The sequence below is a fragment of the Opisthocomus hoazin genome, chromosome 18, assembly GCF_030867145.1.
Source record: "Opisthocomus hoazin isolate bOpiHoa1 chromosome 18, bOpiHoa1.hap1, whole genome shotgun sequence".
NCBI classification, from domain to species: Eukaryota; Metazoa; Chordata; class Aves; order Opisthocomiformes; family Opisthocomidae; genus Opisthocomus; species Opisthocomus hoazin.
Genome location: NC_134431.1, coordinates 7,260,740 through 7,332,828, shown reverse-complemented (window position 1 = coordinate 7,332,828; position 72,089 = coordinate 7,260,740).

Below are 72,089 nucleotides of genomic sequence, written 5' to 3'. Positions count from 1 at the left end.
AGCATGTTGAAACATTTGTCTCTCCCATGGGTTAACAGAGGTCCGTAAATTCGAGATTTCAGCATATATCACACTGGATTTGTTACCTAATCACAGTTAACCAGAATGCCTTGTGTAGGAACCTCCATGAGATAGTTCTACATTTTTCTCTTTACCATTTTGTAAACTTCCATATTACAGTCTTTATTCTTCAAACAACATGCCAGCTGTAAAACTTACTGTTTGTGAAATAGTAAACCAATAGCACAGAAACATATGTTGTGGCGTGCTCTGCTGATGTGGCTTACAGCTCTGCCTCCATGAGCTGTTCCTCCTTTGCACAAGTGTCCTCTGCCCCTTGGTCTGAGTATTCAAACTCTCAATGTCAGCTGTTTTTGTGTTATGCTGACGAAACAAATCCACTGCTTTCTTGCTTTCACAATAAGAAAAAGGGCAGGTTCCTTTTCTGGGCATGTTGTTTTTCCACCAAGCTCTGTTAGCTTCCTTCCCAGTGGAAGAGTACTACTAGGAACACCCAAGCGTTGTTCTGGCTGAAGAGTGACCTACCTCTGCCTGTAGCTCAGCAGCCAGGGAAGGACCTGGGAAGCACAGCTGTACAAGTCAATGGGACTGCTAATGTTAATAGGGGTAGGTGCAGATAGTTTTGGAAGAAGCATGGTTTGGAAGAGCCATGCTGGACAGTCTTTTGCAGTAAACACCAAGCCTACACTGAGGTGAAAGCAGACTATGGCTTTTTACCACCATTTTTACATTCCAAGGAAGAGGAACAGAGCCCTGCTGGGAAAGAGAATGAAAAATTCAAGTAAGAGACTTTACATCAGGCTAAAGCCTTCATCACCACAGGTTAGCATTATGAAAAGGCAACCCTTGTGCTAGGGTTATGCTAGGTAGCACCTTGTAACTGGAAGGGCTTAGATGTCATGCTACATTGAAATACGCAAACACTTTTCACCTCAGCTCAGTAAGTTCTTGGCACCAGTCACAACCGCCTCCTTCTTTACCTGAAGTGGTTTACACTAAACTGTCCATAATTCACTCTTTCTGAGGTTCACTAGCTCAACGAACCAAATCAAACCACCCCTGCAGATTACAGCAGGCTTGCTGCTGCTCTCTTCCCTGCTCACCAGGGCTGGCAGAAGGCAAGCTGAAAGGCACTTGCAGTGCACACTATCTGCAGGAGCTGGCCTCATTCTTCATTTTGTATTTGAAATTCCAGATTCACCCTCTTCGCTTTCCCCAGCAGCTACCCTCCCAGCTGGGTAAAAGCCATGCCAGATGTTGCTTTATTCCTTTACTTTATAGCAGTATTGCTGCTGTCTTCTCTGTGCAGATGTTGGGGTCAGAAATGCCAGCATCATAACCTGTCAACATTTTCTTTTCAACTTCTTCCGCCACACAGTTCCTCATATCTCCCCCATCCAATATGCAGTTATGCAAACTCCATTCATACACATGTTGAGTCCTCAGGGTCTATGGGCCAAAAAAAGCAGCACGAGTACAGACTGCTGTGCTAGCACAGGCTTTTGCACAGTTCAGCTCCTTGCTGCAGTGGCCAGGCACTCATATACTAGAAATTTCAGCTTCTAGTTGCAAGAGACAGGAACCGGAAAGCTCCAGAGCCTTCTCGTCCAGCAGAGCTGAAAGGGAGAACGAGCACCATGACTGTCTCCTGATCTCTTCTAGCTGCGGGCCAAGGATTTCTTAAAGCAAAGCATCAGAGTGCTAAGTTGTAATACGAGGGGGTATGGAGGAGCAAGAGGATATACTTCTTTCCTTCCTTCCTTCCTGGGGATTCCTGGCAGTTAAGCTGAACTCAAAAGCATGGGAAGATCAGGAAGCTATTTCACTGGATGAGGCCTCTGGCACGTACACTTCAGTCTGGTGAGCATCTTGGTGAATGCTTTGCAGTGTGGGAGGTTCCATGCTGAGATCAACAAGTCTTCCAATCTTTAGTGCTATTCTGGTTCAGATGGAAGCCCCCATCTGTTATTATCCTCAAGAATCTCCTTGCGTAGCAGGGTCATCCCTGGATGTGAAGTTACAGCTGATCAGATGTTACTTGCACTTCTTCAGTAGGTGGAAAACTAGAGACTTACTGACTTACTGCGCGTGGTAAACCCCTTCCTGAAAACTGTATCACTGTTTAGGGGGCGGCAGGCCAAAAAAAGCAACGCAAAGAGCAGATACATCAGTCTCTATTGCACCTAAAGACCTGGCTTTGTTTGCAAGTGAAAATGAGATTTATGTTCTCAGCCTTCTCCCTTAATGCTCATTTGCCAACAATGCAAAACCATCACTTAATGGAGTATGACTGGCAATTTCCACTAAAGAGCTCAGATTGGAATAGCAGAGTTTGATTCAGGTCAGGCTTGAGATATGCTACCAAAATACTGAAGGGACTGAGAAAATCAGAACAGAGAGAGGCACTTGCTGCAAATAATTTAATCAATTAATTTAGCCTGTTTCTTTTTGCTTGCAAAATCTTCACAGGCTGAATACAATTTCTCCACTTTCTTCACTTCTTATTCAAATTTACTCCATGGTATCTTTTGCCCTTTTAAAAATAAATAATATTGACTGATTATAAACAATTCTCTGTGAGGGTATGCTGTTCAGTATTCAAAATATGGTCTGATTTAGCTAATGACTTGGTCACATGGATCACACAGCATCATTTCTCCTCTACAACTGATGGCTATGAATCTTGCAAGTCAGGAAGAAAATCAGAATTCACCAGGATATGGATATTAAGGGAGTACAATCTGATAAACAGGTTAAGGGAGTTTTAAACATGGAGCATCCTAGAGGAAAAAATCAGCCCTCCTGAGAATTGTTGGCTGGGTGCAAAGGTTGTATTTAACTTTGTTTCCTTGCCTATCTCAGACAGTGGCCTGCAGCAGAGACCCAGAAAGTTCCTTTTATCTTTGTATCTCCTAACTAGTCTTGAACCTTTAAAAAATGCAGGATGGAAACTGAGAAGAGAAGGAACATACAGGGTACAGCAAAATCTTGGATTTACCATTTGCTCTGAGCTGCAGTGGAAAGGATTCTGTTTTGCTGTTACTATAAGCCAACAGTAAGTTTTTTACCTCCCAGTGGAAAAGAAAAAAAAAAAAAAAAAGAACAAGAATGTGACTAAAGCAGAGACTGAGACAAAGTGTCATCTTAGTGCTCCTCGTGAGCCAAGAAATTTTACATACCACCCAGTCCCCCAGGGCTGTGGCCTAAAGTCTGTGTCTAGTTCAAAAACTTTGGACACATGAGTACACAACCTGAGGTCAGGGGAAGAACAGGGAGCTCCTGTTCTGCAGCACATGGAGATGTTTAGACACTGAATCTCCACTGCTGGAGATTGTTACAAACAGGTTAAATAACCATACGTCAGGAAAGGCACCCATCGAATTAATCCCACTTTGTGCCCCATCCACGGTCTAGACATCTCATGAGCTTCCTTCCAGTCAGTTTTTTGGGGGTATGACTCTTCACACAATATAAGAAAAAAGGTCCCCAGATCCTCCTTGCCCAGGTCCTGATCACAAGACAATTCATTCCAGGCTTCCATCTCCTGATACTCTTCAAAAAAAAGAGTATAACTCAAGTGACTTTTGAATGCAGCCACTTCAAGTTCATTGTTTACGAGGTTCCATGCAAGTGAAAGTCAATTGCCTCAAATATTTGCATAGCACAACGTCAGGAAAAAATATGAGTACAGATCATGCAAATCAAACTTTTATCTGAATGAAGTCTGCGGTGTTGCTTCATCTTTTGCAGCACCACCAAGGTCTAAGCAGATGTGATCCTGGTCTAATCTGAAATATAGGACCTTAATTCAATTGAAATATTGGGAAAAGCATGCAAGAACAAGGCTGAGGGGCTCTGGCAGAGCTGCATGGGAGGGGGCACATCACCTGCCTGCACAGGGGTGCCTCTGGGGCTTTCTGCTCACTGCAGAATTATTCTTCTCAACTTTACATTAAAGCCAAATTTAGCAACACAAGCAATATGGCAGAGTCATATGGAGAAAAACTCAGATGCTGCGAATCCATAGCATTATTTCCAGGACAGAGGTATTTCAAAGCAGCTATTAAGATGTAGGGGTGTGTATACACATGAAAATCCAAGCACAAGTCTTTATGGTAAGAAACACGTGCTTTCTCTTTTATAAAGCCATCTCCTACCCCCATTTTTTTGCAGTTTCACCCTATTGTCAAATTCTATTTCTTCCATTACTTTCACCTTCCAAAGAAAGCAAACATGTCCCATTTCCAGCAAAACGCTTATTCAGTGCCCATCTTCCCAGTGCTAATGGCTTTCTCAGATGGAAGATGTCGTGCTAGGCAGGAACCAAATGAAAAAATAAACAATTAATGGGCAGGATTCATTGTTTTTTACATGCCTTAATATTTTACTTTCCAGATTGGCTGTACCTTGGGAAACCCAACACTTGAACGAAGAGCAGTGCATATGGTGAATATCGGGGAAGAATTTTGAAGCTGTAATTCAGGTAAGTGAGAGCTGAAACTTTTTCTGCTGCTTTTCTTCCTCTCTTTTTTTTTTTTTTCAGGCAATGATTTTTTAGTACTTATCATCAAGCCCATATTAAACAGTATCTGGACTAATGCTTTCCAGCCTTGACTCTCAGACTTAGCAACTGTTCCAAATAGTACTTTAAAATGTCTTAGCTGTACAAATACATGAGACCTCAATATTTCCCTTGTGGACTAAACCAAAAACAAGTCAGATTAAAAATAAATTCATGTTTTTGGTATTTCCAATTAAGTATTGGCCAAAGAGAAAAAAAAAATATATCCATCACATGAAAAGGACTTCATGTTCCTAATGATATTTTTAAATTTATCTCCAATTTGATATTAGTTTTGGGTGCAAAAAAGGCCTCAGAGAAAGTCTACATACATTAAGGTTTACAGGGTACAGTTACAGATGAAAATCAAGTTCAATAAGGCCGTGACTATCTGACTTGGGCTAGAGACTCCCCTCGTGTCAGACAAGATAGCCTCATACAAAGTGCTGGGTCAGGTAGGTGTCAAGCTGAAGGTTGCACAAAGGAGCTGCTATATCATCATAAGCAATTGAAATAAGCTTAATTCCATAGTAACACAGTCTATTAGGGTCCCCACGACATTCCACTAGTTACATAAAGTGATTTTCTGCACAGAGATGTGGAACTGGAACTGCTCCACATGAATTAAATGACAGTGACTTTGAATTCAGTAACAAGAGCTTTGTCCAGTCTGATTTTAAACCAACCATCAATTCACCTTTTTGCCATTTCCAATGATTCTTTTGCCATCTGATTATATTTCTTAATTAATCTCTTGCTATACATTAACTGTCCTTTGTTAAATGCAACTTTGCAGAGGATTAAACCATGCAATAGATCCATGTTATATTGAATATCACAGTAAAATCTCAATAAGCACAAGTGCTTTCTTTTGTTTTAGAAATCAATAGATATCTAATTAACATGGGTTAATAACTCTTGGAACTAGAAGAATCCCTTCAGATTTAAATGGAATCATTATTTTGCGTTAAATGGGAACACAGATACATTTGAATAATTTCAAAGTTCTCTACAAACAAGAATGAACTGAAAACACTCCAGCATGGTGCAAAAAACCAATGCTTTATCACCAGCACCCTCCTAACCTGGACATTCAGACACCCACTCAAGAAGAAAGGCAGAGGACTGCTCAGAGGCCAGGACACCTGGCTCAAGGAACGCAAACCCATGCCATTTCCTGAAACACTGGGCGATTCTTCCTGGCAACAGCTGGTAGTTACTAGAAACCATGTTTACTAAAGGTTAGAACACCCACATGAGAAACAAGCGCTCTTCCCGTGAGCACTGAGTGGAGACTCACACACTAAAAATCCGTAAGAATTTCCAAATTTCCACTCATTCTGGGTGCTTAATTTGAATTCAGCATTGCTCAGCCTGTCTGTCCATCCAGCCCTTGATATTGGGAAGGCTGGTGAAGCTGTTACTCTCCAGTAGGGACTTCTGAGGTCGCTTAATGATGTCTCACAGACCGATATTCCATGGGAGCTGGGTGCCTATGACCCGGAGACCCTGTTGGTAACACTTGTTTTTAATTTCTCTCTTTTTCACCCCAAAGAAATCTAAAAAATATTTTCACACATGTAGTGTTTCCAAGAGGATGTTAAGGCAGCATCTAATGTTTGAGAGTGGAATTACGGAAGAATTCATACAAAACCAGCCATTAGAAAGAAGATAAGAAAATTAGTGCGGCTGGAAGGAATATCTTCTGGGAATTCTGGAAATTCCTGTTTTTCCTATCAGTACATGGCCTACATTGTTACACCTGTCCTTCTGTCCGACATAAAACCAGTGACACCTTGCTGCATCTCCTTCGTTGCGTCACTACACATTCTTCAGCATAGAAACACCTGGGTAGAATTTTTGAAGGGAGGGGTATAAGTCTTGCTTTCACAGGTTAGAAAGGTCATTTGCACCACAAAATGAAATAATTGACTATTATTTCTTTTTTTAATACTAATAATGATAAAAGAAATAATAATAATAAAATGAGGAATAAAGGCTTTGATGTTTTGGGGAAGCAAAAGGGTTTTCTCTCAGTTCAAGACCCCTCCTCCAGACAGTCTAAGGTGACAGCATCACCCCCTCAGCACTCAGTGCTGTCAGCGAGGAGCTGGGGATCCTGCAGCCTTAATCACTGCACCAGAGAGGGAGGAGGGGCCAGCGGGGGTGAACAACGTAACAAAAGAGCAAAGCTGACTTAGATGGATCGCACCATTTGTGCCAGGACTGCGGACTGTACACCTCAATCCAGCACTGACACTAAATAATAGTAAGCCCCAAGATTATCAATAGGCTGCAGAGTACAGTGCCTGGATACTGACTTTATCAGATAGCGACCTAGAGATTAACCTTCTGGCCCACTAATCGGGATTGTGCTGGTACACCATTTATTACCAGAGCTGGGCAGGGGGTGAGGCGGAGAGGGAGGGGGCAGACGGCTGCAGGCAGAGCCTGCCCGCGGTGCGCGGAGTCAGGCCAATTTCACAACACGCCGCTGTGTCTCCGGCTGGAGGTTTTGTTTTGTTTTCTTCGTTGGATTCTAGGGTAAAAATTCTTGGAGTCTTTATTTACTGCCAAGTGGAACCACCGTGTGACTCCGGAAATACCTGTCGCCTAATTAAATTGTCTAGAGAGGAATTTTGGAAAGTGCTCCTAATTCAGGAGCTTAATTTAGGCTGGACCCATGCACCAGAGCTTTCTGTCTTATTATTAGATGGAATTTTAATCATTGCAGATCTCCCCTCACCTCCGGCATTTTTTCCTCTCTCCCCATCTCCTAACAACCTGATTCTGGCACAATTCCCTTCCCCTTTCACCCTTTGGAGCTAAAAATAATATCCTCTTGGAACTAGCCAAAAAAAAAAAAAGAAAAAAAAGAAAAGAATAATAATAAAAAAGAACTAGCAAGCACTGAACCAGAGGTGTTTAATTAGCAGGAGTGAACTGGAGATGGGTTCAGCAATCATTTTACAGCAGCCTCTTTAGAGATAGACCAAACGCATTACGAGTAAAACCCAGCTCACAAGTCCCAGAAGCAGGGAAGGTGGTGTGTTCTCAGGGCAGCTTAAGCCTGTAACATCTGTAAGATGCATCCCTTATATGCCTGGATTAAAACAAAAAAAAAAAGTCTCGTGGTGAGCGAAAGGATGCTATAAGCAAACGACCTTAAGTAAATGTTTCAGTCTGGGCAATTGCTCTATGCATTGCTATTCTTTTGCAGTTAAATTGCACCTTTCCACATAATTGCACAGACAAAGGAGGTACAGGACACAGGAGTGATGGAAGGAGCACAGGGGGGGCAGTGATGGTACCCACACAGATCACAGACGAGTTGCTTTTCTGAGCCCAGGACTTCAAGGAAGTGGTTACCTCAGAGATGATTAGGCATCATGAATGTACCTTTAAAGCACACTGAAATCCTCAGATGGGAAGTATAAAGTATGGTTAAAAAGAGTAGGTCAAACTCTTTTGGACAGTGTCTGTGTGTGTGTCCAGGGCCAAAGTAACAGCCTCTGATCCTGGCATCTTCACACAACCATGGCAGAGAAAAACGCTAGAGAAGCTCCACTGCCAAGTTGAGCACACCGCAGGCTGCATGAGAAGAAAGAGCTTTACCATGTCCAGTGGAGTTATCCTGCATTTGCAGTGATGTAACTGTCACTATAAGCTGACCTTTGGCATTTTTCATTGGAAATGGAGATCCCAGAACTTTTCTTTTCCTTATGAATAGGATAGCTGCAATCAGCTTTCACTAGGATTACAGGAAAGCTAAGGAAATTCCTCTTGCTAATCAAACCTTTATGAGATAATTATAACACACAAGCAGCTCTGCTCTAGTATTACATTTTAAACTGAATCTCTGTGTGGACAGCATATCTACGTTAAAGAGCTTTTGCTCACGTAGTTTGTACTGCAGCACTTTCCCCACAGCTGTTTTAATTCTTTGTTCATCAGCTCTGGGCATCTGCCTTGACTCATGCTGGAGTGCCCTGCAGTCACTCAGCTCTGCGCTGCTGTACCACTGTGAAGGAAAACCTGTCTAATTCCGAGGACTGAAATTTGAGATTTTCCCTTTGGACAAAGCTCAGAAACCCTTCTATCTCAGCAGCTGGATTTAGTCTGAATTCCCCCCTAGGATTCTCCTCCTGCTGCAGAGAGGATTTCTAATCTCATCTGGGATTAGATTTGTAGGCCAAGACACCACAACATCAATATTGCTTTTAAATCTAAAAAGAGCAATAGCAGTCACAGGGAAGAGGACAAGAAAATGCATTGGCCTATCACTTCTTCAATGTGGAGGCACCTAGAAATATATATACATCTATATGTGCATACAAATGTATATAGAAAACATATCTAGATTTCTCTCTCATACATAATATATCTGGTTTTATGCTTCCTTCACCCCTACACTTGCGCAAAGCACACTGCTACCTGGAGAAGAGGTGAAAGGACTGTCTGACACCCGATCTGGACCGTGAAGCGCTCCGAATCCAGCCAGAGACCTGGAATAAGACTTGCCAGCCTGAACACATTTTGAGTTACACAGGAACAGCTGGGAGTATGAACTCAGCTCTTGTAAGATATTCATTTGCAACCCCAAAATGAAGTGCTTTGATTTTGGAAAACTTACATGTATTCAAATACATATATATATAGAGACACACACAGACACACAAAAAACTTAAACTTTTGACATCTTGTAACTTTGAATTGCCTTTCTTTGTTCAGCTGTATTTACTGGGCTGGATTCCCTGCCAAGATCATTCAGTATCAATCATTTGTTTTTTCATTAGTGCTGAAATGACTTTCTAATTGACTTTGTAATTGTAGTTAAAAGCAACTTTAGCATAGGCTCGAAGAAGTCTTCCTAGAGGCCTCTGTGCATCCGGTGGTCTTCCATCTGCTGTCACTTGAACTTAATGGAGATGCCTCCAGCAGAAGAATGGTATCAGACAGATCACTCGTTTGTAGGGTATTGCTTTATTTTGCATTTAGTTTGATTTCTCTTTTTTCTTTCACGGTCCAATAATGACTTGATGTTTCTGCATTATGGGATATTTGTCTGATAAGTATCTAGCCAGGAGCTAAAACATCACATACCAACTCCAGAAACACACCAGAGCAACATACTATGGACAGCAGAGGTGCCAAAATGTTGTTAATACTTTCAAAATCCTGCTAACACTTTTTAAATAGCTTCTTGTTTTTAATTATTCTGCAAAAGGCAGATGTTTTTAAATGAAGCTTTAAGTTTATGTGCATTTCCCCTGGCCTGATTCTTATCGCATGCACTGCGGTGCAGAAGCCCTGAGACTCAGCAGGGCAAGGGCAGGCATGCAGAAGGAGAAGCACTGAACGTCTCCAAGATGACTAACAGCCACCAACTCCTCCCTTCATCCAGCTGAAGTGGACTGAACCACCGGGGAGCCCTCACTGCACAGCGGCTCAGGAAAGGGAAGCAGGAGGGAATGCTGCTTCCCCCATGCTAAAGATAGAAGGCAGAGTTCTCCTCTGCTTTTGGCAGAGGAACAGGAGTGGCATTTCCCCACCTACTTCCCCTTCTGTTGGTCCTACCAGCATGGAAGACAACATGCTACAAAACCGCAGAGGAAGCAAACTTGCAATGAGAACAGACACGCTGCTAAAAATGCCAGCAGAAAGCACTTTTGGCTAGGAGGCAACGTATGGGGTGATGGAGGGCCAGACCTGGCTTGTTAAGAGCCATACCTAGGTCTTCTGGGGCTTTTACGCGGAGACTTCAGCAGCCAGTAATGAATCCCTTTAAAAGGCTCCACATCTTCATCATTGCCTTGGAGAGATCAGTGTCCTGGGGACTGTTAATCTCAACTAATCTCTAGTGCTCAGAAAAGACCCTACACTGAGGTCATCATTGCTACTACAAGATTATAATAAAATAAATACACTGTTGATTTGGTTTAAATGTGTCACGCTCTCAGTTAGTGCTGCTGGAGATTTCACTGTGCTATACTGCAATTCCCAAGCCATTTTCTCACCCTTCCAAAAGCTCCTGTTGAGTACTGGAGCAGAAATTGATCTGGTCAATAGCATCCAAGGTTTGAGTCTATGACCTGTCACCATCCTACAGCTCTACTGCTTAATTTGCAGTGGATGGGTTAGATCTCAAGACTGTTTCATGCAGGTGCAGATACACCAGCTCACACCTGCTGGAGCAGCATTTCTGGAAACAAGGAGCCATGTTCTCCAGGGACCTGGCAGGATTTCTCACAATTTGCACTAAACCGAGAGGACGGTCAAACCCTGCACACACAGTACCTGCTCTCCTCCTGTAGAGCAGCTCACACTCTACAGCTCTGCGAGCTGTGCTGCTAGCCACTGAACGGTATCCCCTGAAGCCCAGCATAGCTGCAGGTAACAAACAGCTTCTGTGCCCAGGCCAAGAGCTGCTTTTGCTTTCATTTGTCATGTCAGCACCATCGCTGTTCCATACTTCTGCAAAACCTTCCACCAAGCCCTGCGTGGTAAAGCTGCCCACAGAGCAGCTCTGCTGCAGACAGCCGACACGGCAGCACGTGCTCCACGCACAGAGGAGAGAGCGGCCGAGGCTGTCCCATGTCCTACTGCCCCCAGGCCAAGGAGAGCTCCACACTTACCATGCCACAAGTCTGCAAGGGTGCCCTAAAGTATCTGACTGCTGACTTCAAAGGAAGAGCCTTTGCCTTGGTATGCCTCCTGTGATTTGGCATACACATGCTAAAATAAGCAACAGCTAGTTTTTAAACTAAACATGGGTCTGAAAAAAAAAAGAAACCACACCCTCCCCCCTCAGTAAAACTTCACTGCTTTCCAGGTGATTCCTCTTATCGTTTTCTCCTATCTCCTGATTCTTATCACCTGCTTGGGGATCCCACCTTGCATGCTTAATTAGATATAAGCAGCGCATTAACCTGTGTTGTGGGTTACTATTGAGTATTAGCTGTTTTTTGTGTCCTGTTTTGGGGCACTGATGCTTTGTGACCTGAGGTGTCTGACACTGGTGAGCATGGACAGCAGCGATACCCAAAAAGGGCAGATCAAAGCAGGGGGGGCTGGATAAGCAATCTCATTTTTACTTGGAGCAGCGGAGCTGACAGCAGTCGTTTCTCTCGGAGCTACCTGGGAGGCATTCAGGTAAATCCAACTGTTTCATACTGTTCACCACGCCATCTGCTAACCCCTCCACGGTGGCACACACAGAAAGCTGCTGCGGGGAGGAAGCCGCTGAAAGGCCCAGGCTCTACCTGTGTTCTCTGTATAGTGTTAAAGGGGGTTTTCTGCAAAGAGCTAATCCTGCCTGGCTGATGTGCACAGCCCAGGTGCAGAGTGTGAAAGCAGTTTTTGGTTGTGACAAGAAATGAAATTATACCTCTCCAAACAAACAACAAAACAAGAGGTTACTTTCCAGGAATGTGTTTTCAAGATACATCCTTTTCTAAATCTCATATTTACGTGCATGTAAGGGTACAGGTAACCATACAGCTTATGTGAAGGGTCAGCCTGGAGTTGCTTAGGTGTTTTCTTAAGGAAAAGCTTTGCCAGAGGTCAGCACTAAGAGCAGGCAACCTGGCCTCTTGGCTTTCTGGCACAGGACACGGTGCCGCTGTGGGTTCAGAGCGGTAGCAGAGATGGTCTGGCATGTCACCGCTTTGGCACTACTAAATTGCTTTTGAATATATTGGCAATTTGAATAGTGTTAGCTGCAATGATTTTATTAGGTATTTCCTGGAATTTGAAATTAATTTGAAGGCTTAAGTTCCTAAAGCCAGGAGAGTCTCAATTTTCACTGCTGGCTTCATCAAATCAGACAAATAATTGTATCTAAATGTATCACAACCCTCCCACCTTGCGTAAACTTAAATGTACTAAAACTTATTGTATAAAAATCTCAGGTGCATTAATTTACTGATGATCTTGGAAAAGCCTAGTTTTGGATACTTTAATCTGAATTCTCAACCTATGTGGACCTCTGAACACCTATAGATTTGCTTCCATGACTTCAGTAGTTCTCTGCACAGCAAAACAGGTAAAAAAAAAAAAAGGCAAAAAAATAGTCTCTTATCCTCTGGTGAGCTAAGCAGAAGCAGAACTGACAGTCTGCTGTGGTCTCATTGACATCTGTGAGTTTGGGTAGACTCAGGGATTGATCTCTATTCCCCTCAATGCAGGACTAAGCTGCATTGCTTCCAACGACTTGTTGCTGCCTCTCATCCCTTGTCACTGTGCAAAAACAGAATATGCATTCAAGATCAATGTAATGTAGGAAGTTGCATCTTGATTTATGCAAATATATTCGATTTTATGCAAATATACAACTGACCTTTCTTTGGTCAAAGTAAGTTGGCAAGTACAGGCTTTGGAGCTAGAGTGCAGAAAAATGAAAGGTGTCTGCATTACGCAATGGAGATTTCTTCAGAGAACAAATATCTCCAGTTACCTACTGCAGAGACTGCGTGACAGGACATTTTGCTAACATTTGTTAAAGAGGTCTCCTGAATCTTCACAGAGAAAATGTGGTTGGACTTTTCAACAGAAATTTATTTTCTGCAGAAATAAGATGTTGCACTTAAAGTAAAAATTATTTGAAAAGAATCAGTTTTTAAACAGAAAAAGGCAATAGGCAAAAGTCAAATCTGAAAAACGTTCAGTGATTTTCTTTGGTTTAAATTTCAGGAAAAAGCATTTTTCAGTAAGCTGGTTATTTATTGAAAGTAATCTTCAAAAATACATTTGCTTCTAGTGTAACTTGTAGTTTTCTTTAAACACTTGCAATCCCCTCTCCCCTAATTTTTCTGTGAAAAAAACTCACAGTACAATTTTTGATTAGGAGTAAACATAGTTGAACTCAACAGCTGTTGTGATTTCATATGAATGTTCAGAAACATTATTTTAGAAGAATCTGATGATTTCTGCTTTCTCAGCAACAATGAGTTTTTTCTGAGCAGTTATACACCTCTCCTATGCTGATATTAACTGATCCTGAATTTTACTACACATTTTAAAGTCTAACTTGTGTATTAGCAGCACAGCTTCTCTGTTAGCCAGAACAGGATTCAGGCAGCTAAAACCCATACATAGCTTTAAAATACACCCTCACTAAGCACTCAGTCAGGAAACAGAAAAAAAACAAAACAAAAAAAGAGGAAGGAGAGAAGGCAGCCATATGCTCACGGCTCTGGAGTAGGATCTAGGCAAGGCTGATGAACACTAGGAAGGACAAAAACACACCACGGGTTAGAACAGCAGTGTGAAAATGGGAGGCAAAACAGGATTTCAGTCATCTTTTCTGTATAAATAAAAGGCTGAGAGCATTCTCATTGAGGCAGAGTTAATCAGGGATTTTTTTAATATTTTATTTTCAAATCGGAACTAAGCCAGACTTAACTTTAAATTAGAACTGGCCCAGCAACACAGAAGTGAAATGAAAGCCAGACTCGGAGCCCTGCCAGAGTGGGATCAATCCTCCATCAGGGTCAGTCTGACATGGCAGAGTAAGTCCATCCTCCATCACACCAATGGGGTGCTGATTACTCCTCAGCCTGCACTCCCAAGACCTGGTGTGGAAGCTAGGTTCAAATCACAGCTTGGCAATCCACAGACATAAAGCATCAATTATAATAGTGACCCAGAATGAAAATACGGATGTAGAAATAGTGTCAGTCCTAAAAATCAGTCACAATCAAATCTGATCAAGTTAGGTACACCTGATCTGGTTGAGCAGAGGGGAACCGGGCTCACTTCAGGACTAAACTGGGCATCCAGGACAAGAAAACCAGCAATTCTAATATGCAACACTAGCTGGAAATCGGACCTACTGACATATTTAGGCATTTCACTCCTACTTGGGTACCTAATAGAACCTGAGTACGTTCATGGATCAGAGTTTTGGTAACAACTGACAAAGAGATGGCCCTAGTAAAGACATAGGTGACTTGTCTACGTGGCTCTCCTTGCATTTCTGTAGGCTTCAGCTGATTAATTTGGTAATGTACTTCTGAGCATGGCTGGAGGTGCTCTGAGTGTGCAGCCCCCAAACCCCATCGCTGGCTCCAGCCCGGGTCTGATCCTGTGCTGACGGCAAGCAGCAGCCCCGGGCAGGAGCAGACCTTCCCGCTCTATGTTCAAACTCAACGCAGTGTTTTGCAAAGCTTCAAAGTGCCACTTAACGGGACTTTCATTTTCCTTCCAGCTGAAGGGAAAGTGTTGTTAAACTCCCAGGCTGGCAAGTCAGAGTTTACACAGATGGAACAGTTAGTGCAGACCGCAGAACAAATACCAGCAACCAACCAGTTTCACACTTCTAAAGAAAGAAAGAAAGGAATGGCAGAGGCAGGCCAAAGCAAACAGGCCTTGGAAAACTCGAACCCGCTGGCTGGAATTTTCAGCTGTTACTTTTCTTTTCACATTCAGTCTTTTTTGGAGATCTCTCGATTCAGCAAAGCAGAGAGGCCTTTTGCATTCATATGAAATGATTTAAAGCTCCGTGAGGAGTGCTGCGCTCAGTCCCAACAACCACAAAACATACATTGTTTGAAATTTTATAAACGTGGTTTTCACTGAGAGCCACATTTAAAAAAAATATGTTTTCTTTCCAGCAAATGATATGTTGTTGAATTTCCCACATCTTGCCTAGCTATGGCAGTGGGGTGTGTCATTTTACATGCTTTCTGCTTTTTAAACCTGAGGACAACTTCTATGCCCCTGAAAGAGGCCCGAGTCCTCTTCCTCTCCCTGGGCTGCCGCCTGTCCCTGCTTTCCTCCCATGATGCTGCCCAGCCAAGGACAGCTGGGTCCCCCTGGGGCTCATCCACGCTGCCCCGCAATCCATCAGAAAGGTCATTGCTCACTCAGTATCATCGCCCGAAACCTCTGCAACACCCTGCAGCACTGCTGCTGGTCCTCAGAGCAAAGGACCAGAGCAGGAATTAATCCAAGTCTCTCCCATGGCAGTGGAAGCATAACCTCAGGGCCAACCCCAGAGGATTTTATTTTATTAAGACACAGGGGTCATGCCTCCCTTTATTCAGCCAGGCTTTCATTCCTGTCCTCCAGTAACAAAGAAATTGCTAAGGAATTAAAAAAGGCATCTCCTGTGAATACACAGGCAGAGCCACTGGTGAACCTCCACTCAGCATCTGAGACCTGCTGGGTAAAATTGTTAGGGATGGATAAATCGGTTTAGATAAAATTCTCCTCTTGTATTCCCAGAGACCTGCATTCAAATGCAAACCTCATTATGAAATTGAAACACTTCATGCTGTGTAAACTGTGACTTGTACCAACAACACCAAGACAAGTTCTGCTCCCACCGAAACAGATGTTGATTGGAGTAACTTCAGATTTCTCCGTCAGCTTGCTGCATATCTGCAGGGGCCTTCTCTTACTTTGGATTTGCAGTTACAAAGCTGAAGCAGCATCTTCTTCTGAACTGTTTTATTAAGAGTACCTGTTTCTACCTGGTTTTACTTTCATCTACCAGAGGTTTGTGTTTTCAATCTTGTTGTATTAGCAACACCTTCCTACCCCATCATGTACAGTAAGACCATCCGGTACCTCATGTGTTACCGACATCAGATTTTACTAAATCAATCCAGACTTCATGCAGAGTTACAAAACCCCAGCTCATTTCAGTGGAGAGACTTCACTGTTTATTCCAGCTGAGACATTAAATGGTGATATTCAGGGGTGTAAAAAAGAGTGGAATTAACTTCTGTGATGAAGGAGGAGGCAGCTTGACAGAAGGAGTTCATAACAAAACTGTTATTCTAGCCAAAACAGCCAAATCTTAAGTGGCAGGGGACTGTGGCCAAAAATGATCAGTGTCCACTCAGCTAACGAGCGTGGGGACCAGCTGCAAGATGAAGGCTAGATTGGGTTATCTCTGTGTTAGGTGTAATCCAACACAGCAGTGTAGACAAACCCCTGTAATTCACCCCTGTTTTATGTTGCACACTCTTGCTAATTGCTTTTCTTGCTACGTTACTTTATACGCACTTGGTGTGTAATTTCTGCTTGCTCTGCATGCTTACTGGCACCAGGACAAGGAGTCTCCACCAGGACACCTTCCTCCAGGAGGACAGGCTGGCAGTGGAGCAGGTTGCCCAGGGAAGCTGTGTTGTCTCCATCCGTGGAGGTTTTCGAGACAAGACTAGATAAAGCCTTCAATAACCCAATCTGATCTAGCAGACCTTCCTGAGGTCCTTTCCAACCTGAAATATCCTGTCATCCTAAGGTGGGCATCTGTGCTGTAAAACTGGGACAGGTTTTCTGGGGACAAGGAGCTTAAGGGACTTGCAAGACCCCGGAATTAGTACAGTCTCTCCCACACAGCAAGAAAGAGGTTGCACAGACACCTACGTCCATGTCCCATCCACCTCATCTCCGGTAAGATGTTACCAATCCAGAAGTGGTATCGTGAGCCAACTGTAGGGCAATGTGACAAATCCTTCCCTGGGGAAATCACTGGAGCACCATCAGAGACATTTGTGTAACTCAGTATTACTTATGGTTTTTTCAGCTAATATTGCTGATTATATAATTGTACTAAACTGGACCTGGTGATTCTTGAATTTGCAGTATTTTTCTTTTATTTCGATGCCAAGTGTGTGTAAAGAAGATAGCATCTATAAAAGGGGGGGGGGGGGAGATTATAATCTTCCTCTTTGCTCTGCAGTTCCTGCTTACAGTGACTAGTCCCTCCCTTTCAAACAACCTTTGCTGACAGAAACCTGCAGTGATACATGGCAGGATGCACTAGAGTACCATGGAAGCCAGTGCAACATGACGCATTTACTGTACTACAACGTACTGTATCTCAGTGCTAATGACGTCTGGGTATTGAAATAGCCTCCACAGGGAGCAAGGCTGCAACACCTGCTTCTTCTGGATAGCTCAGTCTTCGTCTCCTTGCTGCAATGGAAAAAAAAAGACCTTCTCAGAGAGGCTGCTGAAGTGGAATGTCACATTAGTGCATGCTTGTTAATGACAAACCATTACAAGGTTGCCAAGTGTTCAAAAACATGCTCCCAGGATCACTAGCATTGGTATATTTTATGTAGCATTTAATTATCCAAAGTTCAAATTACATGCAGTAATATAAATAGAAAAAGCAAGAAAACCATTCATTAAGTGATGATTAGTAATCATTAATCACATATTTATTATATGATAACATACCATAATAGGGCTTGGAACATAGGTCCAGTGGTCAAAACATTCAACATTGCATGGAGCTAACGAGGGTCAAATTCTACCCCCCGTTAAATCACCAATGTGTGCAACTGTGTAGGTGCAATCGAAAACTAGTACTAAGGGCCACTTCTCAGGAGTGTACCAGTTCCAAGAATGAGCAAAAGGCCTTGCCCTAGGTAGCATCATCTACTCCTTACCAAGTATTTATGGCTTGAGATGGGATTACTGTGTCCAGCAAAGCACACCACCACCCTAGTAACACAGCAGGGAGGTTCAGATATTCTTTTCCATGGGCTTTGCATTCCTCCAGGGTTTTTTGCTGCTGTTACTCCTCCAAAAAGCTAAATGTATCCAGGGAATCCGCTGGGAACTTCAAAGTGTGATGCCTGGGGATAATTTTCGTTCTGAATGTTTCCAGAGGGAATTTCTAACAAGTTAATACAGCAATTTCTGAGGTCACTCTCTGCTTTTTTGCATATGTTACTAAAAAGCAAAATGACTTAATACCTGACTGAGATGAATACAAGACTTAGTTATTTATACTTTTCTTCAGGCTCTCTTCAAACTCAGGCAGGCAAATATTATGTCATTTATAGTCAAATACTTTTCCGAAATTTTCCTCCTATAAAAGGAATACCTAATCTTATACCTATTAGAAGACGCATAAAATTATTTGTATTTTTAGTGAAGATTTAGATTCTGGAGGAAGAAAGTACTTTTGGGGGCAGCATTGATACACAAAATTATGACACTGTCCTAATTCAAGTCCTGTTCATAACAAACATGAGACACTGTGAGGAGGATTTTCTGCTGCAAAAAGGTGAATATATGTAGCAATAAATACATCTCCTTTGTATTTCAGTAAATATTGTGATTTGTGGACAAATTGTCAGTGGTCAAAGGGTCAGTGTTTACCCAGTCAGAAACTAATCTCTGAAAACCACTTAGCTCTGCAATTATATTGACTGTCTCCATAAAGATTCTGTGATTTACTTTGAAAAATTCTAGACAAAATACAGTCTTCATATAGTGGGCATATTGCTGAAAAAATAGAATTGAAATACCAGAATTTTTTGTTTGATCTCTCTCTTATTTATTGATTTTATTGTTTCCATAAATACAGTATTTACTTTTTGCTCTCCATTTGAGAACACCTACTGAAATATGATCATTCCTTTAGTCTTCTGAAGTATATAAAGTACTACTTGTAGGTGGTTTTTTTTGTCTGTGTTTTTTTTTGTTTGTGGTTTTTTTTGTTTTTTTTGTTTTTTTTTTTTTTTTTTTTTTTTTTGTTTTGTTTTTTTGGTTTTTTTTTTTGTCAGGGGATGTAATAGATGCCTTGACAAATGTCCCTATGGTTGTCAGAATAGATGTGGAAAGTTGCAAGTGCATTTTTTTCTGTATAGATTAAAGCCATTGGCAAATGAAATAATTTGTATCGGAAATGATCCCTGTTTGCAGAACAGAGAAAGTTTGCTCTTAGGTGCATACACTTAATTGCTACTAACTTTACCAAAAAGTAAGTGGAAATGCTCATGTGGCTCATATGTGTCCTTTTCAATTTCAATTGCTATTTGGGTTTCTGCTTCCACTGATAGCAAAGTACATTGTATTCACAGGGTGAACAATCATCCCCCTGGGCCACGCACAAAGGAGCGTGCACACTTAGTTTTATTCAAGCACAGGATGGAGGTGAATTCAGCCTTTTATTCAGAGGTTCCCATGGGAGATTCCTGTGGAAATCTATGGCAAACTATAGTTTGCGGTTTAGTATCGAGTCCCCCACCAAAGAAGCTGTAGATAGGAAGGGTATTAGATGACTGTAGCTGCAGTGATTCTTTCTGCTTTCTCTACATCTAAGCAAGTAGCCTTCAGCTTGAGTTGGATTAGAACCTTTCATTCAGTATCACAGCTAGCTAAAGAACCAGCCAAGGACAGGCCTGGGCTTGGTTTAGACCCAAATAAGTACCCCATATATAACCACTGCATACTGAACTTACACTCCAAGCAACCACCACTGGCATTGAACAGGAGCCAATGTTGTGTCTAGAGGTCATCTTTTACATCTCATGGACTTTAAGCCAGAAATAGAGCTGGTTACTCTGATACCCTCTGCCTCGCAGTCTCGTCTCTACAATGGCTCTGTACATTCAGCTTCACTACAGAGTGCTTCCTCATGGAAAATTCATTTCATGGTGCAGTACAGCATCATGCAAGGGATCCCAGGCTAAATCCAGTCAAGCAAGTCCTGATATAAGTAGTCATGACCACTTTTACATTGGTGATGCAGGACCTTTGTCCATCTGCCTCAGGTGTCTCTTCAGCACCCTTCACAGTGCTGGGCAGGGACAGACTGGAATGACCAAGCCCTCCCTGCCCTGCCAGTGACAGCACTGGCAGCTTCTGCATTTCCCAGAAGAGCATTTGGCCACTGGTCCCACATCTGAGGGCTGAAGGGGCTGTGGAGGGCTGTCTGTTGTTAAACAGCTGCCACGTCTCATCCCCACGGTGGCTGCATTTTAGCGGTGGCTGAAGTGCTTCTCCTGTCTACTTTGGAAAGCTCGTTGGGATGATTTTGGATGACAGATATTACTACTATATTTAATTTTTGAAACTCCACTGGAAAAGTTAAGCACTTCAAGAAATCCCTACACTTACTACATTCAGCTTTTTCCCTCGTAAGAAATGGCTGGAGAGTTTGTGCTTTTAATTATTATCATTCTCCCTTGAAATTATAGGCAAAGCACTCAGTGACATTCGAAACATAAATTACTGGCCTGCAGCCTTGTGCTACTGTTTCTCTATCTCTCTGCCAGGGCTGCAAATCAATTTTCTGCATTTCTCTCAGATTTTCTGAAGAAAATTGTGGAAAATAGCTGTTGGCACATGGCATTTTTCCACAATGGTTAGAACTATTGAATGGGGCTGTATTAGGCTGCCTTGGAGAAGCCATCCCCATTAAAATGCCAACCTCAGACAGATCAGAACACTCTCTCAATCTGAATTTCATAATTTTTCCACAGGAAGAACAACATAATTTTCCTTGGTTTTGCCTCCAGTCCTGTAGGTTTGTTTTAAAAAAAAAAAACTGCCCCAAATTTTTCTTTCCTTCTTATTTCTTCTCCTCTTCTCTTCCCTTCTTTGTTTTGTTTTGTTTAAGTTCCAGCTGTGGTGCCCTCTAACCCTGAGTGATTTCTGGAGGATTTGGTTCGGTTCCTGTTTCTTTACTCTGGTTTGCCCAGGTTGTTCCTTTACAAAGTGACCTGGAATTTCACCTGTTTAGAGCCATGCTTATTCAGCCAGTAAAATGCTTTTCCCTCAGACTGTCCCAGCTATGTTTTCAGGTGATACTGCCCATACAAAGACATCCCTTTCTGACTGGAAGCATCATTAAATTTGTCCTGGCTAACCTGGGGTTTAAGCTCATGGAGCAGTGGCCCATTCCCACTGAGGAATTTTACACCTTCAAGTTTGGCTGATTTCTTTGGGTTTGGAACCAGAGCCCACTAAGACCATTAAGAAAAACAGACAAGAAATGGCAGGAGCCTTTCAATCCATAAAACAGACCTTCAGCATTCACAGCAGATTGTGTAGGATGAGTTGCCGGGAGGGAAACAGAGCATGGTTCTATGCAAAGCAGCAGGTTGCACAAGAGCTGAGAGCCAGAAGAACCAGAACAGTGAATTCCTGGATGTCCAAGGAGGTATTCTCGATGACTTTTTGCTGATCCCATTGGCCTGGCCAAATTGTTCTCTGGTTAAAGAGAAAAAGGACAGCGTTACGAACCTACTTACAGAGAAGTTGTTTTGCTCAATACGTTAAAAGCTTAAAGACACAAGGTCACATCTCAGCTTCTTCCCCTAAAAACTGGTTCTGCCAAAACCCCTAGCGAGAGTCAGCTTCTGGGTTTTTGATTATATGTTTCATTGCAAGGCGGTGATGTAATGTCCTACGTGATAAAGTGAGGGAATCGAGCTTGTGCCGAGAGTGGTGGAAGTTTGTTGGCTTAATCCAGGTCTGGGTACTTCAGATACATCTAGCCGTAATTTCAGAAACAAGTATTTGAGGTTGGAATATCTTGCTGCTGGCTGGTCTGACACCTCCTTTGCCAAGGCAGAAAGAACTGCTGCAATACCACTGTAAAAGAGTCGCTTCAAAAGGGAAGACTGAGTTAACCTCTGGGTGTTTCAGCTAGTGCAGAGTAATGAATTGCTATCTTCATTAACAAAAGGAATGCCAAAGAGGCTAAATGAGTCAGAACAGGCAGAGACACAATCCTTTAATGAGTTGAACAGGAGCTGGTTTGTAATGTGAGGTTATTGATAATCCCAGGGTTTATATAACAGCATGATTCTAGGTCAGGGAGCAAAATACACACTCCAACACACACAGACTCGCTCGCTCGCTGTAAGGTGACACACGCTTCTGAACAGATGGCTTCAGCCCGGGTTAAGCATATGCGCTCAGGAAAGATGACTTTTTTCCAGTGGTGTTAAGTCCTCCTGCCTGTTTTTGCAGCTCAATGTGTAGGGCAGATACTGATATTTTTTTAGTGAACGGTTTTGCAAAGGGTCATCTGGGCTACTGTGGCACTGAAGCAGTTTAATTCATCCCAAGAAACTCCTTATTTAGAGATATTTTTTTGGAAATATTGCAAACATCTTTTCTGCATCTTGAGAAACAGTGTCTTATTTTGCTGACTTCCTGCATGTGTTCTGGGGAGTTTGACACCTGGTCTGGCGTAAAGGAGCTGTGTCTGGAAGTGAGGGAACCACACAGGGTGAAATAACCATTGCCTCTCGGCTCTTCTTCTCAGTCTTGTTACTGATGGGCTTGTATTGCTAAGGAAGGCTGTTTACTTTCCCAGCAAGGTAATGCTAATGCACAAAATCATTCTATCATTACAAAAAAGCTTTTTAATAGTAGAGCTAATTTCCCTTTTTGCTTAATAACCTGTTTAGTAACACCATAACAGCACTGAAGGGCAATTACATTGCTTTAGCCATGTCAGGATGCCAGTGCTAAGGTGATGCTAGTTGGGAATCTGGATCTTCACCTGGTTTTGCTATCCTAACGTCAGTCATTTTGCAGAAAGCAGTTTCTACCAGTTCTCATGACTGTGCAGGTTGTCGGCACTGCCCATGGCACACCTGCCAGTACTGTCTGATCTGCTGTTTATGGTTCTATAAAAGTCAATTTATGATATTAAAGAAAATGGGAAATGTTCTAATTCTGAGTTCACTAGTCAGTTGTGGCTTAAGCAGCCTGCCTTAAATTTCCTCCCACAGCATTCCCTGAGAATCCTTAAATTCCCAGGCTTAGTTTTCCTGTGGACTCCATATGGACAAGCCTACTACTGAATAAAATAAAGGAAACTAAAAGACCATACAACAGAACATCAAAAATTACAACTTCTGAGTCCATGAGTGACACTTTTAACCATATTTTAACCTCACGTATATGAAGTTGAAGGAATTTTCATTCTCTGAATTGTCTAGCTTTTTTTTTTCCTTTTTAATGTGTGCTTACTCAGGGTTTTTATTCCCCAGATAGCAAAAAAAATCCCAGATAAAGAGGAAGTTAGTAACAGATGTCAGCCTAACACCACGTCTCAGACCACTTGCTTTCCCATCACAGGTAGTATTTGGTGACTGCCATGAATGAACTACTGCTGGTGAATGCCTTCCACGTTTTCATAGAGTTGCTGCTCATGAAGTCTGGTAGCAGCTTTGTAGAAATTGATATTTCGGCTGCTGTCATTCACATTTAAGAAAGCCACAGCTGAAAAGCAGACGTTATGAGCATCAAAGGCTAGAACTAAATTCTGGTTTCCGTCATTACCACTCACAGGGGACACAAAGTGGAACGAAGGAAGAAAAACATTTAACAACTACAGATGACCCCTAGAGGGGTTTTGAAAGGGCGAGTGGTGATGCCTGAGCACGCTGCAGGTGTTAAACTGCTGGGAGAACAAGCACAAGTGTGAGCATGCACAGGTGTCAGTAGCTGGAGAACTGCGGTGCCAACTCCAGCGTGCACCAGCAGAGCCAGGGAACTGAAGCGCAGCACGCAGAAGATCTCCGCAACAACCCCCCGCGTGAAGGAGGTTTGCAGTTCCTCGGTGTGTAAAAAAGGGATAGAGTTGTTGCAAGAGGAGGGTTCTGCCCCCTTCTCTCTTACTCCTAATCAGTGGTGGTGGTGGTGTGAAGTGGTTCCTAGAAAGCCTGAGCCAAATACACAGCTGAACCAGTGTCCTGTTGCGTTGGCAAGAACAGTGATTGCATGTCATTGAACTCACAGTGCTGAAAATAGCAGGAATTTTCCCTTCTTGAACAAAATGATATATTCCTCCCTCAGCTACGGAAAAGAAACAATGGGGGAAGAAAATTGGGTTTGCCAAGAGCAGTGCATCCCTTTCATTTCAGTGTTCTCCCTGACACATAAAAAATGCATAATAATTATGGAAAGGAACTAGCAAGCACTTCACAGTTTGGAATTAAAGTCAAAATATTTCTGACTAAATATTTTTCCACCAGAAAGAACCAAAACACTGTTTTGCTGAAAAGAGAAATGAATCAATGGCAGTTATTTTGGACAGATTACTCAGGTTAAAGCAGCAAGAAAAATGCCAGGAGATGTCTATATCAAACTCTAGAGGTCAGGAGTTCTTCTGACCTTCTCCAAGTAACTGGAACAGAGTATCTGAGTTCATTTCTAAGTGCCATGAAGAGTTCTGGCATGATGAGGGTTAGAAAAACAGGCTTTTGAATAGGGGAAAAATAAACTACAATTAGAGAAGAAATTGTGTGAGGCCCAAAAGGCACTTTCCATGGAGTCCTGCAAGCCTGGAGACAGCCCTGCTGCCCAAATTTGAATTTTCCTATTCCCTCTGCTGCTTGAATGCACTACTCACGTGTTTGCTGTGTCTCATTTAGTTGCACAAAACTGAGTGGGTGAAATAGTTTAGATGAAAGAGAGTGTGTGGCAAGAGATCAAGAAAATAATTACTGCTGCGATCCACTGTTGGAGCTAAAAAATCTCAATTAAGGGAGAGGATGAGCAGGAAAAGCTGTTGGAAGCAAAGGAAAGAGATGTGTATGTATGTGTACGCACACTCACTCATACACTCCTGCTCCTTCTTGGTTTTTCAAGGAATACTGTTGAAAGCAGTGCAACACGTCCTTTGGCTGCAATCCTCTCACCACCCTGGAGTTAATTTGGTGCCTCAGAAACTTTAGAAATTGTCTCAGATCTTGCTTTGCAGAAAGGTTTTACAGCATCTTTCAGAAAGATCATTTACATTTCAGCAGGGAGTAGGGTGAGTTGATTTTATACAAATCTGTGGAGACTTCACAACTGCCAGTATCCTCTCTTTTTTAAGCAGCATACTTGAACAGCAAGCAACCGTTATTACTGAGGATGCTACAATGGAGCTGGCACAGCCGAGGAAGAAACTGCCTTGCCTGAGATATTTCCTGCCTCTTTCCTGGCGCGGGTGGTGACCATGACTTTTTGTAGGGAAGCATAGGCTCTTGGGGCAATAGCTGATGACAGCTGTTGCTACCTCATAAGCATTAATGATACGAGATGTGATGGGAAGATGGGGGTGCGGGACCTGCCTAGGGTAATTCTGTCAAGTGCGGAGTTTGGTAGGGCTGGAAGCTACAGATAGTAAGAGTTTCACAGCCCAACTTGGTAAAAAAGTGCGGCTGGTGTGCTCTAGATGAGGCTGTGAATGTGTGCACTGTAGGGGTCTCGTTTACTATTAGTCAGTTAACCCTGCATGGATGGGTGTGAACCAGAGTGTAGAACTGCTCCACGCAAAGTATGTAAGCTGTATTTAAACTGTTGTTTATCCATTAATGCACTAGCATATAAATCTGTCACTCACGCAGGTTTGCTCAGCCTTCTTGGCTGAGAGCAGCCATTCATTTTGCAGCAGAGATCACACGTGCATGTGTGTGTGTCTGTGTGTGTAAACTGGGGATGTAAACCTCTCATCCCTCTTCTACTGCTTGGCAAATAAATACCCATTTCACTTGCTGCGTAGTCACACCTCCCGTGCGCTCTCGGCGGCCGTGAGCACCGGCAGCCTGGCCGTTTGGGAGCTCAGGCACGAAGCCCAGCAGGGGCAGGGAGCACGAGTGGGCTGCTGGGACCGCAGCTTCCACCAGACCAGTACGACAGCACCTGCGCTCACACACACTTCGTGCGGCATGGATGATGGCATACAAAGTCAATATTTCTGATGGCTGGCAATGTGAAGCAGCTTCTTTGCCCCATCATTTGCCCACACAAAGTACACAGAGTGGATTTTTCATGCAAATAAATACCCGCACATTTTCCCCCTGTGCAGAGAACCCAAGATTCTTGGGTATCAAAAGAGTGCTTTGATGTTACGGAGTGATGTGGTCGTCACCAGCTGCTGGAGAGTGCAAGCTCTGAGTGCCTGTCCTGCTAAAGAGCCTCAAGGAAGCATACTGATGAAATATAAATAAATAAATAAAAAGTCCTAGCTGCAATTAAATATGCATTATGAGTGTCTTCTATTTCGGAGCTTGGAAAGCTCTCTGAACTCAGAACTCTAGAAGACAAAAGCTTAATGCAAATTCTCAAATGACTGTACGTGTGTAAGCATACTCCAGTGCTGCTGTCAGCGTGAAAACTACTGCTCCACTAATGCAGTCTTAAATGCATATAGGTAGAAAAGACACGTTTAGGATGATTGTGGGGAATTCGTACCAGGAAAAACGGGATGTTACAAAAGCTGTAACTCGTGTCATTCGTACTTCTTGCTGGTGGAAGTTTGTTGCAATGCCTGCCTAGCGTGCCTTGTATTCATTACTTCTGTGCCATTAGAGGCTTCACTTCGTGACCACAGCAGAAATGGCAGAAAATGTCAGACACACTAGAAAACATGGTGTTGCAAGCTCCCTAAGTAGGTTCAGTCATTTTTTTTTTCTCCTGGGAAACTCCTGCCTGCACAAGGGTACTGCGTCTGGTGAGGCTGTGGTGATATACGTGTGGGTGGTTCAAGGTGTGGAACGATGTCACTGTTCCAGTTAGAACATGCTAATCATGATGTCATATCAAACAGAACCGCTTGCAAAATGACTGTCAGATGAACCCTGTGCAAAGGAACATAATGATTTGCAAGTATATGTATCATTTGGATATCCATGTGGCAGCCTGCATTCCCGTACCTGTCTGCAAAAAGGGAGGGAGGAGACCCCCACATGACGGTACAGTCTCATTCCAGGACAACATATGCAGAGGGAAAAAGTGTCTTTTAGCCTCTGCATCAACTTACAGCTCTCCCTCAGACTGCCGAGGAGGATTCCCAGTGCTAACTGCGTTTATGCTGCATTCGGTACCACTGAGCCGGCCTCAGGAGCACAGCCAGATAGGAAAGACTCCTGCAAGTCTACCTCCAATTCATAGTGGCACACTTGATTATTAATACCAAAAAAAAATAGGATGCCTCTAATTTTTAGCATAGAGTGTTGTCACCTGAAAAAGACCTCCTTTACTCTCCCTGTCATACAGGTTGCTGGCAGGAGTGGTGGTATGTAATAACTTCAATGTGAGTGGAAGTATTTACCTGCATAACATGCTATGTGTCATAAACCTGCTTGCAGTCTGTTAAGGAAGTACATGCGATGAGCTCTCTGCCATTTCTCTCTTGTCTGTCCACGTTGAATGAGAGACCTGACATTATTCTAAGTTCGTAGATCCCCTGTCTAGATGCTGGAGACAGGCAGGGTTGCTCTGCCAGCCTTTGCGTCCCTGGAGCGAAGGGTGTGCGAGGAGAAGGGCTGTGTGTCACACCATGAACCCACAGCAACTTTCCCAATATTACAACAGCTAACTCGTACAGGTCATCACAAGCGTCAGGACAGCTCCTGCGCCTTTTTGTACCCGTCTTTGAGCAGTGGCTGTCCCCTTATCTGATCTGTGGGTTCCCCTAGGTGTTTTCCAGAGGAGATCCTGACTCAGAACTGCTTTTCTCAGTTTCTTTGAGCAGATATTTCAGGACTAGGCCAAGGATCCAGAGAGATTTACAAATCCCACATAGCCTTAGAGACATGGTATAAAGTCTCACCCTTAGTTTCCTATGGATCTGCTCTGGCTGACTCCAGATGAGGATCCGGCACTGTTAACTCCTATTCAGAAAGTAACCATGCAATATTATATGGGGAGAGGCAACAATTAGTAAACCATCGCACCATTCCGATTGTCTTAATAAGTTTAAATCTGTGAGGTGCTGACCAAATTTATTTCCCACTCATGTCCATAGGAATCAGAAATTCTTTGCACATCTCAGCACCTCGCAGTGTCAGGACCTTCTAGCATCAGAACAACAGGCTATGGCTTTCTGTCCTTCAACTTTCCAAAAGCAGATGTGCTGTGCCACATATTTCCAATTACTAAAGAGGATTAAAAATCTGGGTCTGGGATATGAGTCATGGAGTTCAAAGTAGGTCCAGGACTGAAATTTCTCTAACACTCAGGAGCATTTTCATTTGATCTCATCAGGCCTGAAATTCCATTACCTTGCCCTTCCGTGCAAATAAGCGCTGCAATAGTTTCAGTCACCGCTAACGCAGCTATTACTTGAATAAAATGGTTCATTTGTTTTAAAGACCTAAATCAACACTCAATCCATATATTTTAAAAACAAAACAACCAAAAGACACATAACATGGCATGAAATCTGGTTTGGGGAGGTCTCTGCTGCAATAGTTTCTGAAGTCAGTAGAACTCTTTGGCTGAGTTATTCCTGTATAAATCACCCAGGCACCTCTCACTGTTCTCTCTGCCCGCTGTCTGCTGCAGCAGGTGACCAAGTGAGGCTGTGCACCCAAACGCCGATGGCATGGCTGGGAGGGCACTTACACCAAGGTGAAATAACAACAGAAATAGGAACTTTAATGCTTTAAATCCCCCACTCCCTGAATCATATGTTTCCATCATGTGAATATATACGACGATCATCTTCACAGTGTGTGTGGCGGGAGTTAGTGTGAAATCAGCAGGCTCAGAGCAGTTTTAATGAAGGTTCATCTGAGGTAAGGCAGTAAGCTAAAGGCCACATGTTGCTTTTATTGTAATTTTCCCCCTTGCTTGCCATTCTGAGCCAATGGTTCCCTCGGAGCCCTTCGTGCCTACACACACACACTGGCTGCACAGACACAAAACAGGCATGCGAGGCTTCCCTGCTGAATGCGTTTAATATTCTGTCTGTGCTGGCATGCTCTTGTCTTGCTTCATAAAACCTGTTGAAAGCCAGTCAATTCATTAATCTTTTGCCAAGAGAAGTTAAATGCCAAACAGGGAAAGACGATAATGGCTTGACAGTTCATAAGAAAGGGCCTGATCCTGCAGGTGCTGAGAGTGGGAGCCAGCAGGGAGGTGCTTGGCATGCTGCAGGATTGATCCCTTGCACATTTACTGCTCTCTGCACCGGTTTGGTACGCAGCTTCTAAAATGAAGCTAGGCAGGAGCACGCATATGATGAAGCCAAGACCCTGATGCTGTCCTTTGAGGAGGTGTCTGCAGCCTGACCAGTCTGACATGTCCCCCTGACAGAGCCTGCATCAGCAGGGTTAGCAGGACTGATGCTCCAAAGCACACCGAGGAGAAATAGAGACAGCTTGGTCCATTGCCAACATCAAGCCGGCTCTTTGCTCCCGTGGCTAACTGACAGATAAAGCCGTGGCAGTGGAAACTGCAAATTATTTGCAACGAGCAATCACCTGCGGTGCCTGGTCCAGCTGCCCGCTCACCAGCGCCGGGGCTGCGGGCAGTGCTCGGGGGCTGGTGAGCGGTGAGCCATGCAGCTCAGCCTCCGCACCCCCGCCGCAGCTTCGACGCCTCTTCTCCGCTCCACATCCAAGAGCTGACCACCGCACCGGGGAGGGAGGAGGAAGCGATGCTGCCAGCCTCAAGTGATCGGGTAGCGTGAGTCAGGCTGCAAGAAGGCAATGAGTTACGCTGAAAGCTTATAGGTTTGGAGAATAGTAATTGTCGAAGCCTTTTGATTTGAATTTTAGTTCCTGAGATTTTAGGGCTCAGGTTTTTAAGCATTTTTCAGTGTCATGCTGGTAGTTATAAATCTTCAAAGAAACAAGGAGAAAAAGAGTTCTTCACATGGTTGCATGTCGCAAGGAGCTGGAGCTTTATTAATGAAACTGCAGTTATCACAGGACTTGCATTAAGATAATCAGAGTGGGTATCACTGAGGTCAACCACAGTTTCCAGAAGGTGCCACTGGTTCCAGGGCAGTTAGCGATGCTGAAGTGATGCACTAAAAACCAAGTACATTCAGCCTCTTTGGTGTACAGGAGAAGTGGATCAATACTGAATTAGAGGTGGATAAACTGCATTTAACTATATTTAACACTACCACTGATAGTGCTTATACTTGTTAGGTATTAATTATCCTTCAGTTTCACAGCAGCTCACCTCTGTCTCATATCTTCAGAGTGTGATTGCTCTAGCCAGAGTCTGCGACAGAGCTGATTTCTGCCCCTCCACTGATGAAATCAAAGTCTCATTTTGTGAAAACTGTTTTCCTGAGTCATTCATCAGTCCTAAATCCCCCCAAATGAAACCAAGCTTGTGAATACCATTCTTTGTGACTTAAAGCGCCCTTTCCAGCTTACTACTTAAGGCGTCCTCTCCAGTTTGAAGATAGAAGAAAAACTTCATAGAAAAATTGGCTTGGTGGTTTCCAGTTACCACGTATTACTGATAGACTTCATAATGAAATTGCAGTTTTCCACAATGTGGGCTACAAAGAGATCCTTCATGCTTCTGCAGAATGATTCCCTTTAACTCACGTGGTGTACAGGGCATCCCATGGCCCACACTTCTGGGTCTTGTTGAGATTGCCAGCCTCTTCACTGCAAGTCAAATTGGTCTTTGTTGTTTGTTTGCATATACCTCTCTACACTGATTGAGTATTTTTAATTGGATGCACTTTCCTCACTGAAGGTTGTCCAGTTTAGCTAGCAAACACCCTCCACTCTGTGCATTCCCAAGTCACAAAGGTTATCTGCAGACAGAGCCTTGCAAGCTCATCACTGCTTATGGCTTTCCATATAGCAGATCAGTTCTGATGGTAGGAGAGGACAACACCAATTTCGAAGAGTACCTCGACAGTAACGGAGCCACCCTCTGGGGTATTGTCTTCACCACTTCCCACCGTTGGCACGACTGGTGGAAGAGGGGCAGGTAAGGGCATCGACGAAGCTCATGGCCCATCCTGACTCTCTGCAGCTCTCTGCAGCACATGAAAGTTGTGAGTGGGTGCCTAGAGCAGCCTGTCCTCATTACACCTGTAATCGTTCTAAACCCTAATGAAGTACAACCCAACAGCGGACAGCAGCAGCCACATTTGGGCTGTGTGTAACATGGAAGCAGCTCTGTGGCCCATGTTACAACAACTGCTCTGTGCGGGTGGAAGGTGGGATTGCAGCACAGCCCAGCCGAGGCTCTCCTCCCCGAACAAGTGAAACTGCCCTTGGGGGTGGCTGCGGGCTTCCCAGGAAGGCCTGCAAAGAGGACTGGAGTTGGAGAGTGCCTATCACTTTTGGAGGGCTTGTGGTCTTCATTCCTTGGGCACAAGCTCCTTGTAAATCTCTCCAAAGGCCAGGGAAAGGCAAAGGAATAGCAGCTTGAACACCTCAGTGAAGGATGGAGCAAAGATGGGGGACATCTTCTTCTGACCCTGCCTGATCCCACTGGTAGAAGTAGGAAGAGGTCCAGCACTCAGGCATCTAGTAATCACAGTTCTTCTCAAAACCAGATTATTTAACTGTACATGAGTCAGGAGACAGGGACTGGGGGAGCACCCAAATTACCCACAGACAGGCCATCTCCTTGGTTTGAACACAAAGAGCACGTTCCTCCTCCGGAGGATGCTCTGCCAGTCCAGATCTCTTTGGCTTGCTCCCCTTGCAGGAAGGGCTTTCCTGCCTGGTGTCAGTGCTCAGGAGCAGGGAGGCTTTGCAGCAGGAGACAAGCAGTGTTGCTGGAGCCCAATGCTAAGAAAGGCAGAAATTTTCTCAGGCTGTAGAGGAGAGAACAGATTTTTTGCAGTCCTTTCCATCTTGTACCCAAACTGTGGGCTCAGCTGGGGTCTCTGTCTGCCATCCCCAGGGTGCACCCAACCATGGCAAACCTTCAGCCGAGGCTTTGGGCAAGCCAATGATTCCCCTCTTCCCACACTGAGCGTGTTCCCACGGCCAAATACATCGAGGCAACAGAGCAGGAGGATTCCCCTGCCTGGGTCTGCACAGAGGTGCTGCCGGTGTCTTTCGCTCTGCGTTGTTTGGGAACACCTCTTCGTCTGGCAAGTGTGGCATGGGGAGGGTGGCCATGGGGGATGCACCGGACTGCTGCAGGAGGGATGTAACACCACAGAGCAGCCTGGGCTTCCTGGATACACCCTGTCTTGCAGCTATCTGCGGCTCACGAGTGTTTGGATCAGCCTCTCCCGGAGCGCTGCGAGCGCAGAGCCTCAGCCCGGCCTCTTTCTGGCAGACTTGTTTATCTGGGTGTTACATCGCTTGAGGCCAAGGCTTAGTTTCTGTTGTACTTGTGCCAGTGTACACAGCCCTGGCAGCTTTCGGCACATGGGAGGAGTGTCATTTTATCCCAGATCTCCCTCAGGAATTGATAACTGTTTAACAGAAGATCAGAGAGCGGATGGAGCAACTGGAGGGGTCCCAGCATGGGGGGAACCTGCCCTGGGAGCAGGAAGAAAAGGCTGGACAGAGACTATACGAATAACAAACGGAGGTGCTTTAAATTTTTAGTTTTATGATTTGGTGGTGGTGGTTAGCTCCAGACTAGGATTAATGAATCCCCTGCAGCTATTCTGCTTTGACTAGATCTGGCAAAGATTATATTAGAGAGAAAGGGAGTGGGGGGATGGAGGAAGAAAAAGCACCACTTATCAGCATGCTTGTACAGATAGGAGCTAAAAGGTGTAACCCGATAAGACATCTTTCATTTCAGACAATGCAAGCCCTGCGCAGTCCCTCTGGGTCTCTTAAACTCATTGGAACCTCCCAAAAGCACATTGTACTATGGAAAGTGTTAGGAGCTAATTATGCAGCAGGCTGAAGGAGCCAAGGCACTGGGCTGAAACCGAGAGGAAGTTTTGTACCCAAAGCAGCTCTGGAAAGCAGAGCTTTGCACAGCGGGATGTAAAGACACAGATTTCTCGTGTTGCCATGCAGTGTGCATGCACACCCACGGTGCAACAGAGATGCTGGTTAGCTTGGGCAGTCTCATAAGGGTGTAGGTCTCAGGACATTTTGAGTGGTCTTCAGTGCAACAGAGGCTCACCATCTGTGCATTTGGCAGATCAGCTGCAGCACGATCATTTGCAAAACTTTATCTGGAAGAATATGACCTGTTTCATAAAGAGCCCCTGTACTGAAATGAACCGCACTTACCTTGGCCGACTGGCACCCAGGAATTTTGCAGAGCACTTTTGATTCCATGGTGCAGTTTTCAAATATGACCAAAGCAGCAAGGCACAGGGTGAAAATTAGGGGACAAATTTTTTTCATATTCAGTGTTGGTGGTGGCAGTGAAATATGGCAGAAATTCAGGGAAGCCTACAGACTTCCCTGCACCCAGTTCACATCTGTTCACCATTCACTGCTACCTGCCAAACAATTAAAAACAACAACCTGTTTTATTAGCTGTCACATCCCATGAAATATTTCAGGGCCCTCCATCAGCAGCTGACACCCTGTCAATAATAGCTCTCTGGGTTAAAAAAAATGTTCACAATGTTATTTCAATGTCTGGCTCTCAGAGGTTTATCTGTAGTGCCCATCACAGGAGTATTCAAGCACCAAATGCACGGTTAACAACTTTACAATTAAGGATGTGAAAGATATATAGACACTGAATTTCATCCCACCCTGAGTCTGAGAAATACAGGTCTTACAGGCTGAATTGTTCCACGGCTGGTCCTTCAAGGAGCAGTGCATGGGCCAAGCTTTGAGTGGGCAAGCAGCTGGCTTTGACTTCAATGGGAGATAATAAGACGCAAGCTCGGAGGGGCACCTCTCTCTGCTGAGAACTGGGAAAACTGAGGGATTGTGGTGGAATACTTTTCCTTAATTTTTGTAGTCTAGGAAAAGAGAAGAAGGGGGAAAGATATTATGTCATTGCACAGAAGCCAGTGGTCAGAGGCCCAGATCTATAAGTGTAGTTAGGAGCATAATGTTAACCAAAATGAGAGGACACAGGCATCGATGTGTATCTCTGTGGATCTCTGTGACTAGGTACAACTAAAAGAGAATTTCTGCATAGTAAGTACAAGATCTGGCTCTGCTCCATCCTGTAACAGGTTGTGGATCTAAACACTCATTTTATGAAGGCTTCATGGGAAAAAGTATGTCCAGGATACTCAGATGCTGTCCCTGCCCTTGCTTGTGGCACTGCTGGCACCATGCTCGTGAACTCATCAGATGTTGTGAGGTCCTGGCCCACCCTGTCCTGCTACCAGAGCTCCACTCCAGTAACTGCAAAGTGTTTAAGGCATCCAGTCTGAAACAGATTGATCCCTTCAGCACAATCCTGAATCTGCTGAGGCTGCCAAATTCTGCCTTTTTTACCTCCCACAGGAACAATGAGACTTTCCACAAACTTTCCTTTCTAAAATGTATTTTTCAGAGTTTTAAAAAACTGCATTCACCTATGCTAGAGAATATGGTGCCCAAGGCTGAAATAAAAGTAGTCAAGATTGAAATCAGCATTTTGAAAACAAAAAGATTTTCCAGCTCTGGTTTTCAGAACTGAAGATGTGAGTGACCATGTTCTCAAAACCTGGGAAAGGGAATTTTTAATTTTTCAGTCAAAAGAGAGGTTGAATCCTGATTTTAAAATGCAAAGCCAGATGCAGTCTAAAATATAAATATCTTCCCCATTCCATGAACTACACAGCCACAGAGTCATGAGCCCTGCCCCATGGAGCTCACAGTTTAAACAGACCAAAGAGAGATGAAATATCATGTCCAAGATCAAACACTGACTTAGTGGCCAAATTGGTGAACGGAGGCCAGGCCCTTTGATTCAGAACTGTTGGACTACCCACTCTAGTCATTTCTCCTGATATGTTCTTTAATTTTCCATCCAGGCCTTATTTTTCAAGAGGTAGTGTTACATTCAGTACTGCTGTTTCATTGCATGGGTACTTTCTATTTGGGAAAAGTTAATCTGTGATTAAATCAGCTGGGATCAAACAAAGCAAAATGAGGAGGAAATCAGATATAAAAATCCTGTTAAGCACCTCCCAAGTGCCAGGAGCTGACAATTTGTAACTGAACGCTGCACCTCTGATCTCACTGCGGTTGCAATCCCCGCCATGAGCCATGAACGGGGCCTGTGGCACCACAGACGTTTCAGGATGAAAAATGGCTGATTTGCTTGACGTGATCTCATCTTCATGTACCTGCTGTCAGAGTATTTGCAGCATTAGTACAGCATGGTTCTTTAGTGTGGGGGAAATCTGTGGGTCAAATTCCACCCAGTGCTGCCAGCACACAGTCCACACTGTCATCAGGTGCAGCAGCATGAACATGACCAAAGGCACATTTTCAGATCTGCATGGCAGAATTAGGCCTGTATTGGCTTTGTTCTAGATGGAGATTTATGTCCATTTTGTTGATGGTATTATTCCTGGCAATTATCCCAACCAAAACGTGATGTATTGACCCTATTTCCCCCCCCAGGGATCATGACTTACTTTCAGTGAATGGCAGTTTCTTGGTCACTTCTCATCAGAGATCTGTCTTCTTCTAGACTACTGGGCCTCACAAAGTAATTTCCACCCCAGGAATGCCAGGGCCTGTTTGGCACATCAGTGAGCAGGTTAATGCTCAGACCTTTGCGGCTTCATCTTGTTCTAAACCTCCCTATACAGCTGCAAATACAGCCTGTTCATCTGAGCCCCTAGTCAGCCTCAGGGTGCCATAGGACATGGCACACACTGCTTTAATAGCAGGATGGAGGTGGAATGACACTGTGTTCCTCTCTGTAGTAGGAGGGTCTCATTTAATCGGAGCATAATTTTCTGCTGGTGTGCATTCATGTGCTTGCAGTTGCATGCAATTACTCACAGGCCTGAAAAGACCCACAGTAACTGGCTGTGGTGAGAAAAAGACAGAAGAAAACAAAAGAAATTCCTGGTACTGGGGTGGTTCTTCAGGAAAAAAAAAAAAAAAAAAAAGAAGAAAAAAAGAAAATGAAAGAAAAAAGAAAAAATAGAAAAAGAAAAAAAAAGAAATAGCTTTGGCTATAGGTGTTTGCAAAATCCCACATCAAACTATCACAAAGGCAGATCCACTGGTGTAACTTCACTGATCCTAGAGAAACCCATGTGGTGTCAGCCCTTTAGTCCAACTGGCAGTTTCAAAAGAGCCTCAAGGCTTCAATGGCATGTGAAATTTTTACCTTTGGAAATCTCAGCCAGTATGGTCTATTTTCTGTTGCATGATGCTCAGCCTCAGCATTTCTATTTAAAAAAAAACAAAAGTGGGAATAGCACGGGTAAACCTTCGGCAACTCTTTGAACCTCTAGGCCCTTGGTGATCTTGGCAGGTGAGCTGAGATAAATCAAGCTGCTCCGACAGGCACGGGGCACTCGCTCTTTAAGAAGCACACTGGACTGCTGGAGTAGAAGAGGCGGGTGGCAGAAAGTGCTCTTTGATATAATGATATAACGTCCCCTCTCAAGCCTCAGGGAGCCCCCTTTCCTAATATTATTCTTTCTTCATTTTCAATTCAAACCAAAAGTGAAAACAGAAAGAAAATAACTCTCTTTTCTCTCCTTGCTTGCTTTTTCCCCCCTCTCCCCTCCTGCTGTTGCGATGGTAATGGGAGGGGAAGAGAAAAGGGGCAAGAGCCACTTAGATCTGTTTCATGCACAGGAGAAGTAAGACAGGAATTATTTTTCTTGTTAGCCTTTTTGTAAGAAGACAGACAACCCTTTCAGCCCAAATACAATATTGTAATTGCTCATATTCAACTGACAGAGGTTCCCAGATGAGCTCCACTGAGGCGTCATTTACTAATCTGTCATGTTCTATAGCACCCGGCACAGAGCGCTGTAAAAGTGTCTTCTTCTCTTTAAGTTATTTATATAGTTGGCTGAAAGCGCTTTGCTTGTACAAACTAGAAACTATTAGATTAGACCAGCAGAGACAGCCAGAGGCAATCTTTTTAACAAAGTGAGTGGGATTCAAAGTAGGGTTGGAAAGCAAATATTATTTCACTGGAAGTCTATTAGAGGTAGTTCCCTGGATAACAAATAAGTGCTTTGTTAGCTTAGCTTGAAGAAATGCACTGGTCAGGTTGGCAGCAGCTGGGTCTAATGGTAAACTGTGTGATAGCAGATGATAATTCTGTGATCAGTGCAACACGTAAGCCAATTTTGCTCTCCCTTCCTTCATAGCCTGCCACATCCCTCAGTTTACTTATTTAAAGTGCATGTCAGAACGTAGCAGCTGGGGATAACTCCGTTTGTTTTAAAACTTCTCATCATAACACACATGCACACACATAAAAAGAAAAAGTATGTTAATTCAGCCTATCAGAAAGCAAATATTGTTTTCTCCAGGGAAGGCTAAAAGGTTGTCTGTGTTGGAGTGCTTCAATAAAAGTAGAATCAAGGCTCAAACCAAGTTTTAGACATAGAGCTCATCACGACAAACAAGAACTCGGAGTCTCTAAGTATTAGCTGAGATCAAAGCATATTCATAAAAATATGCAAAACAAGTCATAGTCACTATTAGTTGTTAATTCAGGCAAATATCACTTTCATTCAACCCCTGAGACAGCTGCTTTCACTGATGGATAATGTCATTTCTCTTTGGTAGAGGACAAAATACCTCTGTGCTGTAAACCCGTATGAGAGTGATTCCTAAAAGCAGAAACATGTCTGTATAACATGTTGGGATCTATTTCTTTCCACGAGAGGTGCTCCATCCACATAAGAGATTGTTTTTATTTATTATTAATAAACACTTGCCTGCTTGGAAATTCTCAGTTTGGAGCTTCCAGTCTGAGGGATTAAAAATAAAAAATTATACAGTTTCCTATGTAGCCAGGTGGATAAAAGTCAGTCAAACCATGGGATGGATAAAATGCTAATGGGCAGATGATAATTTTTGCAGAGCAAAAGCCTAGTTGTTTCTGATTGTAGTGTGGAGGGCTAAAGACTCAAGAAGGCTTCCCAAAAGGCCGTTGTTCAACCCCATTCCTTGTATTCACACTCACAGCTGGCTCCAGGCTGGACACAACAGGAATGCTGGGCTACCCAAAGGAGTCATGGCCCTGTGTCCTGCTCGGTTGCACCCAGAAGAACTGGGTTTCCCCTTGGGAAACGCATGACACAATCTGTAAGAGGGGATGGCAGGGGACTGTCTGCTCCTCGTAGCTGCTGGAGCAATTGAACTTGGTAGTGGGCACTGCACTCTGCCACTTTTCTAAAGGGAACGGTAGTGCCACCCAGGGCTATGCACAGTCTTTACCCAACAATTACATTTTCAAACTCTGGACACCCTCAATATGTGTGTCCCAGAGGCAGATTCATCCTTAGGGTGGATGTAAACCCCCTCCCTGAACCTTTTCCACATCCATCCAGCCTTTCCTATTCCAACGGGCTGCAGGATCACTAATTCATTAATCCTTGTTTGCTGCACAGCTTGTCTTTGAATTCCTGTGTCCGATACTTGGGACTGACAACACAAATCTGTGCTGGGAACTTGTAAGTTGCCAACTCTGCAGTAAGAGAACAGGTAACATGGATACGTTGAAGCTAAAGCTTCAAGTTCATGCAGGCGAGCTGTTGAACAGATAAATCTCCATTTAGCTTGTCTTAGAAAGCCAGCTGAAATATATGCTTTTACCAACACCCTCCAGTGTCTCACCAAGACTATTTACTCAACCTCCAAAACTCATGCAAGTTGATAATTAGCTGGACCCTGTCCCACAGCACCCAACACTTACTCAGAGAAGAAAGTGCTGAACTTGCCCAGCCTGCTCCAACTCCAGCACTGTTACGTGCATTTTTGGGGGGAATCAGTTTCCTTTCCTAGCCCTGCTTTAAAACCTGGAGGAAGCTTGCCCTTTTGCCCTCCTCCCTCCCTATATTCCAAAGCCAGAGGAAAAAAAAAAAAGGACAGCAAGTATCAGAGAGGACACTTGCTTTTTGTTTTGTAGGGAAGGGGAGATCAGGAGAAAGAGTGAGTGGTTTTGTAGAGGCAAAATGCAGTGGGAAATCCAGTCCAGAGTCACCTATGAGTTGTGCAGGTGAAAATCACCATCCACTTATTAATACTTCTAAATGAGTTAAAAAGCTAGGGATTCCCAGGGACACACCTGGGTTTTACCTTGCCAAAGGAGTGGGAAGAAACAAGGTCCCCTCCCAAGCCCAAATCTCTCCTACGCAGTGGCATAGCCCCAATTCCTCCGTCTGCCAAAGATCCTAAGTGTGCATCCCTTCCATCCACAATTCACCTCTAATAGCGCTGCTCGCTGCTAATGACGGGTTAGCCTTTCTGTTGCTGGAAGCAGGCAGCTGAACTGCAGCTCCCTTTGATCGTCCCTCTCCACTCTTCCCGCAGGGCTGTATTTTCCTAAGGGAGATGGGGGTGAGGGTGCAACCATGTCACCAACTCCCTCTGGAACTAGCCAGGCAAGTTTTTTATCTGCAGGGAGGTTTCGCTGTATTTAGGAGGATTAAGGCTTCTCCAGTTTGACTAGAAGCCCTTTCCTGATGGTAAAAATGCATTTCAGTAGCTAAGCACACCTGGCTCAATGCACTGTAAGTAGCTGCTTAAGTGTATGCATGTTAAAAGCATCCCATGGGTGCTGGCAAACCCATGGCAAATGGAAGCTACTTGGGGAAGCATGGGGACTGAATGAAAGCCCCTATTCTTTCTCCTCCTTTATTAATGGAGGTTTTTTTCTTTCTCCACTAAGTCTCAAATTCCATCTCTTTCTTTCATAAGAAGGTGACAATTACAGCAAGCTTCTTTACAGACAATGAAAGATCAGGTCCCAGAAAAGTGAATTTCCATGTGTGATTGGGTTTTTGCAACTGCTGTTGCTCCTAGTTTGGCTCCTTTACAGGTTATCGGTGGATCTGCTACACAGACAATTCAGGTGATCTGCAGGGACACGGAAAGACAAAAATGCCCAGGGAACAAACATGTGCCCAGAAAAGCTAAATACTTGCTGGGCCAATCCTCAGCTCGTAGAAATGGTTGTATTTCTACGGGAGAAAACTAGGGCAGATTTAGGCTGGTGGGATGTACTCCTCTACCTACTTTTTTTCTGTTCAGAATGCATCAAAGGTTTCCTTTTTCTGACTACGCATCAGGAGATTGATCCCCAAAACCCTGCGCACGGGGCTTCAATCCTGCGGGGCACCTGGGCTGCACCTGGGCTGCATCTGGCTGAAGCCCACGTGGTGAGGGCAGCAGTGATGCACAGCCGGCCCCAGGGCCCAACCAGCCTGGGACATACTCCACGCTCTCACCGGGCTGTACTGAGCAAACAGGGCATGAACGCACCTCCCCAGCTCTCAGCACAGGAGAGCCTGGTGAAGACAGTGACACTTGCCTTTGTGCTTCCAGTAATAGGCCAACTTAAGCGTCTTGCTGATGCGTGGACTTAGGTAGGAGGTGGATTCCTGGTTTTTGTTTCTTTCCTGTCTTCTGGTTGCCTTTCCCTTTCTTCTAAGTGCAACTCGTGATTTCAGAAGCTGGATGTTTCTGTGGGAGCAAGGCGGGGTTAATAATTTGCTTTAACTAGTGCATGTGTTTCATCGGCAGATGCTCACAGCAGCGTGGGAATTCAAAGGCGTATGTCCACGCTGGCAAAAGAAATTTTGTCACATTGATATACTTTTTTTTTTGTAAGTTAGTTTGGTTTTGTTTCTTTATCAGCAGCTCTTTCCCTTCTTAGAGCTGTCTTACTCTCTTTAGATCAGTCACAGGCAAGCTGTAATGATCTTAATGCAGCTCTGATCTGTACAAGACAGCAGTCGAGTCTGGTGATATATCGCAATTTTTATTGCCCTGTTACTCCCATTGTCTCAAGTGCTACTCCAGATCAATGGTGAAATTCCTCTGCTTTCGTGACCATAAGCTGGGAGGCTACTCATTCACCAGATGTGTGATGAGCTGAACTGTCACAGGTTGTGCTTATGGATGCTCAGACTACAAAAGACATAACACAGATCCATTCTGCTTAACTCTCAGCAAGAGCAGTTTGGAGTGAATTCCTGCTAATGCAACAATGCCCTCGCTCACTAATTACATTTGGAATTAGTTCTTCCAAATGGATCTGGATCCTCTCCCCACTATCAGGTTGTCACAACTATAATCTGATAAAATTATGGAACAGCAATAATTCAGAGTCAGAGCTAGACCTATTCAGGAGAATGAAGACATTAGTGAGAAGTAGTAAGGATGCTCACAGAAAAATGAGTTAGGATGTTGGACTTCAGGATCTTTATGCTAAGGCCCTGAGATTCAGGGATCTGAAAAAAATATGTTGTGCCATTTGGTGTGTCATGAGATTTTAAGCCTGAAACGCTGTTTAGTGCTCTTGCATATAGCATCTCCCCCATACAAATACAAGTCTTACTAGTTGTTTCTCCTCAAACCTTGAGTTCACTCATTCATTTCCTACCCTCCCACCTATGCAGTTAACTCTAACTCAAATCATTTCCAGCCATCGCTTAGCTCCACCACCACAACATACACAGTATACTCCCATTCTTTGCCTTCTCCCTTCTCCTGGGCTTCTTTACACCTCTTCCCAACCCTGAAACACGGTTGCAATAGGATCTCCTTCTTTATCATCCTAAATTCACAGAGAAGAGAAAAATTACTGACATTAACTCCGTCATCCCTAACTAGATTCATCATTGCAAGGATGGGAGTGGAGTGAGAAGGGAAGAGATTGAGCCAATGTCCATAGAAGAGAAGGAACATAGAGCATTAGCTGCTCTTCCTTCCTTTCCAGCCCCAGGAAAAATATCACCTAGACACCTGAGGGGATCCTTTTCCTGAAAAATACAGTGAAAAAGAAACTCCATTTTCCACCGAGAAACTTTCAACAGAAAAAAAAAATTTCTGTAAGTCCCAACAACTACACTCATTGCTATACAATACTGGATGTGTTGAGGATCTATCTAAATTAGTAGGGCCTACAGCTATTATGAGGTTTTCCTGGTGACTTTGTCATGAGGATGAGAATTTGCCAAATTTTAGTGTGGTCTTTGTGTTGTTTATCCTTTGAAAACATATTTCTGGTCTGGAAACTCTGCGGGCCAGGATTTCCAGCATAGACAAACGTCATTCCAGAATTCAGGGAAGACAGCAACTGCTCAGGAAAGAGATGGCAAAAGTGGTTTGGGCACCCCGAGATGTAAAAGGAGGAAATAAGTAATTGATAATGTAGAATCTTTCACTTCTTCTTCAAAGGAAGAAACTAAGGACACAAACACAAAACTAAAGCAAGGAATATAACTGTTCAGCCAGAAATGCGAGGAAGTCAGATCTATCAAGATTGGTCCCATATGAGCCCCAGGATAGAGACCCTTATGAATAATACTGAAGTAATCTTGCCTTTATGTTGTTTCCCTGTTTTAAAGCTGTGTTGTGTGTGCACCATGGGGTACCAGGAGAACCAGGCCTGAGAGGTTATTAGAGGAAAGATGCAGAAGAGACTGATGCACTGGAAAAACAGTCTCCTATAGAAACAAATCTAAGTGCCAGCATATACGAGAGACCGCAGTAGATTGAATGACGTTGTGTGTGTTGGGAGAGCTTCAATTACTTAATTAAGGAAACGATGATACCAAGAGCGGTTTGAAGAGAAAAGCTCTCTCATTTGGATGCATTTCACTTTATATCTTTTTGGTGAAAGATGGAAATAAAAACGGAAGCAGACATGAAATTTAATAATGTTATTGCTAGAAACTAAAATGGAAAAAATACTGGGGATGAATTAAAGCCGAGGCATAAAATGCTGAAAAAGGAAAGAGAAAAATGGTCAGGCAGAACCTAAATAATTCATTTATTCCAGCAGTGGAAGAGTATTAAAAAACAAGGTACAGTGATTACAGCAGGCGACTGGGAGTTGGGACTCTTGAATTTTATTTCTTTTCCTTAACATATGTCATTCTATAAGTCAGTCTTTCCATGCTCCAATGTACCCAATACTTCTTCGCATGACAGTGATGTAGTTGGACTTAATTTGCTGATGCCCTGTAAGTGTAAATTGTTATGAATTGGTAGAAATCACTTGAGATTTAAGGATGAAGTTATCTTTCCATTAGGAGCTTGGCTACCAAAACAAACTCTCCATTGAACTCCCCTAAAGAAAATGCAGCTCCCACTGAAATTTCACATTTCATATCTCACTCCAGGTAGAGTTTTCCCTTGTGAAGTGATCCTTCTAACTGAATATCTTCCTCCAACTCCCTGGCGTGAGCATTGCTTCTGGGTAAGCAGTGTGAATTGCCTCTCTCCTGTTCATAAAGTTGAATCAAAGCTTTGGTTAAGCCTATTATTATTATACTTTGCCTCTCAGGCCTCAGTAACATCTCACATCTGAAGACTGCAGGCAATCACAGATGTGCAGATGAGATGTAGTGTCTACTTGGTCCTTCCAAACAGACCTGCTGCTGATTCCTGACACCTGGACAAGTGGAGGATTAGAGCTTTGCCGCTTTGCTGGGCAACTCTGGCACCTGCCAGTAGAGGCTGACAGTGGTCTACACACAATCCCCACAGATGTAGTAAGCGCCTCACCTTGGAGAAGCAAGTGTAGCATCTAGGTGAGCCTAGATACTTGCATACCTCTAAAACATTGCATTTGCCATCACTCTGTGAATTGCTTTCCCACACACATTTTTGGAAGATGCTCATTTCCCCTCTGGCAGGTTTAATTTTTAAGAGGTATCCTTTCCAAGCAGACAATTTATGCCCATAAAACCTGCAAAAGCACACTCAGCTACGTGTTGAAGTCAGTCTAGCTAGATATGCAAGTAAGGTACTCCAAAGCAAAAACTTCCAGATAGTTTATATCCACTGTAGGCTGTCATGGTACTGACGTCGCTCCTGCACATCAGAGAAGCCATATGAGAATTTGGTTGTCCACGACAGCATAGATAATCAGTTACCAAAAATGACTGCACATTCAGATAGATCGAAGTGGTCTGTGGCTCATCTGTTTTGCCAAGCTCAGTTGCTGCATCTGGATTTGAACTGCTCAAATCAGAACAACTGTTATTGTTGAAAGCCGCAGACCATGGTTTATGTCAATGGTAGAGAAACCTCAGAAAGTTTGGAGGTTTCCAGTCAGCACCCAAAACTTTGGATATTTCTCCAGCTTTAGCTAAACAACTGGAATGCTACTGCTTCAAAAAGTTCAAGTAGTGAACACTGGAGAGCAAGTTGTTTCACAAGATTTCTGAAATTTGTGATTTCAGTCTGAGGACAGAAATGTTGCAAGATCACCCCTTTGCTTGATACCTCTTTGTTACTTCCATTACTTACTTTTATGAATATTATCGTGTCATCTGAGAATTCCATGATGTCAATGAGGCTACACCATGGCAGGTTCTATCCAATCCCACAAAAACAACCCTTCTCGAAAAGAGCTTCCAAACTAGATGTATACAGCATCTTAACAAGCAGGAAATGAAGTAACATTGGTCCAGTCTCACAGGGAGATGACAGAACTTGCCTAAGATCATGACTGTGATTTGTGACAGAGCCAGGGACTGAAGCAGATCTTCTGAGCTGCCAGCACATTATTGATAAAATTCTTCATTTTCTCTTTTTGCCAGTGAAGAAGTACGAGCATGGATGCTGACAGTCAGTTACCAGAAGAAATAATTGCCCAAGAGATTTTTAAACTTAAAAACAAATCCCATTTTAGTTTTGAACAATGTTTAAGGTCATTTCCAAATTGGTACAAATGGAGTTGACTATTCGTGATTCAGAATAGCAAACATCAGCAAAGCACCAGCAATTAACCAATCTGTTAACAACCGCTCTGCTGGAGTGAGTCTGGGGCAACTGTGCAGTAAGGGAAAGAAGGTGATTCACTGTAAATTTTACTGAGCATTTCAGCGTTGAGTCTGATAAATGGTTTCTGAAGGATTTTTCTGAAGTACCTGGGACTCCAAGGAGAAAAATATTTCTCAGCCCAGATGCTGTGAGCCAGAGTATCCTACCTGCAACACCAGATGTCAAAGCAGAGAGATAAAGGCGAGTTGTGGTTCTAATAGAGAAATACAAAATCCAGCCTCTCTGGGGTGGTCTTTGCAAGCAATATTGAGCTGGGACAAAAGTACTGCAATTTCTGGTAGTGGGAGAAGAGAGACAAGAGTCTCAGACACTCATTTTAAAACACGAAGTATGAGAATTACAAGGTCTGCATCTGCAGGTCCTTATCAAAAGCAGTACTGAGGCCTTTAACTCCTATATACAGAACATGGGTGCTGCTGAGTGCTCAGCTGAGTACCCTCCTGAAAATACACCCTAAATGTCTATGTGTGAATGAATAGGTGAGGTTTGGTGATTTTGGAACAAACAGAAATACACTATTTTAATGATTTGAAATAGGTACCCTTTCAGTCCTTATAGACACAGACTCCAATGCTGGCACATAATATTTATTTTTATGCCCTCCTCTAAGCAAGCCCTTTCTTTTCAGCGAGTCTACTCTCAAACTGATGGAACTTCTCAGTAGCAGAAATCTAAACGTGTGGGTTTAAATCACAGTTGTTCCTTACCTTGCCATGTGCAAATTTTTTTAGCATAAAAGCTCTCATTTCTAGCTTAAATAAGTCAACTGAAAAAAAAATAATTCTGAAATAAAGATGGAACTAGAATATCCATATGGATAGCTTTATAGTTATAGCAGCAGAAGTTTAACTCTACAATTAAAGGTTAGAACAGAAATTTTCCTTAGTAAGGATATAAACCATGCACTCACATCTCTCTGTAAGGATCAGCAGACAGACAAAACTCCAGGTATTCATAGCAGTAAAAAAAAAAATCACAAAAAAACCCCTTCTAATATCTTAATAGAAAGAGGACTATAAAGTGGTGGGGTTTTCCTGTCTCCCTGCATTGATGTTTTTTGTCAAGCCCCAATTTTACTGCAAAAGTTTGAATCAAGTTCTGCAGCTACTTGCAGACAGTCTATTTCATCTTGTTTCCTTCCAGTTCATATGCAGCCCCAAATACCTAGCAAAAGTCCAGGACCTTGCATTTGATTTTTCACTTGACAGTTACAAATCAAATTTACTAATCTGGATTTAGAACAATTTAGGTGCAGTTTGCTCTCTAGTTCAGTAATAATTATGAAAAAAAAATTTGCCTTGCCTGATGGCTATGTGTGTGTACATAAATATATGCGTGCAATTATAAAGAATTATTCATGTTTCTTTGTATTTGCTATATACTTTTACTTCAGGTAAGTGTTTATGGCCCATTAAAATGGAGCAATTCCAAAATTTCCTAAGCATGATGAGCAGTACCATAAATATGTATACGCCGTTGCCAATTACTACATGAATAACAATATCCTGAATGCCATATGCCTTCATTAAAAACTGAGCTTGGGAATATTCTCAGTTTCTGCTTTCTCTGCGTTTCTCGAGCAGACTTCAGCCTCATGGTAGTCAGCAGCAGCAAGCAGTGGGGAGCTGCAGTTTTAATAACAAATTGTGACTAGTTGCTACTGGCTGCAAAGCAGCTCCCACTGAAGCACACAGCCCTCGAGGTTGCGGGAGAGTACACAAGTATTCAATTTAGTAGATGGTCTTTTGAGTGAAATGCATCAAAGCCTAAGCAGACCCTTTGCTGTGGGAGATATTACCCTCAGCTAAAACTAGGGATAGGATTCTCTAATTTGCTCAAACCTATCCGTTTACAGCAGACAATATCATCATTAAGAGCTGAGAGAGGGAGGAGGGGGAAGGAGGAAAAAAAAATCACTGTTAGTCTTTTAAGAGAGCATTATAACCAGGTATTTCTCAGAGATGAGCTTGCTATGAACATACAGCCTTGAATTCAGCCACAGCAATGCTCTCAAAGACTTGAATAGCAGCTTTACAACCCTTACCGATAATCACATATACGTAGTTATTATGTCAATGCAAATTATCATCATTTATTATTTATGCAAGAAGAGATTTTCCAAAGCATTAAGGACAGCCAAGCACCCAACTCCCTTCAAAAGCCAGTGTGGGAATTAGGTTCCTAGGTCTACCTGTACCTCCAGTGTCCACAAATGGCTTGGTGCATTTGATGGGCTTGGCTTGTTTATTGAATTATCTGTAAGATTTATTTCTGTGGGATTTTCAGAATCTGGGTCCCAGACAAACAAATCCTCTATTCAGTTCAACTAGGCACTCCAACATAGTTTGTTTGCATTAGCTACACTCTGTTGCATTAGTAATTTCCCATCATATCATATTAGTAGTCTGCTTTGCTAATACAGGACAAGCCGTTCATGCAGTACAAAGTCTACTTGTGTTAGCAGTTGCCTTCCTTTGTATTTCATTATAGATAGAGACATTGAGCTCTTGGGGGTTTTTCTTCAATACCTCAGGTTAGATTTGTCCAATGGGATAACAGGAAGATGTTTTGTTTCACTTAAATTTGAACAGGGAACATAGAAGTGCTTTGTTTTCTTCCTTTTATCTTTCCACATGCAAATAGATTGTTGAAGTGAGTTTATTTAACTGACAGGAGTTCAGCTGGCTGAGATTTTTACGTGTAGGCATTTTAACTACTTTTTCTTTTTTTAAAAAAATTCCAAAAAACACCAAAATGGAGGAACAATGCTTACAGGACACCAAAAGGCTTTTTCCTCCTCCTTCTCCCAGCACCATTTCCAACCCCATTCACTGCCAAGCCAATGTAGCTCTGAATGACTGCAACAGGAGGAAGACTCTCAGCTCCCATGGAAATAATGCCACCATTTTTTAGTATGTTTCCAAAAAATCGAATCCAGTGTAAATCAATATGGAGACTGAGCTTCAAACTGCTTTTTTGCACTACTTTTAATATGGAGTCTAGGGATTGTATTTTATTCTGCATGTGTCAGACATTTCTCCAAGGACTAGAACAAAACTGAGTTTATTTTGTTCTTTACTCTTTGATCTCAGAACCATATGGACGATTGTAAAGGTCCTTGACTCCAGAGTGAAAGCATCACTTGAAGCTCCAGAATTGAACATCTGACCACAGTTTCCAAGGAACACGGCAAGACCAAGCTAACCCACTGTATTGCTACTAAGCTATTCTGCTAGAGGAACCAAGTGAGAAAATAGCTGTTCACCTACGACACATGCAGATATCTAAGGCCAAAGCAGCATCATAGTTTGACTGAGCTCTTAGCTTAAAACCTGAGAAAGGAGGAAAGGAAAATGTGTTTATATGTGGTGAGAAGGAGGTCTATAGTCTTATCTGGGGAACTGTGTCTCAACTGTTACTCAAACAGCAGGATCAGGACCTCTCCCCCTCATTCATGACTATACACAATATTCCGTTGAGCCCAAGATAACATTAACAAGCATGGTGCATGATGAAGTTTAATCTCTTGTGGCTTAGACATGTCATGTCTTCCAGAGCAAAGCTTATTACCAGACAATGACTCCTGTGATACACCATGTCTTTTTTTTTCTGGATGTTTTAATAAACCAATGAGAGTGAGACGAACACCAGGCACATGGCTCCATGCAAGCATGTGCTCACAGAAAGACCTCTCCCTAGCTGGAGTGCAAAGCCATCCCAAATGGATCCCAATGGGATTTCACAACTACAAACCTCTCATTGGCATGTGGTGTTGAAAAAGTGCTTAAGAAATGTTTCATGGGTTGTTAGAACTAACTTTGTATCTCTCCTGACTAGTTTTAGTGCCTCAGGTGATATGTACAGGTGCTAATGATCATTATTATTTACTGCATGATACTGCCTGAAATAGAGTTGTGAATCAGTGCCCGACAGAATAACGCAGAACAGAAAGATGGCCCCTGTCCAAGAGGTGTCCAGAGCCACGAGCAGCACAAGAGTCAGACGCTGTATACTGAGCTCTGTCAAATATTTGTACTTTAAAAAAGTAACACTTATCTAAACCTGGCCCTACGACCAAGTATGCATGAATCAGAGAGAGAAATGTATCAAACACATTTTATAAACTGCTACGTGTTTTCTGAAAAGGTTCTTAGTATATCCACCAATTTGATGTCTTCTAAATTGTCAAGACTAGAAATGTAATAAAATGTTTAGAAGGAGTGATTTACTAGCTTTCTAATGGAACAAAACATTTAAGATGTGAGACTTCTCAAATCAAAGTTAAATCTGGCACAGAATTGAATGTTACCAAGACAGAAGACATTAGTGCATCCATTTTGGAATAAAGAAATTCAAGATTTAGTATAGTAATTTTAAAGGAAGTATTATAATATCTTAAGTTGCTTGTCTTAATGTCAGACTAGACCATCTTAGCTGAAAAAATACCTTTTCTGAAGACTATAATTTTACTTCAGTATTAAATCTTAAAGCATTAGATCTTTTTTACTCTTTTCACATATGTATTCTGTAGAAAAAAAAAATTTAAAATGTGTCATAGAGAAGAGGTTTCATTTTTTACGAATCATCCCTCAAATATTTAGCTTTACATTCCCGTATATGGCCTCGATCCTTTAATATTGACAGCTAATGCAGACTGCTTCCTTGAGTTCCCCCACTGGGAAACTTCGTGGTAGTGGACTTTTGTACGGGTTTCAGTGCCCAGGTAAACACATTACACAGAGGGGTTGGAGGCAAAGCATGCAATCTGCTCCTCACCCCTCTGTTTCTGTATCTTGTATCACCTAGAAACTGTTACCTGCTTGTGTCAGGTATATATTGTTTACTAGGGACCCAGAATTAATTTTATCACTGTATTTTCATCCACTGTCTGATAACAAAGGAGGAATATACTGAACAATTTTAACAAGTCAGAGTAAAATTAAATAGAAAATTAATACCTATCCCAAAACATAGTTTATGGACTACAAAATTCTCTACCTCTGAAGTTAATGAGAAGGAAATCAACAGAATTATCGATATTAAAACTAACATTAATGAAAACAAAATAAAAATCTCCATTGACTTCTAGGGAGCCAGATTTCTGATAAAATGATACTACAATGGTTTAAGATGTCAGCTTAATATCACTGACCTTGTGCAGGAGACACAAGGGCAAAAATGGGGCTATGTGTGGTGCATGCATGCTAGTAAGCCTCTGGTTTGCATGGTGGCTCTATTTGCTGATGTCAGAGAGACTTCAGCATGATATAGCATTAATATTGTCTCACATGTCAGATAATGCAAATACAGAAAATTACAAGTAGTGTGAGCACGTACTGAAGATGAGCTCTGTGACATCCATTATGTAGAAGCAAAATCATCTTACCTCATGAAAGACGGCAGCTTGAAGGCTAAATTTAATGAGTCTGATTCTGATCTCGTACTAGGTTAAACCAAAAGTGACTCAATTTCAGGTAATGGAAATGCACTGCTGCTAAGCAGAAAGAGAGTCAAGGCTATTAATGCAGCTGGCTATGCTTCTGTAAAAGTTGACAGCCTACTAAAGGTTGCTGTTCATTAGCATCTGATTTTTGACAGTCATCATAACTGTTATTAGAAAACCTCCAGCAATACTAAGTTGAGATACAAATTAAAAATAAGCCACTGGTACCTTTAAATGTGCCATGAGCTTCGTTTTGGCACTGGTATCTTTGAGCAGAGGCTTACAGTTCAATTCAGACAGTTAGCAGGGTGCTGACAGCAACATGTTGGTACAAGGCTGTACTTCTCTCTTTGGTTTTGTTTTAATTAAAGCCGCATTTATTTTTTAAAGCAGGTCATAAAGCTAACCTACTCTGACAACACAGAATTACATTATAAAATCATGCCTTATAATAATTACAAATCTCTGCTAAAGCAAATTGAAATGAAATTAAAGTACCGGCATACATTGCCTCTCTTCCTGATAGGAAGAATTTATCTGATCAAAATTACCACAGACTGCTCAGAGTTTCAGCTTCCTGCTCCTCTGCATCAGTTAATGCGACGGAGCTTTAGCTCCAAAGGAAGCCCTCTAAGCACCTAACCTGCCACTTGGCTATACCTATACCACATGGCACAACTACAACCCGTTTCAGTGGCATCATTTTCTCAGCAGCTAAGGATGGCACCCTCCACATGAATCTTGTCCTTTCACACTTCCAGAGGGAATAAGAAATGCTCATGTCACTATTTAAGTGAGGTAGTTTAAAGCAGAAGTGAAAAAAAATACACATATATATACAAATACTATTATATAATATTATTATATAGCTGTAAGTGTTAAATGCAACAGGCTGGTTTGTCTGGGGTGACATTACTTATATGACACATATGGAAACTATGGGGTGGAATTTCCGTGAAAACAGTCCTTCCCACAAAATTTCTGGCACTTTGGAATCTCTACACAGATAGAAATCCTGCGAGGACAATCTGTCTCATTGTACTTGAGTCCTCCTTGGTTCAATTGGAAGCCGGGGGCCAAATCCTTAATTTGTGTGAACAGGAAGAATTCTGTTGAAACAAATAGAAACGAATCAAGGGGAATTTTCAGTCCAGAACTATAATAAAGAAAAAGGTTTCTAAAACCTTCAGAACCTCAAAAAACACAAACCAAATCCCTTCACAGAAGTGTGTGGGATGAGTGGAGGAGGAGGTGTTTTTTTCTTTTCCTTTCCTGATGCCCTGCCTAGAGCAACAGACTTCATCTTCTGTTAAGAAGTTTTACAGCCAAGGTAACCCCCTTGGTCCGCTGCAGTGAGGTACTCGGTACTTCGTCTCTTCATTTCTCAGTGTTCCTCGGAAATGTGAACCACAATTAACTGCTAACTTCAGAATGTACCGAGTCAAGAATTTCAAGGTTAGAGAGAACACAGTGTGCCACAGTTTGAAGATGCATATATGTGAGTCACATTTTATAGGAAATGTCAACAGATGTCAGGGCATGAAAAGTCTAGAGTCTGTGTTGTGGTGGTCACATAGTGTGGTCATTCAAGAAGTGGACTGAACATTAAATGGACAAAGAAACTTTTTAGCAAGGCTTGTTGCAATAGGACAAGGGATAACGGTTTTAAACTAAAAGAGGGTAGATTCAGACTAGAGATAAGGAAGAAAGTTTTTAAAATGAGGGTGGTGAAACACTGGCACAGGTTGCCCAGAGAGTTGGTAGACGCCCCACCCTGAAAACATTCAAGGTCAGGTTGGATGGTGCTCTGAGCAAACTGATCCAGTCAAAGATGTTCATTGCAGGGGGGTTGGACTAGCTGACCTTTAAAGGTCCCTTACAACCCAAACTACTCTATGATTCTATTCTATAAGTCTGTGATACAGTGGGCAAGAGCAGAAAGGGCCAAGTCCCATTCCTGTCTCCCCTTTCATCTGAGTAACTCTGGGGATGCCCTTTCCATCCACCATGAGACACTTGGATTTCAGTTTCTTGCCAAGGGAAGAAGATAAGGGACGTCCTACATAGCAGAAAATGGCCATGTATTAATAGATGGCTTTCTAAGGCTTCTTCTGTGTCTCCCTCTGCTCTTCAGCACCTAAAGTTTTTTTTCTGGTTGAAATGCACTGAGATGGTGTTTGCAGCTCAGGAAGTATTACCTGACAGTAGCACCTCAGTGGTATAAATTACTTTCCCCAGGTCTCTGGATTGGGGCTGCATCAAGCCGGTGGTATTTAAGTTTCCAGAAAGCAACCCTGATGAAGTAAACATAGAGCAAACTGCGCTGCTGCAATAACCTAGCAGAGAGGTTATGGGAGCACTCATTAATTGCTGCATTGCATGACAAGCTGAACTGGTTACCAGTTTGTTTCCAGTTGCACTGGAATCCAAATTCCCAGTTTATATCTCCATGAACAAAGTCCAGCATGGTTTGGATGCTGCAGCTCCTTTCATCTACAGATGTTGAGATCAACTGCAATCTTGCATTTAAGCGATCTGAATTTTCTGTGCGTGCAGGTGGGGTTGACATATACCTTTGTGGATGAAGGTATTTCCTAATCAGAACCTTCAGCTTAAGCAACAACTTGCTTTCCTTAATGGTTTGGCAAAGTCAACTTGTATTGCCCTTCAGAGCATCCAGCAAAGCTAGCTATTCACTCAGGTTCCTGCTGAGAAATCTGCCTGGGGAAGTAGAGGCCTGGAGCATGGATGGGGATGGGTGAGAAGGAACGTAGTTATTCATATCTGATATGGTATCATGTTTTTAACTGATTTGCAAATGCTCCCAGATATCATTATAGAGACAGAGAGACAAACTGAAAAATTATGTAGATACATCAAAAATAACTTCCAGGATATGGAGCAACTGTTGCTACTTAGATTATAATTTTCCAAACGTCTCATTTCTTCATGAGGGCTGTGGTGGGTGTGGTGGGAATATACTTAGCAAAATCAATCCCCAAAGAGCTAAAATTTTGAATGATAAAGAACTGTAGCTGTTATCTAGGAACTCTGTGGGCTATGAGTGAACACAGAAGCTTCTGCTTCTAATTCTACTAAGTGACTTCCACTTTGCAATGGTGTTTATCTGGGGCAGCCCAGGAGTGTCTAAACTGGCAGAACAGGTAGCGGAAGACTTTCAAAGTATTCCTGACATCAAGCAAGTCACTTCACTTCCCTTTTTGCTGCTCTCTGTCTGTCATGTCATCCTTAAGGCTGAAATCTTGCTTTCAAGATCTCAGTCTAAACCTTTTGGGGCAAGAGCAGTGTCTATTTGCTTGTCCATACAAGTGCTAGCACAGCAGGTCCCAGTCTTCGTTACAGCCTGCAAGTGCTATTACAGAATACCTGGTAATAATGGGCAAAAAGGATGAAGTCATCTTGAGCTCTTGTCCCATTTACTCACCACCCATGGAAGTTTCTATATTTGCATCTCTGAGGGTAGAACAGATTTGCCAGGTCCCTCTGGACCCAAATTTGGAAAGATCTACCTTCTCTCCCACCTCTGTTCACTGTGATAAAACAAGTTCCTGCCATATCTATCAGACTAATGTTTTCCTCTGTGTTCTTTAAGTGCCCAGGAAGCTGGGCATTACATTCAAAGCCAGGGACCGGAGCAGAGTTTGGCATAGCAGACTTTCGTAGCCTAGGTTACTCTAAAATCCAAAACCTGCCAAAATAACCCCAGAAACACATATAATCCAACTCCCATTTGTGTGTCCAGAGTATCTATGTCTAACTTGGCTACTTAGTGGTTTTGCGGTATTCATGAATACACAAAAGTAGTGCTTGTCCCGAAACTTAGACAATGGTTTATTTCCTGCGCAGTGATTATATATATGCTGCTGTAGCAGCTGAGCATTGGGGCTACGGTGACTCTAAAGCACAGCAAAGAGTGGTCTATGAACCAGCACTGAAGGAAATCCCTTTACGAAAACGAAATGGTCCTTGGAGGGCCATTTCCAGCGCAGTGTGATCAGACAGGATTTAGCTACGGGTTTGCATTAATAAGAGCTTGTGGTAAATTCCTAGACATTGCATTAAAGAGGAACCTGAGTAAGAAGATGGCTATTGATTATTCAGCTGGCTGGGCCTTGTGGATCGCATTTTCATGACAGCGTCAATGTTAGTACATGTGTGCATTGGCCATGCACCTGCCATAAAAGTAGTTTGCACATCTTAGCTCTTACATATACACTTTCCACTGTTGCACACACAGTTGTGGTGTCTATCTGATCATGCCAATTTAGAAAATTCATCATATAAATATCTTAAGGATCATTAACCAAAGAATTCTACTTCATGCACTGGTTTCAAATGAACTCTTGCCCTGCGTTCTCTATTTTTTAAATGTCTCAGCTCATTTGAAAACCAAGCAGACTTCAATCTCACTTAGTAGCTGAAGCAAAGATAACCTGGTAACCCATACAAAGGGATTCGTATACAGCACAAGTGTGTAAAAATGGTCCTTTTGAAGTCTTGTCCTCACACCAGAAGGTTTTAGAAGATAATGAGATGAACCACTGCAGTAGTTCACCTGCTTAATTCCACAATGCAGACTTTTAGCACCTGGTAGAAGTAGACTGGGTGTGACACTTCTTTCAGGATAAAAAGTACAGTAACATTGTGTGTGACATACTCCGTAAGGCAACTGGTCGAAAAGTAAAGATTCTTCTTTAGACTCAAATGTTTGTGGAAATAGCCTTATTTTTGCTATTCATGTATCTCTAAAAGTAAATATTCAAGGCTGTAGGTTCATGCTGTAGACCACACTGAGTACTCTATGCCACATACAACTCTTCTAATTGCTGCATTTAAGATGCCTGAAAAAATGTCTACATCTGTGAGCACTACCAATGAAATAATGGTCCTAGTGACATTAGTAGCAATAAACATGCTTAGGAAGCTTTGGGGAATATTTCAGTGTGAAGAGATTGCTTTCCTCCCTTTCCTGCTCTACGCTACTTTATACATGTATACAGACATATCTGTGTACATATATATACACACACATATATTAACACAAATCCAGCCACCAGCTCCATTTTCCAGTTACTTCCCACAATTATTTTATTTAGGAAGCTCTGACTAAATACTTCTTTTGAAAATCCAGCTCCGTTGCTTTTAGCATTTTAGCTGCAAAGCAATTATTCATCCTGTCAGGGTAATCATCAAAAATATTGCTGTCCATGGTGTTTCTACAAGCCAATAGTAACTGGTTGGGTCAGTTCAGCCCAATTCAATGACCTTCCAAGAAAGAGTTGCCTTTTTATTCCCTTCCCAAACTACGGACCTGGGTGTTAGGGCATTGTTAAGGCATTGACCTCTTTCCCATGATTTCTGAGTCATAATCACTGACACCACCAAATTTCAGCTCTGCATCCCATACATCTGCAGGTGCATTCTCTCTTTTTTCTTGCAGAAGCTTAAAGCATATGTGACACCTTTTGATTTCAAGAAGCTATCTATCTGGAAAATAAATGTAGAAGCATGGGTTCAGTTCAATTCCCCTATAATGATTGGAGGGAGCTCAAGTTTTTACTGATTTGGTGGGCAAATTTGAACTGGAAGCCAACAACAGGGAACAACAAGATGCGAAGATGCAGTCACTGAGTGACTACCTTGAAAGGTAGCTTATGTGTAACCCAGGGATGCACTCTCACCAGGTGTAAGTTGCCTCGACTTCCCAGGATTCAGTGATTTACACCCACAGAGGCCTGCTCAGAGGATGGAACAATGTTACACTTGACTTTCCAGCACCATTTTTTGGTGCAAGTGGGAGTTCAGACAGCCTCCATCCCAGGCCTACCTGGTTCCTTGGCTGGTACTCATACAGCCCTTCGTGTTGCTGAAAGCCGTCCTCCCAGAGCCGCACGAGGAAAGCTGGCTCGTGCTCAGCAGCGATGTAGTCCTGACAGCTCTCACAGCATCGAGAATAGGGATGGCAGCGTAAAACACTACGATTTCTTCCCTTTTCATTCTTTCCTTTGCTCCTAGTCTAAATATACATGTGCTGGACATCTCCTTCTTTTACCCTCTTCTAAACCACAGAGAGAAAGCAGGCTCCAAAATGGTCACTACCACCTGCCTCAATATCCAGCCCCTTCCGTATTCATTCAGACTATTTTGCACATATCGGTTCAATATTCTATAATCAACCTCTATCCACATTGCACCGATAAGTAAACTGAGGCCCAGAACAGTGACGCTGCAAGATGATACAGTGAGTTAGTGTAGAAACAAGAATAAAACTCAGGAGTCAGCTGCTAACCACATAAGCTATTCCTGCTGCTGGCCTCAAAAGTAAAAATAATGGTTTGGAGTCCTCCAGTTTTCATTATTAGCTTTTTGGATGAGTTTTGCCTAAGGGGAATGAGTTGTTCTCTGCTGTTGCATCAGTATGTTTCACTTCAGCTGAATTATGTGTCACTTTATGGTGGGGTTGTCTTCTTTTTTTTCTCGGCTGCACTTAGGGAGATCTTTGTGAACATCTTGTTTGACAAATTCTACACCACCCACATAACCACTTTGAGGCAAACTTAGCACAGTCAGAGACAGAGCTGGGCCCACTTTTCTTTGGTGGATCTCGCCTTCTTGTTGCTAATTGCAATCTGCAAGGCCCAGTGGCCGGAGCAGAGCATGGGGCTTGGATCTAAGTACTCGGTGCTTCGCTTTGCTGTTTCTTCCTTGTGGCTTTGGGCAAATCACTGAACTTGATTGATAGTGTGTTCATTCATGTGCTTGTTAGTTTCTAATGAAAATTTCAGCCGATGCAAAAACTATTTGCAGCAATATTTTTATGGGTTTTTTTTAAGGGAGGAGAGATTGCATAAAAAAAGCCAGAAAAGAAATTTGTATTTCAGCAAACACTTTAAAAAAACTACAACAACAAAAAAAAAACAAAAACAAAAAACCAAATCAAACCAAAAACCTTTCATGGAAGTTTTCAAGCAATAGTGCAGGGGCAGAGAAATGCCTGGTTGGTAACCTGCCCTGTCTTGATTCAGCTGCTTCAGTCTCAAATGTCAACAAATACTGGTGACTTTCAAAAATCCGTAGGCTGTGTTTTGGATGATATTTAGTTAAGCAATACTTCTTGTGTATAGAATAGTCTTGATTACATTATCTAGCAGAATAAAAACAGATGGCAATGAAGTAATTATTTATCTTCCTGGTGAATTTTAATACATGGGGAAGTGAGGGCACAAAAGGATTGGTTTAAACTTGGCATAATATGGTCACTGCAAGCTATGAAAGCTTTCCCCAACCAGCTCTGCTCATGCACCTAATCTTGACCTGAAGGCACTGCTACCGCTCTAACCTTCTCCTACTTGAGCTAAAACATCTTATTTCCACTTCCTCTTCTCAGCCTGTTCCTGGTTTGCCTTCCTCTGCACCAGCACAGCTGCACACCATCCAGTGACCCGGCACAGCAGCGCAGCTCGGGAAGCACCGGTACATCCATCCATGCAATGAGACCAGACAGACAAGAATGATCCACGGCAAAGGCAGAAAAATACAGAACAGCTCACTGGAGTCAGTAATCAAAGCGCTGCCAACTGTTGAGAAGTTTAGTGGTGCTCACTGCAGTGGGGAGAATATTAATGTACTTCTGATGAAAACCTGGCCCATCCCCATTTTGGATGTGTAGTATCTTCTGTGATTATGGCACAGCTGTTTCTGAGCTGGTAGCAGGCTTGAGTGATATTCCTCCACCGCATGTTCAATGATCAAGACCTGCTGCTTGTATTTGTACCATTTGTGGCCATACAGAGCAACCATTCGCCCCTGCACAGTGATTGCTAGGGCCTACACTGTGGAACAAGTGCAGTCAACGTGAGAAGCTGCTCTTGGGGCCAAAGAGGACAGTCTGGCAGAACAAAACTGAGCCATGAATCTTTCGTAATTTAGTATGCTTAACAGCCTGGGTGGATGCTGAATTTCATTATCCCTTCAAATTGCTGCAGATTTGTTCAAAGGAGCTTTCTCTTGTTGGTAGGGCCACACAACAAGAACCAGCATGTTCACATCTGACAATGGCGTTAACCGCCTTCAGAGCAGCAGAAATAAGCGCACCCGCCAAGCGATGCTGTCTGCCAGCCTCAGAGATAGGTGAATGGGAGTATTCCTGCAGACACCTGCCAACTGTGATCCATCCCCTTCTGCCTCCCCTCCAGGTGAAACTCTGATTCAGCATCTTAAACAAAACCGCAAAACCTGCTTGTCAGTCTGGGAGCTCTCTCGCCTCTCTCTTCCCTCCACCACAAGACTCTACATGCAGCTGTGCGGCTGCCCAGGGGCTGGAGCACAAGAGCAGGGTACATTCGGCAACAGCCTGACACTGGCTGCTGTTTGAGAAACTGCTGGGCTTTGGCTTGCTCGGGGAGAGCGGTTGATGCTCCCGAGGCTTGGCAAAGCTGTCCAGACTTGCGCTCCCAAGGAGTGCTTTTCAGCACATCCTGGGCTTTGTCACCCAGACAGAACTATATCAGGGGAGTTTGCTGCTTTTCAGCAGCAGAAGTCTGGTGGTTTGTTCCTACCCAGTCTTCTTTTCACGTAATTTAATTCTATTTTATTTTTGCTAAGTGGCTTGAAGTGACGATGAAGTAGAAACACAATAAAAGGATAATCCTGAATGTAGTTACTGCTCCAAGCAGAGACACCAGAGCCTTCCTAAGCCTGGACTTGCTTTGGCCCCCAAAGCAACCTCTGTTCAGGTGGGCAGGAGGTCTGAGTGACAATTTTTTAGCTGACTGGAGTTGGCTAGAATTTATGTTCAACCTGATACAGCCTTTGCTGACATTCTTGTACTTGCTTGAGTCATCCCATTGCCTATTACAACCCCCCCTTTCTTAGTTCTTGTTTTTTATGTTTGATGAGGTTCACATATCACAGTCAGGTTTGTTTACTCTCTGGAGACTGTTGGATTTCTTTTCACATTTTCCTACAGCACAGAGTCCAAGTTGAGAACTAGCATAGCCTTCATCCTTAGAATTCAGCTGGCCTCTTTATCCTCTTCTTCTCTGACAAGTGCTTTTATTTCCTATTGTAACCCAATTTTTTTTGTCCTGTTCTCTGTAGTTATTCAAACAGATCCATCCAAACTATTAAAAGCGGCCTTTTCAGAGTAGAAGTATTCAACTTTTTATCTCTTCCCTTAACAGAAGTGCAGGCATACAGACTTTTGAGTAAGTGTGAAGGGCAAATATATTAGCTTTGGATATCAAAAGAAAGGCAGAAGGAATTGTCATCCTACCTAATAAAATGAAAAATCCTGGGAAACACTGTATTTGGAAAGTGGAGAAGATTCAGCACCTCTCTTTCCTCTCTGCTATCTATCCAAAACAGCGCCAGAATAAGCATTAACCCATAACATGGAATTTAAGCCCTTTCCTTGTCTGGGTGGCTGTAGCAGTTGAAAACAAACATCCCAACATCCCTGAATTTGAAACTGGATCTGAACTGTGCCACTGCAGCCTCTCTCTCCCCCTTCATTAGGCTACATCTAAAGACATGAATTTTGCACCTGAAGAATCATAAAACAGACTTCTGCCCTTTAGCAAACACATTTTGATAATACCTCAAGAACATGCCTGTAAATTAGGAGAAATGGCGTAGATATGTCATTAAATCTTGAAAGAGAAGTTGATAGTGTAGAGTAACAAGAAGATACTAATTGTATTTAGAAAGCTTTTCATTAGATTGAATAGAAGGAATTAAGCTCCTCTGTGATTGCCTCACAGTCCTAGATATTATGATGCTTGTAGAGGTCCACAAAAACTAGACTGATTTTCAGAGACTTGAAGGGATGTGGAAGCAAAACTCCAGGCTTTGAACAGTCAGTGAAAGTGAGATTAGGAGAGGAGCAAAGCAGTGTTACCCTGAGAAAGCAGGGCACGTAGATGAATAAAGCAGCTCCCACCTAACAAAGAAATTTGCATTAAAGTCTAGCCTCCTTTTCAGATCAGGGATATATCAATATCAGAACATGAAAACTTGATTCTCTTCATTGTTTGAACCACAGTCACTAGCTTTTAGACAACTGTTTCCAGAGCTTCACCTCAAGCACTGCTCTAAAGTCATTCCAGAGCTGGGTGGGTCCTTTTCTGACCTTAATCTAATCAGGTTAATCTAATCAGGTTAATGAGACTGCATGTGGCAGCAATTGCCAATCAGTGCTTGAAGCTGTAAAGAGGGAAAGGTATCAGGCCCATTTGTATCCAGCCTCTAGCTAGAAGCACTCTGGGTCTTCAGCCGTCTTGTGAGTAGATGTCTCTTCCATCCTTTATTCTCTATAGTTTTGTACCAGTTGTTATAATTGTTGATTGCCTGAGTATAGAATTGAGCAATCCCCTTACATGTTGTGCTTCTACACACACAGAAATAGTTGTGACTGTAGGAATCTCCTTTGAGAGAGGCAAAGCTTCATCACTGCTATATCATCTCAGGTGGACTGGCAGAGGTCTTTGTAGGCTTTCCTGGAGAAGTCAAATCTGGATTAAATGCTGTTGAGGTACATGAAGTATTTAATGCTGCTCAAAGATCTTGTTTTAGGCTCTTGGCAGACTTGGGTACTGGCTTCGTGCTCTGATCAGCAACTTGCAAGCAAGGGGAGATAGTTTCTTCTACTGAACAAATAAAATGTTTTATTCCAGTTAACATGTATCCATCCCAGAGCAGTAACCCTGGGTATGGCTTGTAGTGCTTCTGCTTGAATCCCTCCATGTAAACAGGCTCTATCTCTATAAGGAAGTTTCTCTGTGCTAATTTCATCTATGATCTGTAGTTTGTCTAGCAGTTTTCTAGTTCAGGTCCTGTATATTTTTTTGTCATAATGGATTTTATGAAGCTTCTACCATAAACACAATGCAAAATAACTTGCAAAACTTCTAGTGCTTCAGAACTCAATACTGAACTTAGAATCCTTGGTCTGGACAGGAATATGGGCGTTAACTCTCAGCCTAAAAATAATGCACTGAAGAGCTTGGCTGGAATACCCCTGCGTAAGACCATCTGTCATGGCTGAGCCACAAACAGTTTGGTACATTGCTGATCTGCCTCGGTGTGCTGTTAAGTTGATTTTGTCAACCCACTGGTGAGGCATGTTTTTCTCATTCACTTAATTTGTTTCTTTTGGAGAGTGTTTCTCTTCAGCAGTTGTCACCAAGTCAATGTGACATGAAACAGGAGGGAGGAGAGGGCCATATTCTGCTTGGCCTACTTAGTGTCTCCCTGGCTGTAACTGTACAGGGTAACCACGGCCTGTTCTTGTGTCCATCCTGCTGCTGTTTCTCTGACTCTCGTTGCAGACCCTGCTGTCTGCCTACCTGGAGATGAACAAAACCTTGATAACACCTGTATTGCGTTTGTAAGGCAAGGTTTTGGTAGTGCAGGGGCTAAAGGTGTGGCTTCTGTGAGAAGCTGCTGGAAGTTTCCAGTAGAGCCAATGCCAGTCAGCTTCAAGACGGATACGCTGCTGGCCAAGGCTGAGACAACCAGAGACAGTCATAGTGCCTCTGGGATAATGAATTTAAGAAGGAGAGGAGGAAGCGCAATTGCAGCAGGCAACAGGAGATGATGTGAGAGAAACCATCCTGCAGACCCCAAGGTGAGGGCAAGAGGTACTCCGGCTACCAGAGCAGAGGTTCCTGCAGCCATGGAGGTCCACGGTGGAGCAGATCCCCACCCGCAGCCCACAGAGGACCCCACACTGGAGCAGGGGGCTGCCTGAAGGAGGATGTGACCCTGTGGGAATCTCATGCTGGAGCAGGCTCCTGGGAGGACCTGTGGACCCATGGAGAGAGGAGCCCATGATGGAGCAGATTTGCTAGCTGGACTTGTGACCCTGTGGGGGACACATGCTGGAGCAGTCTGTCCAGAAGGAGTGCACCCCATGGGAAGGACTCCTGCTGGAGAAGTTCATGAAGGACTGCAGACCATGGGAAGGACTCATGTTGGAGGAGGTTGTGGAGAGCTGCCTCCCATGGGAGGGATCCCACTATGGTGCAGAGGCAGAGTGTGAGGAGGAAGGAGCGGCAAACAAAGTGTGATGAACTGACTTCAACCCCCATTCCCTGTCTGCCTGTGCCGCTTGGGCAGGAGGGAGAGAATTTGGGAGTGGAGTCAAGCCCGGGGAGAAGGCATTTTCAGGTTTGGTTTTTTCTCATCATCCTACTCTGATTTTATTGGTAATAAATTAAACTGATTTCCCCAAGTCAAGTTTGTTTTGTCCATGATGGTAACTTGCAAATGATCTTTCCCTGTCTTTATTTCAACCCATGAGCCTTTTCTTTTCTCTCCCTGTCCAGCTGAGGAGGGAAGTGATAGAGAAGTGGCTTTGGTGGGCACCTGGTGTCCAGCTAAGGCCAACCCACCACAATGTCTGCCGGCAGTGACTGGAATTTTGTTCCCTTTTTCCATTTCTGCTGACTACTGAAGCCCTTTCAGCCTTGGTAGTGAGCAGTTTCATTGAGGGAGTTGCATTTTCCAAAAGTCCTTCTGATCATTCCAGTCCTCACTACAGAATACCGCTTGTGTGGAGTTACTTAGAGTGGATTTTATATCAACATGCATTTCGGCACCTTGGGATTCACCACTCTATTCTTTCTTTCAATCCTCCTGTCCTTTTCCTCTCTCTGCTCCCTGCATGTTGTGTTATACCTTGTTACTACATGCCTAAGTTATGCTTTAAATAACAGCTGTCTGATTCTTTGCTGCTTCTCATGCTTAGCTAATTATTTTCAATTTATTGATTTTTCCACATGGAGATTAATGGCTTAGCTCTCAAACCCTATATCCACACAGCTGTGAGCCAATGCATGGGTATGGGAAGGGGCGGGCATGTATGTGTTTATGTGGTTGATCACCTTTCTAATGAACTTGTGTGACAAACCAAAGGGATTTTTCTCTTCCTTATTCATAAAAAGCCACCAAGCTTCAAATCCAATGAGTAATCATGTTTCACAGGGAGTAAAATGCAATAAATAAAAACCTGATAAGTTTGCAATAAGAAAACTGTTAACATGTCTTTCCTACATCTTTAATTGCACTGGCTAATGTATTTTGGGTGTGAAAGTCATGCACAATGACAAAGTACCACGGCACAGATGTAAGGTGATGTGGGGTCAGAAGCTCCCCTAGGACCCCCACTTTGGTCCACCCCTCTGCCACAGCTCTTTCTGCTTCCTTGTTCTTCTGCATCAGCCTGTGGGGTGCAAACAAACAACTCTTTCCATGGTTCTTTCTAGCCAAAATAACATCAACGCTCCAGTGTACAGCGCAGCAGCTGCATTACGCAGCCAGAACAGGTACAAGAAGCACTGGATTCACTGCCAATAAACAAGTATCAAGGCAATGTAACCTGTGGGTATGAAACATTGACTCTGATCTTACTGGTTTATCTGACCAGTGAGATTCCATGGAATTATACTAACATAAGGCTGTGGATTTGAGCCTTATATGATATTAATTGGTAATTTGGGGGGTAGGAACTTTTTTAATGTTTTGCAACCTTCTCTACTGGCAGTTTTCACAATATCTTATTTTGTCAAGTCAAGTGTGAGTGTGACCAGGCTTTATCTGTAAGACACTTATTGCCAAGGGACTTGGGGAGAAGTAGGAAGAATTGGCTAAGCAGTGTAATCGGCAGTTAAAGTAAAAATAAACAGAAACATTGGCCAAGTGATTGCTGTTTAGCAAGTCTGGGCTGAGTATTTCTTACTTTCCTGGAGCCTATCAAAATGGTAGCCCAGCTTCTCTGCCTCTTTAGGATTCGTTGGCTTGCTGGGCCCTGAGCTGCAGGTTTGTAGTCAGTAGCTGAACACTGCAGATTTGACTAATTTCAGGGCATGTTCAGAACTCTTCAAAAACCAGCCCACTTGCTGATGTATGGATTGAGGTGTTCAGCTTAAAAAAAAAAAAAAAAATCTGATTGCTGCTGTGAAGCCCTCTTTAAACCTGACCTTGACTTTCATCCTTATTTCAATAAAACCAAAACAAAAAATACTGTGTCTGGATCTGGCCTTCCTGTTGCTAAGGGTAGAATGATTCAGTCGGGTTCTGGGCAAGGAGTTCCTCCCACATCTGCTACAGCTTTGCTTGTGACCACTGCTCCAAGCAGCCTACGTTGTTGTAGGTAGGATGAGTTAAAACTACAGTGTCCCAGTTAGAACCTTTGGTAAATTTTGACTGGGAGTGACTTACAAATAGTGATAAAGATGCAGTTTTAAAACCAAGATTTAGGAATGAGGGGCTTAGACACAGGAGATTTGAGGCAGAACATGGAGTTCTTCTGACCAGAGAAACATGGCTGAAGAGCAAGGCAGAATTAGACACAGGATAGAGATTTTTTTTTTTTTAAGCAGTTCAAAAAGAGGATGGTGGGACAGCTGACATGTGTCCAGATATTACTCATTTTCCCCCTGGTGTTAATCTCCAACACAAATTAACCTCAATCATTTTCCTCTTACCTCTTGGACACACACAGTTTGTCAAGCCATGTTGCCTTAACAATTTCTAACCAGCTGGAATAGATTTAGCCTGCCCAAGGAAAGAAAGAATGCAACATGGCAGCCTTTGGACAAAGGAGCAAACATGTCTTGTGCTGAGTGCAGCCTCTTGTAGGTAATTGCAGCACATGTGTGTCCCTCTCCCAGTATGGCTTTTGTTGAAAATGGCTCAAGGTACAAAAAACCTGAAGCTTCCTGTTAGGCTAGGAACAGATCAGTGTGGGTAAGGTAACGTGGGCAGGAAGGCATGCAAGCATCTGGTTTGAATAGCTCCGTGCATGCAATATCAGCCAACTTTCTGTAGGTTTCATGGTTGTTTGGGTTTTTTTTTTATCCCAGAGCTCTGGAGCACTGGTGGACCCCACCCTCCCTGTGCCTCCCAGGAAGGCTGCAAGGAAGTTCATTGAAATGGGGTCAGTCTCCTTCATTTACAGGAGCCACTGAGGTTAGGAACTACTCTGAAAAGCCCAGACATGCTCCCAAAGGTCAAGCGTCTCCTGTGACACTCGGCAGGCAGGAGGACCTGGTGCCTTGATGTGCTTCTGATGGGAAAGCAACATGTGAGAAGACAGGCAAGCGAGCGGCCCGCAGGATACACATTCCTAAATGTCACTTAGCCATACAACCTGCGAGGGCGGAAAAGTGGGCAGATGGAGAAATAATATTTTCATTGAAAATTCTCTACCTCCTAAAATATTTCCTGTCAGGTTCCTTCCAAGGAGAGCTGAAGCAAGGAAGGAGGGGGGCTGAGGTGGGTTGTGTGGTGGTGGATACAAGTTTGTGATTCCTCAGGCCTCTCCATTCTGAGAGCATTTAACTCCATCCCCTTTTTTCTCCCCCTCCCTGAGAAAAGGATCATGCTAAGTGTTGCTGGGGCCGGAGGCAGTTTGGGAAGTGAAATAAACACCTGACTGTTAAATGCTAAAGGTTTATTCAACCAAAAATAAAAATAGTTTTGATTTCCTCCACGATGCTCTAGAGTTACGTTTGTCAGCGCACATGAGCTGGAGGTTGGCATGGGGGGAGTCTTGAAAGGTTAAAACTCTTCAGAGGGGAAAATTTTGAGGCAATGAGACAAGCCTCCCTCTGTCCTGTGAGAACTCTTCTGCCACTGAGAAAATGCTGCAGCTGTTTTCCTGGTGCAACCCAAAAATAAACTCCCTCCTCCTTTCCTAGCTGCTCGTCTCAGTTTCATGGGTGCCAACGCAAACCCAAGAAGCCAAGTGTAATGGGTCAGAGTCTCAAGGGCGAGTGCAATCCCCTTCGCGTGGTCTGAGGGGCAGAACGGAGCTGTGCCTCAACATCCTGGAGTAAACCCCAAGGAGTTTAGGGCTAAAGTCACTGTGGCTTCTGGGCGTTCAGGAACTGCAAGTGGCAAATGACACAAAGGAAACACTACGACAGGACGGTATGAATGTGCCTGTTCAGGGATGGTCCCAGTACAGCAGAGCAGAAATTATGGTGCAAACACTGACATTAGGAATCTTCACGGGAACCTTTTTTGCTGTAACTCTGCTCATTGAGTTGAAGACATCATATTGCTGGAGATGGTGCGTGCCTCAGAGCGCCATACTGGAGCACCAGAAAGTTGCAGTATGTGCAAAATTATTCTGCTTACGTGTCACCTTCAAAATGCAAGATGGAAAATGCTATGTATTACAAAAGATGTTTTCTGGGGTTGATCATATATGACACATACATTTGCAATATGTTACCTTCTGTCAGGTCATCTGTAGATGGACTAGGAAATATCATTTAACACATATGAAATAGAGCAGATTCTTTCCTGTACGATGACTCTGTGCTGATTCCCAAAGCTTGCCAACTTGTAAAGTAGCCCAGAAGCTATATCTGAACTAAACCATATTTCAATAGCTACTGAGCTGTCCTGTGTAGATATTCTTCTTCAGGTAACAAAACAGATTAAGCAAACTGGAGAAAAGGGCACCCATTCTGCACGTTTGTACGTGGTGGGGGGCAATAGGGTACCTAACAGGAGTCCAAACTGGCATCTCTATTCAAGTCAGCTAACACCAGCTGCTTGGTGAAAAAGTCCACACCTTTTCCTCTCTTAACTGAGGTGAAGCAACTCCATGGGATCCAAAATCATTTGGGACTCCCGGATGGATAAACTGAATTGGAATTACAAGACTCCCGAACTTGCATTTGCTCTTGGGAAATGGGAAGCCCAGAGAGAAAGAAATACCCTACCTGAGCTGAGGTCATAGCAAAGCTGGATTAGCATGGAACTGGTCTTGCTAAAATGAAATTTGCTGTAGTTAACCAGAGAGTTTTAGGTTAAGAAATTAGAGAACAATTTGGGCAAAGAAAAATTAAAGCCACCTGTTTAAAGTTAGCCTTTAACCTATTCCCTCTGCCTTCCCTTTTGCTTTCCCTCTCTTTCAAATTCTCCCAGTATCTCTGCTTTCCATAGAAGCAAATCTTCCCCAGGGAAAGTCAATTCTGAAGGCAATTTTCCAAAAACCATTTGGCAGAATTGGCCGGTACTTCAACTGCAAACATGAAAAGGCATTTATTCCACTAACTCAAGTGTAGTTTGGAAGAGACATTACTGAACTTGTTTTAGGAATATTCTTTGACTGCATCAGTTTTATTGCTTCTTGTATAAATGTCAAACTCAATTTGCCTCAAAGCAGAAAAAAACTCAAAGTACATGGTAATGTATATATTACATACAAAAACCAGGAAAATAAGTGTTATCTCCACAGTAAGCTCAAGCTCATACAATGTTGATTGTGCACATCGTACACACTCACTACTTCATCAGTGGTAAGAAGAAGCAGGGTGCGTGATCCTGGTATTGCAGACTAAGCGTTTTGGATCGCTGTTAAGCTGGCCAGGTGATACAGGATCCTGAAGATCTAATAAGTCTTAAATTTTGGTTGCAGATTTTGCAACCTAGAATTTTTCATGTTCATTCCTTAAAAGGGTTGTTTTCCTGTTGTGTAAAGAACTTGTGGTAACCCCATCCTTTGTGCACCACCAGCAGCGTTTAACCTTGCCCTGTTAGCACATCAGGTAACACACATCACATTTGAGATCCAGGACACCAAGCTGCACAGGATTTTTTTTCTTGGAAAAGGAGGGGGGAGAAAAGAGCAAGTCTTCTAAATTCCTACTTCAATCGGCACCCTTTGCCAAATTTTGTACCAAGAAGTGAGTTGGCTATTTCAAAACACTATCTCAGCAAAAGTATAGTTGGAATTTCTTGGGGGCTAAGGAAGAAAGCACATCTTTAATCCAAAGGCTATCCTCCTGCTGAATTTCAAAGACTTGCTGCAGACAATGTGGGAAACAGAGTTTCCAGAGTAAAAAAAGTGCAGATTATTTTATAATAAATAAAAAGTATTAAGCAACCTAAATAATCTAATTTCTGACATTTTACTGTACAGCATAATTTGCAGAAATTTTAGGTATTAGGACAGACTACTAAATAGGTGCTGCCATTTGTAAAATATTACTGTGAACACATTAAATTTTGCAATGGTTTCATTTGCATGTTAAGTTCTGATCCTGCAAAACCGTAACTTCCTTCATATGAGTAGCTGCAATGGCATCAGCAGTGCTTCTTATCTACATAAAGTTAATGTCTTGCACGATTATTTGCAGGATCAGGACATAAGACTGAAAATGCAATTACTTTGCGAGTTACAAAAAAGAAAATGCTCTTTGGAATAGTAGGTGAGATTCTCTGCTACAGTAAATGATATAGGACCCATTGAATTCAATGGAGCTATCCTGATTCACACCCGCTGATATGGCCCATTAATTTTAGTGTATGAAAATGAATCTCTGCTCTAAAAATACCAATTAGTAATAAGCTTTGAGAAAGAAGAAAAAATCAATTTAAATTCATTTTGTGTAATGCACATTTTCTGTTGCTATTTTAGTTAAATTATTATTATGCATAATAATGGCAGGGCAATAGGTGCTGTCACTTCAGGAATTTGCAGCTGTGATGGGTAGTATAAAAGTTAGTGATAGGGAAATTTCAGAAAAGCCCATCAATTTCATACAATTGTCATTATTATGATTTGGATTAGGGTAGCATGTCCCTTTCCCCGCTGAGATCTCATCCCCATAGTGCTGAACGCATAAAGAGAGATTACGCCAGCTCAAAACAATTTACAGTCTAGCTAGAAAACATGAGCAGAAAGGAAGAGGGGAAACTGAGGCAAGCACAGCTTCGGTAAGTAACCGAGCTTAGAGTCAGTCTCACGTCCCTTGACTCCCGGCCAGGTGTGCTATTCAACACATCACGCTGATCCTCGTGAAGGTTGTTATTTTTTAGTGCATGTGAAAAAGTGAATATGTACTTTGGCACTGAGCCAAGTTCAGCATTCAGACCAGCCGGGGACAAGCATTCAGGCAAGCTCCTGCGCGAACGCCCAGCTCTGCAGGCTCCGGAACACCAGTCGGTGCATGGGGGTTTTGCATGCTCATGTTGCTTCTATTCAGCACTCGTCCCACACGCATTTGTGCAAAGATCACACTCCTGTGCCGGAAAGTTAAGTGTTGGCTCTGTGCATTGCCATTCAGCATTGGTTTTTCATGAACAGTAGAAGTCTTTTGGGATAAATGACACCCCTTTGAAGAGGATTCAAAGCTGGTTTCCTGATATTCCAAGCAATCCTGCAATAGCACTGAATCGTAGTCATAGCTGGATTACTCACTGTTACTCATAATGTAAGAGCTAAAATGAAAGAAAAAAAGAAATTTTGGTTCATGCAGCATGTAACTGAAAGGTGGAACTCACATCCACAGGACATGGCACAGGCCATAAGTGCTAGTTGCTTCAGAAAGCGATTTAAATCCCGGAGGACAAACACTGCAAGGATTATTAAAGATTATTCTCGCTAGCTGGAGGTGACCAGAAGTGGGAAGGATATGCTGAGGAGATCAACACCCACTGATTGCCTGGTTCATGCAGCCTTTCCTTTGCAATGCCTAAGTAGGCATTGGGCATGCTGGACCTTCGCTTCATCCCAGTGTGGCTGAATAAGGGCGCACAGCCTGGAGTTTGCCCTCATCCCTGTGGTTAAGAAATCCAAATCTCAGTGCCCCACCACTGTGATTTAGGAAGTTTAAATCTGTAGATGCTCTGATATTGAGGGGCACTTCTTTTAAGAAGTAAGAAAATAAAAAGTCATATGGGTATATCAGCTCGGCTGTCTTAAGGATCTTTTTCAGGGTCTGCTTTGGAAACCTACTGCCCTGTGCCTGTAAGTGTATTGACTTTGTAGGGTTACGCCCATTTAACACTTCTTGGGATGACATTAAAATCAGATTACAACAACCAAGACTTCAGGCTCCAAAGCACAGCAAGCTGCTTCGTGCAACCTGGGGTTGCTCAGGCCCTCCAGAGACAGGCTGTAAGATATGGAACACTGTTATTTTCATCTAACCTTCAGCAGCTGAGAGATTAACAGCAGCAGTTCACAGAGCCAAGTCATCCTCAGGATATGAACTCCCTTCCTCCCTGATCCTTCTCTCCCACCAGCCTGTTAGTAGTTTCACCTTGTTCTGCAGTTATAAAGTTGTTTCTCAATGGCAGAGAAATAACAAAAAAAAACCAAAGCCCCAAACCAACATTTCTTCCTCTAAGAATCCTATTGACAGGCAGATCCTGTGGATTCCTCCCAGTACAGCTATCTTTGAACTGAGGACTTCTTAGTGAAGTTGGGGAGTTTCCTGGGGTTTTACTGTTTTTTTCCTAAATTGATTGTGGAATTTTTAAACAAGGTTGGTGCCTCTGATCTTTTTCATAGCAGCTGCAAAATCTGCTTCTCCCCCCACAACTTGTTCCACAGAAATCAGGTACTGGAAAATTTAAGGGGAAAGGACAGCAGCACCATTTGCAGAGCCAACCTCAAATGAAACACGCACCATTCCTATTTCTTTGTGAACAATCATATATCCAAAAGGGCTTTGATCAAATTTTGGTCTTGTAATATTTGTGAATTAAAGATAACAGTTTACTCTGGATTTTGATTTGAATATTGGACTCTCCTAAAGATCATTAATCCTCACTGTTTGGTTCAGGTCCCCACTGTGAAATACAGATTTCTTATTATTTCTTGTGTGCAGACTATATTTTTCCAAGCTTTCAATGATGAAGTGTCATTTGTAACTGTCCACTTTTTTCAGTGTATTTTCAATGTGGTGTTCTGTATCTTTTTGTTGCAAGGATGCTATCCTCACTTGTCACTAGACTGTTTGATTTCAGTGAGCTATGACTTTATACCATGCCTGAACCTGGCCTGGCATCTTTAACGTCAGCCTGTGTCTATAGTTACATGCAGAGAGGTTATGTTGCGGTGAGTCTAAACCCTTTCCCAGGCTGGGAGACACAGACAAGCAGGGTGGTAAGAATGAGAGAAACCTGTAGGGATGAAAAAACACTGAGCTGAACCCTTGTCCAGAGGCAGAATGGGACTTTTTTAGAGTTATGTAAAGAAAGGGGGGTATAGATATACACATATGCACACATTTTGATCTTGGGGGTGTGCCATATTGTGTTTCTAGCTGGAACGATCAACAAAATTGCCAATAACGATATGAAAAGTTTTTCTTAAGAGACTTCCATCTTTCTTAAAATCAGCAAAGCACTGAAAATCTGTACTAAAGTGTACTCTACAGAGATTTCTAAAGCCAGTTTGGCTGTCTTGGGCCATCCTGATAAAGCAAGGATCAGCATCCAAGTACTTAGCTGGCTTTTTACTCCAATGCTTTTGAGGGACTTCTACCACCAACCCAATCACATTTATTTCACGCTCAACCTTTCCAAAAAATGTTGGAACCAGAGAGTTATTTATGTGACCTGCTTAATTGAAAGAGCATTTGCTGTCAGTGATCAAATAAACTGTTATTGATCTTCAGCATTGGAGACTACTCACATGGAGCATTCTGGTAGGTATTTTTCATTAAAAAACTTTTCAGAAAAAAAAATCAGAACGCAAATGCAGCAAAAAAAATTCCTTATAGGGTATTGAGATAAAAAAACCAAAGAGGTTTGAGAGTGACTGCAGAGAAAAGAAACTGCGCAAAGCACAAAACAGAAACACCAGCACTGACTGCACAAAAATGTAAAGGCTTCAATACACACAACATTCTGCTCTGAACTCCCAAGGCTTGGTGAGAAAAAACTA